This window comes from Miscanthus floridulus, chromosome 1, assembly GCF_019320115.1.
Source record: "Miscanthus floridulus cultivar M001 chromosome 1, ASM1932011v1, whole genome shotgun sequence".
Taxonomy (NCBI): domain Eukaryota; kingdom Viridiplantae; phylum Streptophyta; class Magnoliopsida; order Poales; family Poaceae; genus Miscanthus; species Miscanthus floridulus.
Genome location: NC_089580.1, coordinates 39,558,940 through 39,631,028, shown reverse-complemented (window position 1 = coordinate 39,631,028; position 72,089 = coordinate 39,558,940). Strand labels below are relative to the sequence as shown.

At 44.5% G+C, this 72,089-nt stretch overlaps 1 protein-coding gene and 1 pseudogene across 1 annotated transcript; both read left to right on the top strand.

Annotated features, from left to right (window-relative positions):
* The first annotated feature begins 22,832 nt into the window (after positions 1 to 22,832).
* On the top strand, positions 22,833 to 46,352 carry LOC136490299 (uncharacterized). The gene is given in 31 exon segments (XM_066486766.1): positions 22,833 to 22,961; positions 23,998 to 24,191; positions 24,299 to 26,242; positions 27,312 to 27,387; positions 28,211 to 28,333; positions 29,672 to 29,742; positions 29,816 to 29,916; positions 30,002 to 30,472; positions 30,542 to 30,727; positions 30,824 to 31,111; positions 31,513 to 32,145; positions 32,527 to 32,920; positions 33,059 to 33,201; positions 35,715 to 35,885; positions 36,879 to 36,998; positions 37,000 to 37,077; positions 37,707 to 37,784; positions 37,786 to 38,004; positions 38,006 to 38,086; positions 38,088 to 38,270; positions 38,363 to 38,422; positions 38,547 to 38,866; positions 38,997 to 39,411; positions 39,547 to 40,014; positions 41,205 to 41,321; positions 41,746 to 41,867; positions 41,951 to 42,707; positions 44,026 to 44,280; positions 44,373 to 44,555; positions 44,636 to 44,974; positions 45,191 to 46,352. Coding segments are annotated over 30 exon segments (9,297 nt in total). The 5' UTR covers positions 22,833 to 22,961; positions 23,998 to 24,043; the 3' UTR covers positions 45,944 to 46,352.
* Positions 46,353 to 55,541: 9,189 nt separating this feature from the next.
* On the top strand, positions 55,542 to 66,282 carry LOC136479945 (receptor protein kinase-like protein ZAR1; annotated as a pseudogene).
* Positions 66,283 to 72,089: the final 5,807 nt, after the last annotated feature.

Sequence of the window (72,089 nt, the reverse complement as noted above, 5' to 3'; positions counted from 1 at the left end):
GATCACACTGACCGGACGCGTCCGGTCACTCTTTCCCAAGTCTGGACCCTTACTGGAGTCGACCGGACACTGGCCCTCAGCGTCCGGTCACATGACCTCCCAGCGTCCGGTCAAACCAGACTTGATCCCCTTGGTCAAATGAACTGACCGGACCCTGCGGTCAGCGTCCGGTCGCACCGGAGCCAGCGTCCGGTCAGTGTTTTGACCCTCCATTCACTTCCAACTTCCGAACATATGTGAATGAAGTTTGCTCCAAAAGATCTTAGGCATTTATAGGAGCTACCTAGAGCTAGTTTTAACAAGTGTGCACCACACCTAACTCACTAGACTCAACTAGGTCAAGCTACCCGTTCATACCCCCCTTCATAGTACGGCTAAAGGAAAAACAAAGTCCTAAACTACTCTAAGTGTCTCTCCAACTTCAATCGACACTTAGAACTAGTTATCCTTAACCTTGTCGTCCATCCTTTGAAAACCGAAATGATTTCCATCGTAGGGGCATGACAACCTCGATTGCCCAATCGATCTCTATTACCATGACCTAACTTAATTGTCTCTGCAAAACACACGTTAGTCATAGTAATCTTGTATTGACATTAATCACCGAAATCCAACTAGGGGCCTAGATGCTTTCAATCTCCCCCTTTTTGGTGATTGATGACAATACCACCTCGAGTATGTTATGGAGTGAGGTTTTTGACGGGCTTGGTTCATATAAGCTTTTGTCAATAAGAACAAAAGAGTTAGTCAAGCTTATATGACCCAAGCCAAAACAATGTACTCAAAGGATATGAATTGAGCATGAGTACCAATAACAAAGCTCATTTGCTTCGAAGTGTAAACGCGGAAGCAAAAGCAAATGAGCATTCCACAAGTGATATGACATAGAGATAAAGCAAAGTAGAAGTCACACATGTCAAATATCACAACCACGTAGATAGCACTATCACATATAAATAAGAGTATGCATGAAAGTAAACACACGAATGCATAAGTAATAGTGTATCACACAAATAAAACTCCAAAAGTATATAATAAGCTAATACTAGATAACTAGCTCCCCCTGAAACTCGCTCCCCCTAAGTCTACATACTCAAACCCTCTCCCCCTTTGGCGTCAAACACCAAAACCTAGGGGTCGGACGGCGGGGCTGCAGCGGACGAGTCGGGTGCTAAAGTACGTGGAGCAAGATGGAACTGGGCGCCATCATCATCTGACCCTGAGCTCTGAACTGACTGACCCTCTGAAGCAGGAAGTGTCGCTGAAGCGGTCTGGGTCTGAGCTGGTGCTGCCTGTGAAGCTGCAAGTATGTCTGTCATAGGATCTAATGAGGCGACAGACGAGGGGAGCCGCTGAGTAGTCATGATAGCTGGAGCGGCTGTAGACGGACCGGCAGTATGCATGTGAGGCGAGGTAGGCATACCAGTCAACTCACTGAAAGATGCTCCAAGACTCCTGGAGACTAACAACTCAGGCACGAATAGTGAGGACGTCTGCTCTGGTGAGAAACCCGTGTGATAAGGAGTGAACTACGGGGCTACACCAGGTGAAGCTAACCACTGGGACACCTATACAGGAGGTGACGGAAACTGAGCTAGAGGCTGTCCCTGACTCTGAAGCCCAATAGGCTGTACTGCTGGAGTCGTCGAAGTGGTAGGATGCTGTGCAAGCTGGGGCGAAGTCTGTGGCAGTGGGATCCCAATGGCTGTCACTACATGCTGCATGAATCCCATGAGCTACTGCTGCATAAGTAACTGCTGGTGCTGAAGGAGCTGCTGCTGCCGCTGAAACTCGTCCTGACGAGCCTGAAACTGTGCGAAGTTTGTAGCAGTCTCCTGTGCCTGTCGTGTCTGATCCTGCTGCATCCGCTCAAGAATAGCAATAAGAGTGGGGTCTGTCTGTGGAGCTGGTGGAGCAAAACTGGAGCAACCTGCCTCTGCATCGTGTCTACGTGGAGGCATCTGAGGTATAGGCTGGTAGTCATCGTCGGAGCTGTCACTGTACTCACTCACCTCCTGCTGTGCCTCTAGCTCCGCCTCCTCAGTGGCTGCAATCCCTCTGATGATCTCGTCCTGCTGAGCTGCGGACTCTGGCACATCGGGACAATGGCTAGGCTGTATGGGTGCCGGAGGAGTGGCGTGTCTAATCCTCTGTGACAGGTTGTAAGTTGGAACTCCGTAGTGGCACCTGTATACTCATCCATCATGCCAGGGGGCTTATCAATCACAACTCTGCGGATGAGAAACGTGATCCAGTGAGCATAGGGAAGCTGCCTGTGACCCTTGAATCCCTCAGCTATAGTATCCTCCATCTCTGAAAGAAGGAGGTCCCAGATGTCAAACACTGTCATCTGCATAATGGCATTGAGAAGCCAGAGCTGTAAGCGAGTCAGGCCCTCCCTGTATCCCAACCTGGGAAGCAATGTCCTCCTGATGATGGCCTCTAGTATCCTCGCTATAGGAGTCAAGTCACTGGGGTTCCTGCTCGACCCCTCACCAAATGGCTCCTTGAAGCAATGGCGCACTAAGTCTGTAGGGGGCACCAACCCTCCATGAGGACGCCTGGGAGGCTCCTGATGTCCATAGCAAACCTCATGCATCCTTACAAGCTGCTCCTATAGTCTCAGTATCTCTCTGGCCCTGCTACTCGTCACTCTATAGTCTTTGCCGTTGAAGGCAAAGTGAATGAATCTATGATGAGGATCGATGTAGAGCGAGGCATAAAACTGACGAACCCAAGAAGGTACATATATCCCTATCCGTCCAATCAGATCTGACAGTCCTGGCAAATATGACAAATATTGCCAAATGCCCTCTCCGGCTGCTGCCACAATGGACTCTATCGGACAGACCCTCTATGATCTGAACACTGCCCCACTGTTTAGATATGCATTGTAGAAATCCTCCTGCAGTGGCGTGTAGAACCCCTCAGCTGCTCTCTCATCCCTCCTCGGAGGAAACCAGACCTCAAACTCAACAAACCGCAGCTGCTGAAACTGCCTGGCTATAGCGGCCCTCAAGTCGAGGTGAACCATTGGAGGCGGACCCTGTGGTCTGGGCGGAGGTCGTGAACCCCTGCGCTGTGTAGCTGGCCTCGGTGGAACTGCAGCACTGGTGCGACTCGAGCGGCGTAGCTGAGGTGCCGGCTCGGTCTCCTGACTCTCCTGAGTCTCCTGGGCTGGCTGAGGCTCTGCTGGTGGAGGCTGCTGCTGTGCTGACGGACCCTCCTCAATGGCAACCCGTCGTCCTGCAAGCGTGGCAGTCCCAGCTGGACTACCGTGACGACGCTCAACCTCCTCAATCGCAGCTCTAACTGTGGGTGAAACTGGCTGATCTGCAATGACAACTCCGCTGCGGGTGCCACCTCTCTCGGCACGCTCTGCGGCCTCTGCAACAGCTGCTGCTCTAGTTGTCTCTGCGTCGGGGTACTTCTGCTTCTTGGATGTTACCTGCTTGGTTGACTTGCCTTTAGATCCGGCTAGCTAGCGAGGCGGGGGCCTCCTATCATCATCACCTGGGCCACACCAACATTCTTGGTGCGAGCCATCTGAACTGACAAGATGGTGAACTGACGCTGATGAAGATCAACTGTCAAACTGTCGCTTTCGAGGCTTAGCCTCGATCCTTACTCGCGAGCTTGGCTCCGAGTTGACTGCCAACTGCCAGTTGAACCACAACGGAACCAACTTGCTGCACGATAGAATAGATGGATATACAAATAAATACCATATGTCTAATAGATACGAAACCCTAGCAGAGAAAGCAATGTAGATGCGAAATTGAATCGAATGGCTTTCTACCTGACAAACAGCGAACCGAGAAGAGATAAGATGTCACGCGGGGGATCCTCGGAACCGGGCTAGGGTTAGGTCAAATGCCCTGAATGCAATTGGAAATCAGTGCATTTAGAATTGATCTAGATCACAATTGGAGATCAAGATTGAAATGCAGAACTCGCCTTACCAACCAATGGGAGGATAGGGCAAGAGCACTTGGCGTGAAGACGAGCAGCCTGGCAACGGTGGAGCGGCGAACTTCGGCGCGAGGTGGCCGGCGCGGTGCTGTAGAGTCGAGCTGGTGCGGTGGCTCGGCTACAGGGCACGAGGAGGCTGCGGTGCGACTGGGCAGGGGCACGGAGGCGCGGGCACGAGGAGAGGCGCGAGGAGGCGGCGACGCGGCTGCTCGGGCTAGGGCTGGCGAGCGAGGCTGCGGCAGCTCGGCGAGGCAGCGGCGGCGAGGCTTGGTGGCGCGTGGGCTAGGGCACGGCTGCGGTTCGGGCTTAGATCAAGGAAGAAGAAAAACACGGTTCGAATAAATAGCCCCCAAAACGCGACAGAAAAGGAAACGGAAAAGAGTCTTGAAGCCGCGCGAGATCCACTGACCGGACGCTCCGGTGGTAGCGACCGGATGCTACCACCCAGCGTCCGGTCGATTCCAGAGAGGTCCAAATCCTCTGGAATTGGGACCGGACGCGTCTGGTGGTCCATGACCGGACGCAGGCAGGGTCCGATCAGTACAAATTGATCTTCCTCCAATCGATCGGACGCTGAACCCTTTCTGACCGGACGCACAGACGCAGCGTCCGGTCACTTCTTCAACAGCAGTTCACCTCCTATGAACTGACCAGACGCTGGACAGCAGCATCCAGTGCAGCGTCCGGTGCACCTTTTCCAGTAAATCTTCAAACTTCCTTCGCGCTGCCTGTTCACAATCAAGTCCCAACTTGAATAAGATCCAAATAAACACCAATTGGGACTGATGTGAGTGACCTCTCTCAAACCCTCATATTTTTCAAAGTATTTTGCCTTAGGCTATAATTCTTTTTAAGAAAATAAGCAACAAGAGGGCAAATGGAACAAAACGACAAAAACAACAATCATGCATATGTAATGCTTGTAAGTAAATCTAGTTGCTTATCAAGTTTGATCCAAGGTTAAGCTTCTTCACACGCTTTTTGGCGGTTATCTTAACCATGTTAGACAAGCCCTATATGCATTTCCACAAATTAAATATGTTGTATATAATAATGAATGCAAGGGACAACATGTGGGGGATATACCCCCGGGTACCACAAGATGGTACATGGGCCGCACCATCCGAGGTGGCCCGGCCCGTAAGATCAAGGCGTGCACATCAAGATTACAAGTTGTACTAGATATTATAATAGTACCAAATAGGATACTTTACTTGTAACCCTCCTCCTCTAGAGTATATAAGGAGAGGCAGGGGTCCCCCTCAGGGACAGATCATACAGTATACATCTCAATACAATACACCAAAGACACAGGACGTAGGGTATTACGTCGACCAGACGGCTCGAACCTGTCTAAATCGCTGTCTCTGCGCCTTGTGTCACCATCTGGTTCCTGATTACGCGCACCGTCTACCGACAATCTACCATCATGGGCATACCCCTAGATGGACTGCCGACCATATTTCGTCGACAGTGGCGCGCCAGGTAGGGGTGTGCGCGCTGATCTATGGCGAACCAGATGGACCTTAAGATCATCAACATAGTCCGCGAGAATTTGTCAGATCGCGGCAACAACCATCGACGACCTGCGAGCGTCGTCCCACGACGATATCCGACGGCGGCGCTCTTCCTGTCGTGGGACTATGGCGTCTCCAGGCAACTTGTCGCGGGATCAACAGGTGGCTTCGACGATTAGCATCGCGACGAAGAGCGGCGCCTGCACTTCAACGAATCTAGCGACGGAACCGCTGCCACGTGATAGGCCTTGATCGGACATCGCGGGCGGTGCTGGTCATTACGTGCATCATCACCAGAAGGATCAGAGGCCACATCAACGATCGAACCATGCCCATGCAACCAAGGAAGCATATACGTGGTATACAGGGCCATGCATCAATGGAGTGCGTGTACATGTATATGTCACCGTTTCCTTGCATAGCATCTGATACTTCATACAAGACCATGCATGCAAGCCAATTTGCACGTATGCATGCACCATACAGGCAAGACGATTAATCAACCAGCTAGCAATCAAGAGCACATGCGCATCTACAAGATCCAACCGGCTATGGAATCAATCTGCTACGACGGCAACTCGGCAACTTCCATTACGGACCGACGTGTCGATCCGGTCGTCATTCCGAGAAACTCCTGGTGACGGAATCCATCCACAAACGGCGGTAAAAACTCTGGAAGATCTAAAACACAACTTCATTGAGGTCGACTTCATGGGTACGTGAGGCACGTACGGCGCCATGCGGCGGCTTGCCTGCCTCTGCGCGGGCACTGCCGCATCAGTCTACCTTCAGCATGCAAGCAAGCTATTGAGCAATCCAAATCCAAGATGTATACGTCCCAGGGTGCGTACGTTTCCATCTGTTAACAAGAAAGCAGCGAAGAGTCCATATACAAACGACGCTCTATGTACCTCAACGACAGCACCACACGGATTAACATCGCCAAGATCCGAACCACGTCCGACTCCAACTAAGACACGACGGGGGCTTCGGCTTCCGCGCTGATTGCCTCTGCTACGACAAGAGTCCGACGTCTACACGACATGACCCAATCCAGCATGCAAGCAATCAGGAGTTGTATGTATATAGATGGACGCTTGCATGTACGTGCATCTACAGCACCATGCATACGAAGACCATGGATCATACAAGCAAGCCGTCTTTATCCAAGTCTCTCCACCAGCGGACGTCGAGGCCATGCGCTTCGCCCCAGGAACACAGTTCTACTTCGACGCTTTTTGACTTCGACATCAATGGGATCGACGCCGACAACTTCAACCCGTGCTCTGGACTTCGTCAAGCTACGCCACGACTCCGCACGTTGCTGAGCTCCGACCATCGAACTGATCGAGCAGCCACGTCGACCACGGACCACGTCGATCACGTCTCGAGCAGCTCTGCCGAGCTCCGACCACATCGACCACGTCGACCACGTCCCGAGTGGCTCTGCTGAGCTCCGACCACGTCGACCACGGACCACGTCGACCACGTCTCGAGCGGCTCTGCCGAGCTCCGACCACCTCAACCACCAGACCACGTCGCAATAATGATCGCCGCAAAGAACGGCGCTACGACAATCGCGACCACAGTCATGACGATAGGTCGAAAAGCTCAAGGACCGGACAACTTCATCGCCAACGACACGTCAAGCCATCTCTCGAACATCGCAACACGCCGACTACACCCACCGGTCGTCAATAAAGCTAAGTATTATTTTTAATTGAAAATTTCTTCGATCATCATACACCTCCGCCGACCGCCCTTAGGGTGCGCTCTGCGTCGAATTTTCTCCATACATACAATCCAAAACATGTATAAGTTTTTACAACGGTTCGCCGATACGTTTTCCTTCCTGCTTGAGAATCCCAGAGCCGGCACTGTCTCCGGCTCCACCCCACGCGTGCATGAGAGTCCGCCCTCTGCGCTACAGGTAGTCGGCAGTCGCTCCCTGGTAACACTGGCACTCTACGCGCGGCAGCGTTCCGTACCTCGCGCTACGAGATGTTGGTCAGCCCAGGGCTGGCGTATTCTTCAGGACAGGTTAATACATCGCGCTACGCCACTACATAACAAAAGGGCTAAAAACAGCTAATATTATTTTTCAAATATTACACCAAGTATAATTCATCGCCAACTGAACACCACGTGTTTACTTCACCTCCTACAGAGAGGTCAATATATTTCATACATCATCATGTACTACCGCTCTCCGTGTTTATTTTTCAGGAACACAGTTCGGTCAGCGAGCTCATGCTTCAGGGTTCGCCAAGACCACTACGGTGCTCGAGGACTCTGGCCGGACCACGCTCGTGCTCGGGGACTCGCCAGACCACTCCGTGCTCTGGGACTTCTCGCCAGACCACTCCGCGCTCTGGGACTTCTTGCCAGACCACTCCGTGCTCGGGATTCTACAACAATAGCAAAAGCAACAGTCTATCATGTAGATCACCACGTCGGATTTCCAAGACGGCGCCCTGTCTCCACGAGATGACCAGATCCAATCTAAAGCCCAAGTATCAAAATTAGAGCACAAGTTGGACTACAACGCGGTCTCCATCTCCAAACACGGCATCGACACGGAATTTTCAAGTTAAGGTTTCATCGATCTCCTCTTATTATGAGCAAACAGGAAGCAAGCAGGGACAAGGCATATATGGATATATGCATGCATCATATATGGGTATATGCATGCAAACGTCATGGCCATGCAAGCAATCAGGAGCTACACGTATTCATGTTCATGCATATACGTTGCATATTCGGCCGCGCCTCTTGCTCACTCGTGGCGATGCTCGGCAACCTCTCGCGCCCGTGGACTACGGCATCAGATCAACACGAGGCAAAGCAGGCAAGGATGTATGACAACATTACCATGAAGCCAACGCAAGCAAGCAAGAAGAATGTACGGGGGCCATGCAAGATATTTAACAAAGGCATAATTCGCATGTCCGTGCATGCATGACATGCTGTACGCCCAAATTTAGCCCAAGTGCCAAGACGACGAGATCTCATCGGTCAGCAAGCAAATCAACAAGGATCGCCATGCATGCACGCGGGAGGAAGACCTCGGGCTGCGCCTCGCCTTGTCGGACACGGGCTTCGCCTCCATAAGCTGGGTAACTCTGTCAGCCTCCGACTACGCTTGGCCGACTACAACTCCGACTCTGCGCACCCGCATGACTTCATCGAGCCACCAAGCGAGCGCCTGAGCCATTAAGCAAGCCGACCACGTCGACCACAGACCACGTCGACCATGTCCCGAGGGACCACCAGACCACGTCGACCAACCGAGCTCCGACCAGCAGACCACGTTGACCAACCGAGCTCCGACCACCTCGACCACTCTCCGACCATGGCTTGGGGACTTCGTCGCTCGCTCCTCGACCTGTGCTCGGGGACTGCTCGACCACTCTCCGACTATGGCTCGGGGACTTTGCATCTCGACTACATGCGACTGGCGACTCGCATACAGTTGGGATATTTTTTCTCACTTAGACCTTGCTACAAGGCTCATACCTCGCCTTCCAGCAAGCTCGGGGATTACATCGGTACGATGCACCTGCCGGTGCATCTCATATCGCTTGTACGACGATTCATTTCTCAACTTAACTTGGAATTCTTTTTAGACCCTGGCACCACGTGCCTACGTCACCTACTACCAGGCTCGGGGACTAAGTGGGCACACTTCACCTTGCGGTGAATGTGCTTGTTTTTCGACCACTACGCCTCTGACGATCAAAGACGCTACGCTTCAAGACACACTTACATTTCTTTTCAGAAATACAAGTGGGCACACTTCCTAGGACGGAAATCTTTTTCTTTCTTCTTAAGAGCTCCATACATTCTTCGAACAACCTACTTCTCCGGCGACAACGGTGGTTGAAGATGTCAAGAACTCAAGCCTCACTGTTCGGAGAAGGTTGAAACGGCGTGTCGCATCAGAATACATGGCGCTCGGGGACTAGCTATGGGGGATATACCCCCGGGTACCACAAGATGGTACATGGGCCGCACCATCCGAGGTGGCCCGGCCCGTAAGATCAAGGCGTGCACATCAAGATTACAAGTTGTACTAGATATTATAATAGTACCAAATAGGATACTTTACTTGTAACCCTCCTCCTCTAGAGTATATAAGGAGAGGCAGGGGTCCCCCTCAGGGACAGATCATACAGTATACATCTCAATACAATACACCAAAGACACAGGACGTAGGGTATTACGTCGACCAGACGGCCCGAACCTATCTAAATCGCTGTCTCTGCGCCTTGTGTCACCATCTGGTTCCTGATTACGCGCACCGTCTACCGACAATCTACCATCATGGGCATACCCCTAGATGGACTGCCGACCATATTTCGTCGACACAACACAAGCTCAATTTTTTGTGAAGTTACTAAAATCAAGTACATTGAGCTCGTTCCGCAATCTACAAAATGTAGCTTCATCTAGCGGTTTAGTGAAGATATCCGCTAATTGATCTTCGGATCTTACACCTTCTAGTGATATATCATTTTTAGCTACATGATCTCTTAGAAAGTGATGGCGGATATCTATATGCTTGGTGCGAGAGTGTTGAACCGGATTATTTGCAAGTTTCACCGCACTTTCATTGTCACACAAAAGAGGTACTTTCTCTAGAACTACTCCATAGTCTAGTAAAGTTTGTTTCATGTATAATATTTGTGCACAACAAGCACCCGCGGCAATGTATTCCGCTTCGGCGGTGAACAAAGCCACACTATTTTATTTCCTGGAGGACCAAGACACAAGTGATCTACCAAGCAAATGGCACCCTCCGGATGTGCTCTTTCTATCAACTTTGCATCCGGCGTAATCCGAATCGGAATAGCCAATTAATTCAAATAAAGCTCCTTTGGGATACCAAAGGCCAATGCTTGGAGTGTGCTTAAGATACCTAAGGATTCTTTTTACGGCAATTAAATGTGTTTTCTTAGGACTAGCTTGAAACCTAGCACACATACACACACTAAACATGATGTCGGGCCTAGATGCGGTTAAATATAACAAGCTACCAATCATAGAGCAGTAGAGAGTTTGATCAACCGAGTTACCTCCCTCATCTAGGTCGAGATGTCCATTGGTAGGCATTGGGGTCTTGATTGGCTTATATTCATCTATCTTGAATCTCTTGAGAAGGTCTTTTGTGTATTTCTCTTGAGAGATGAAGATGCCTTCTTTCATTTGCTTGACTTGAAAACCAAGAAAGAATGTAAGCTCACCAATCATTGACATCTCGAACTCCTTAGACATCAATTCACCAAATTCTTTGCATGAGTCTTCATTTGATGATCCAAAGATAATATCATCAACATATACTTGACAAATAAAGATATGCCCATCAAGCTTCTTGGTGAATAGTGTGGTGTCGACCTTTCCAATGGTGAAGCCCTTCTTAATAAGGAAATCCCGAAGGCGCTCATACCAAGCTCTTGGGGCTTGCTTAAGCCCATATAGTGCCTTGGACAACCTATAAACATGATCAGGATATCTAGGGTCTTCAAACCCGGAAGGTTGATCAACATAGACTAGTTCATTAATAAAGCCATTTAAGAATGCACTTTTCACATCCATTTGATATAGTTTCATTTCATGATGTGATGCATATGCAAGAAGGATACGGATGACTTCTAATCTTGCAACCGGTGTAAAGGTTTCTCCAAAATCTAAACCTTCAACTTGAGAGAACCCCTTTGCCACTAGTCTTGCCTTGTTCCTCACAACAACACCTTGATCATCTTGCTTGTTGCGGAACACCCACTTTGTTCCAATCACTCTTGCACCTTTTGGTCGCTCTTCAAGATTCCATACTTCATTGCGAGTGAAGTTGTTCAACTCTTCATGCATGTCATTGATCCAATCCGGATCTTTTAGAGCTTCTTCTACCTTGGTAGGCTCATAGCAAGAGACAAAAGAGTGATGAGCAATAAATGAGGTAAGTTTTTGAGATCTAGTCATCACCCCCTTTGTTGGACTCCCTATGATGAGATCTTGTGGATGATCTTGTAGGAGAGGTGTATTTCTTCTAATGACCACTTGAGGAGGAGGTTGTGGAGCATCAATATCTTGTGCTTGTACCACCATTTGCTCATGGGAGATGTGAGTATCTTCATTTTCTACTCTCCCAACTTTATCACCATCTTGTGGTACATTTGATGAAGAGGGTTGGTTAATGACTTGTACATCATCTTCATCATCTTTTGGCTTGATGTCTCCTACCGGAATATTCTTCATAGCCTCCCTCAATGGTTCATCACCTACATCATCAAGATTCTCATATGCTCCTTGGGAGCCGTTAGATTCATCAAATTCTACATCATATGTTTCTTCAACCAAGCCAGTGGCATGATTAAATACTCTATATGCTTTGGACTTCGATGAGTAACCAACAAGAAAACCTATATCACAACGCCTTTGAAACTTCCCTAGGTGTTGCCGCTTCTTGTAGATGTAGCACTTGCAACCAAACACCCTAAAGAAGGAGACGTCCGGCTTCTTCCCATTGAGCAACTCATATGGTGTCTTGACAAGGAACTTTTGAAGAAATAGGCGGTTGGATGCATAACATGCGGTGTTGATTGCTTCCGCCCATAGAGCTTCGGGGGTGTTGTACTCATCTAGCATTGTCCTTGCAAGAGTGATCAAAGTCCGGTTCTTCCTCTCAACTACACCATTTTGTTGAGAAGTATAGGTTGCGGAGACTTCATGTTTGATTCCAACTTCATCACAATAAGCTTCTATGTTTGTGTTGTCAAACTCTTTGCCATTGTCACTTCTTATCTTCTTGAGCTTCACTTCAAATTCATTTTGTGCTCTCTTGGCAAACTTCTTGAAACAAGATGCAACTTCGGATTTATCATGAAGGAAGAACACCCATGTATATCTTGAATAGTCATCCACAATCACAAGACAATAGAGATTTCCTCCCAAACTCTTGTATGTTGTTGGTCCGAATAAATCCATGTGTAGGAGTTCTAGCACTCTTGTGGTTGACATGAAAGCTTTGGTTGGATGAGTGTTTGCAACTTGCTTGCCGGCTTGACATGCACTACAAAGCTTGTCCTTCTCAAACTTCACATCCTTCAACCCTCTCACCAAATCATTCTTCATAAGCTTCTTGAGTGAGCTCATCCCAACATGAGCAAGCCTTCTATGCCATAGCCACCCAAGTGTTGTTTTGGTAAATAGGCAAGTCTTCAAGTTTGCATCTTCGGAAGTGAAGTCAACTAGATATAAGTTGTTGTATCTAAATCCATTGAATATCACTTGATTGTCATCTACCTTAGATACAACTACCTCCTTCTCGGTGAACAAGCATTGGAAGCCAAGATCACACAATTGACCAACGGATAGCAAGTTGAAACTCAATGAAGCAACATAGAGCACATTTGAGATGGAATGATCATTTGATATTGCCACTTTGCCCAATCCTTTGACCTTGCCCTTTGAATTATCTCCAAATGTTATTTTCTCTTGTCCATCTACCTCTTCATCTAGTGAGGTGAACATACGAGGATCACCGGTCATATGTTGAGTGCAACCACTATCAATAACCCAATGACTTCCACCGGTCTTGTAGTTCACCTACACACAAGAGATTCAAGCTTTAGGGATCCAAGCTTGTTGAGGGCCCTTCACCTTCTCAACAAGTGACTTAGTCACCCAAATTTTCTTAGGCCTACTCTTGTTGGGGGGACCTAAGAACATGACTTTCATCTTTCCACTCGAATCTTTTCTAAGCATGTAGTGAGCATTGAAAGCAAAGGGTCTAGCATGCTTGGGCAAGGGTTGTGGTGGTGGAGTTTGACACTCATGAGCAAAATGGCCTTCTTGTCCACATTCAAAACATCTCTTTGGCTTTGGCTTTGGCTTTGATTGTTGGTGTTGAGCTTGAGCCTTCTTCTTCTCTACACTTACCATATATCCAATGCCACTTCTATCCATCTTCATGACGGTATTCATGAGTAGCTCACTTTGGAGATGCTTGCCTCTAGCAAACTTGCTCAATCCCACCTTGAGATGCTCTTTTTCCATCTTGAGCTTCTTGTTCTCTTCCTTGAGAATATCATTGTTCTTCTCCTCCTTGAGTTTCTTGATTTCTTCTTTTAATTTCTCATTCTCAAGGATCACCTCTTTGTCATGATCAAGAGTTTCTAGCACAATGGTGTTGTGACTTTTCATCTCTTCAAGATCTTTCATGAGCTTCTCATTGTTACTCTTGAGCTTGACATACTCATTATAGTCATTGCATTCAACCACTTGCTTGCCCTTGCTACTAGATCCATGCTCAATGCTTTCATCAATTAAATCATCACATGAGGTAGCTATATCAATCTTAACAACATAGTTAGTAGCATCATGTGGCTCATTTAGTAAGAATTCTTGTGCAATAATAAGGGTATCATAATTGATCTTTAGAGTTGCATATTCATCTTTTAGCTTATTGTGACTAGTGATAAGCTCATTGTGTACCCACTCAAGTTTATCATTTTTATCTTTAAGCTCTTTCTTAGAAGATTTGAGCTCCTTGAGTTTGGATGATATAGAATCATTTGTTTCCTTGAGCTCATCATTAGCCTTTTCTAATGTATCACACTTAGCTAAGAGTGAATCATTTTTAGCATCAAGCTTTTTATTTGTAGCTCTACTCTTTCTAATGATCTTAGTATATTTTCTTAGTATTTTGACAAGATCATCATAAGTGGGTGAGTCATCATCATCGCTATCACTATCATCACTAGCATGTTCATCATCACTACTATCATCACTCTTAGTTATCTTGCGTTCACCTTTGGCCATAAGGCATAGGTGTGTAGAGGATGATGCCGATGGTGGTGGTGAAGATGCAAGATCAATAGCAATGGCGGCCACCTTTTCATCGTCACCACTTGAATCATCTTTCTTGCCCTTGTTCTTGAACTTGTCTTTCTTGGGCTTTGTGCATTGATGAGCTAGATGACCAAGTTCGCCACAATTGTAGCAATCCATCTCAGAGATTGGCTTTCTTCTTGAGCTAGTGAAGAACTTCTTCTCTTTGCCATCAAACTTGATGCCACTCTTGTTTAGCCTTTTTAGCATCTTGGTGGTCTTTTTCACTATGAGGGCAAGGCTTTCTTCATCATCTTCATCACTTGAGCTCTCATACTCAAGTCTTGCTTTGCCCTTGTCTTGGCTAGCTTTGAATGCTAAGTCTTTCTCTTTCTTCTTTGTAGAGGATGAGTCATCTTGTGGTGTGATGTGCATGTACATCTCATGAGCATTGATCTTTCCCAAGATTTGTGTCGGTGTAGCGGCGGAAAGATCACCTTGATGTAACACGGTCACAATGTGCCTATATTTGTCAATGGGGAGGACACTCAAGATTTTTCTCACAACGTCGGATGGTGACATTTGAGTGAGTCCAAGCCCATTGACTTCCTCTACAAGAACATTTAATCGAGAATACATCTCATTAGCATTTTCTTTGGGAAACATCTCAAAAGAATTTAGCTTTTTAATCACAAGATAATAGCGTTCCTCACGCTCACTCTTGGTTCCCTCATGGAGCGCACAAACATCCGACCATAGTGCATGGGCGTCTTTGTGGTTCCTTACACGATTGAACACATCTTTGCAAAGGCCTCTAAAGATGGTGTTGTAAGCCTTTGCATTCCATTTTTCATAATTTACTTCATCGCCTTGAAGTTGTGCGGCATTCCTAGGTGCGGAGAACCCTTGAGAGGCGGCTCTAAGAATTCCAACATCTAGAGCTTCTAAGTAAGCCTCCATGCGGATTTTCCAATATGGAAAATCATCTCCCTCAAAGATAGGAGGAGGACCATCCCCGTGAGACATCTTGCTCTAAGCGATTAAGCTTAAAAACGTGAGCACGAGGCTCTGATACCAATTGAAAGGATCAAGATGCCCAAGAGGGGGGGTGAATTGGGCTAATTCTAAATTTTCTTGCAATAATCAAATCCTACGGATAGCCCAATTAACCCCTTGTGCCTAGAAAAGTGTTTATATCAAACTAATGCACAACAACCTCTCAACCTAAGTTCCAAACTTACTCTAGCAAGCAATTCTTATGGAAATGAAAACAAGTATTGAATTGCTCAAAGTAAATGCTCAAAGTAAATAGAGAGAGAGAGAGGAATGCGGCGATGTTTTGCCGAGGTACCGGAGAGTCACCACTCCCCACTAGTCCTCGTTGGAGCACCTGCGCAAGGGTGTAGCTCCCCCTTGATCCGCGCAAGGATCAAGTGCTCTCTACGGGTTGATTCTTCGACACTCTGTCGCGGCGAATCACCCAAAACCGCTCACAACTTGAGTTGGGTCACCCACAAGCTTCGTCGGGTGAACACCAAACTCCCAATCACCACCAAGCCGTCTAGGTGATGGCGATCACCAAGAGTAACAAGCATGAACTCTCACTTGACCACGCGAAGCCTAATGAGAAGATGGATGCACACTTTGCTACTCTTGATTTGCTAGTGAGGCTACTCTCTTGGATTCTCGAATCACAAACACCTCATTAGGACCTTGCTCTTCTTGGCACTCACAAACGTGTTTCTCAGCTGTTGGAATGAGCAAAAGATACTCCACTCACGAATGGAGCTTCTATTTATAAGCCAGCCTGAAAAACGAACCGTTATGAGCTTCTGCGGGATGACCGGACGCTCCGATCGTGATGACCGGACGCTCCGGTCAGTTCAACCCGCGAACCAGTTTTCAAGTGATGACCGGACGCTGTCAGGGTCCGGTCAGTACCGACCGGACGCGTCCGGTCGCTCTTGGATGCTTACTATAAACGACCGGACGCTGGATACTCAGGGTCCGGTCACACTGACCGGACGCGTCCGGTCACTCTTTCCCAAGTCTGGACCCTTACTGGAGTCGACCGGACGCTGGCCCTCAGCGTCCGGTCACATGACCTCCCAGCGTCCGGTCAAACCAGACTTGATCCCCTTGGTCAAATGAACTGACCGGACCCTGCGGCCAGCGTCCGGTCGCACCGGAGCCAGCGTCCGGTCAGTGTTTTGACCCTCCATTCACTTCCAACTTCCGAACATATGTGAATGAAGTTTGCTCCAAAAGATCTTAGGCATTTATAGGAGCTACCTAGAGCTAGTTTTAACAAGTGTGCACCACACCTAACTCACTAGACTCAACTAGGTCAAGCTACCCGTTCATACCCCCCTTCATAGTACGGCCAAAGGAAAAACAAAGTCCTAAACTACTCTAAGTGTCTCTCCAACTTCAATCGACACTTAGAACTAGTTATCCTTAACCTTGTCGTCCATCCTTTGAAAACCGAAATGATTTCCATCGTAGGGGCATGACAACCTCGATTGCCCAATCGATCTCTATTACCATGACCTAACTTAATTGTCTCTGCAAAACACACGTTAGTCATAGTAATCTTGTATTGACATTAATCACCGAAATCCAACTAGGGGCCTAGATGCTTTCAGCCCCCCGGGTACATATGGTTCCTAGCAAACTCGAGATTCCTGAATAGTTGACTCGGTGACCGATACCTCACTTTAACGGACGAGTGAGGTTTGTGTAAGGAATAAATCACCAGCTGGTTAGGAATCGATTCGAATCGCCATCGCTCCTGGATAGTGAGCACTTGACTCAAGTTATGGCATTGTAGTAATTATTATGGAACAAGGATGGTTATCTGGATGGTATGGGATATGCTAAATCTAAATTGGTAACTAGATGTTATTGGTTAATCAAGTGATTGCTATAGTACATGTGCTTACCTAGATGGATAGGTCATAATAAAGATGATGCAAAGTACTTAAAATGGTTTCTTCATGATAGCTTATGCTTTTCGCAAATAAGTCAGCTAGCCCACTAAAGAAAGCCGTGCATAATCCTTGGTGTCGCTTTATTTTGGTTTAAGACGGGTAAGTCTGGCTGAGTATATTTGAGTACTCAGGATTTATCCCACCTTGTTCCAAGTGATGTTCTCAACCTGTTGATGATGGTGGCTAATTGCCGGTGGGCTCGGTGATTCTATACTTACTTCTCATCTATATGCTTTTGTCGGATGATGACACTTATGCTATCCATATATTTGGAACTTATATTAACATATTCATTTGAAAGCTATGTTGTTTTCACTAAATGGTTTTGAAGCCCAAACTTATACTATTATTTGTGAACCCATTTGTAATATTATTTCTGCTGCAACCCTATGTATGTGATGTGTATTTGCTTAATCACGTGATTTTGGTTGTGATGTTGATTTACCGAGGTCTTTCGAGACACTCGGCGGACTACCGGGTTTATATGAGTGAAAGTATGGGTGTGTCAATGTGTTAGCGGGGACAACCGTACTTGATCTTGTATAAATTAGGCGATTCTGTCACAGTCACATCATCATAATGATCATCACAATTTTGCTTCATCACTTGGAATGTGCCACCTATCTCATAATCACTTTGATAAACTAGGTTAGCACTTAGTGTTTCATCAATTCACCAAAACCAAACTAGAGCCTTCAGCGGACATGGTCCCCATGGTGAGGTAGCCCCGTGGTGTGCTGGAGAAGGGGAGGCAGCGAGCGTGCGACCTTGGGAGCCTGCTGCTGATGCTGCTTCTCCTTTATCGGTGGCGGGGAAGGAGGAGGGGTGGCGAGAGCGAGAGGCGACGATAATGATGCGAAGCTGAGGTGGAGGAGGGAGAGGGGCAAGAACAGGGAGGAGAGCGAGACTGAGGAGAGCATGAGTAGCAACATCGGAATGAGTAATCAACATCTTGTTTAGATGGAGAAGCCATGAGGAGAATATTGAGGGAAAGAGGCATATTGGCCGGAAGAGACGTAGACGGTGCGAATCCACATCCGTCCGTCCAGACGCCCTGAAGAGAGCATTACCCTTTGGACGTGGGTAGCACCCGAATGTTCGGATGCTAGCCCCTCGTCCAGACGCTCGTGCCGCTGTCCCCCATCCCGCGTCCCACGTCTCACTTGTTGCACCCGCCCGCAAGCACATGGGGCCCACCCATGCTAGTGGGGGCCGTCTTCACCTGCGCTCGCTTCCTACGCCTGACACCGAAGTGAGATAGGAGAAATGTGAGGAGGGAGATGTAACACCCAATCTAGTTTTGAAACATCCAGATGCAATAATTGCAACATATGTTTAAAAATAAATGAAATATTTAAAATATATGTCTGAAACACTTGCAAAAACATCTAAAAACACTTGAAACCATTGTAAAACATACGCAACATCTAGATAAAAACACTTTGCATCATATGTGTGAAAATATACGCAATATCCACATAAACTCACTTGCAACATACGTCGAAAAAAATGATGAAACATTGAGAATAGGAGCTTGTAACATACGTGTACAACCATTACAATATCTTGATCTACTTTTATAACATCCGTATGAAACACTAGAAACATACGTTCAAAACATTAGAAACACTTGAAATATACGCTTGCAACATTTGCTTTGTGGGGGGTATAACCCCAGGTACCCATGGCAAAGGACATGGGCCGCACGGTCAGGGATGGTCGAGCCCACAAGATTCAAGACTTATGGCGCACGACACTGCTCAACATACACTGCAAGACATTTAGAAGATTTGATCAGATACTATAGATATTATAATCTAATACTTGTCATGTAACCGATTAGGATACTTTCCTTGTAACCCTACCCCTCTAGAGCATATAAGGAGGGGCAGGGGTCCCCTAGTCCGTATGCCCCATCCCACATCCAATTACACACGCAATATCATACGATAGCCAATATAAACCAACAGACCATAGGAGTAGGGTATTATGTCGTGCCGATGACCCGAACCTGTCTAACTCTTGTGTCTCTGTTGCCTTCTTATTCTTAATTACGCGCACCTCTACCAATCAATCTACCTTCGTGGGATACCCCTCGAAGAATTGTCGATGATATTCCATCGACAGTTGACGCATCAGGTAGGGGTGTGCATGATGTTTCCATAACGAACAAGATGGTACACTTTTTAGGCTCTTCGTCCTCTCCAAAGCCCTACCAGATCTTTACGGTCGGATCGATCTCCAGGGTCATCAATACTGACGGATACGGAGAGATCATTAAGCTGGTGCAGATCAATTCTGCATCGACCACACCAACGCCTACAACAGCATATCCGATTTTGGAACCGCCTCCGAGGTCGTCTTCACCAACAACTCACCACCTGCTGCCCTGCTACTTGAGGAAGCAAGTCGACAACGATGATCTGATCGCATCCATCGATCGGGTCGACCAGAAGCTCGCCGATTGCCTCTCCCTCATGGAATTGGCTCTAACCACTCTAGTTTTGCGCCGACCACCTTCCGGTTCTAATCTATCGGAAGCTCGAGGGATGGGCAATTTCGTCAACGCCGACCAGATAACGCCATACGCCGCCGACCCGACATTCTGTCTTAAGCTAAGTCACGCTTTAATATTTTTATAAATATTCCTCAACCTTCATATATCTCCATGATGTTTTTCCGAGCTATTTTCTCTATGTTTGCTCTCCAAATGATTTCTTTCATGTATATCATCTTAAAGATGACATACAGCTAAGTCTAAGGCAAATCCCCGAATAGTCATGTTGATGCTCGGATGTTCCCAGAGATGGCCCTGTCTCTGGCTTCTTTCTACACGCGCACGAGCGCCTGCTCTCTGCGTTTGGGGTGGTCGGCAGCGCCTCCTTAGCGATGCCCTGCTCTTCCTACACGCACAGGGGCTCCACGCTCCACGTTATGGTTAACAGGCTAGCTAGGACTAGAGACTCAGCTACACACTAACTGGTCGGACGGTTTATATCAAATATAAACATATCTTCATAATAACACTAAGTGTTCACACCAACTAATCGCTGAGCTGTATACGCTATTTCATCACCATTGAGTTCATATATTTTATTTTTACATCATGTACTACCTGTTCTACATATTTGTATTGCAGGATCATCGTCTAGGTGGTCGGACCACCTGGTACTCGGACTTCTCCGCCGATCAACTGGTCGAACCGCTAGGTTTATAGACTTCGTCACTGATTAGTTGATCGGACTGTTCGTCGGTCACTTCTACTCGATGCTCACTTTGCCGCTGACCAGTTGGTCGAATTGTTCGTCACTCATGCTTCATCATTAGGTACGCTGGGGACTCCTCGGTGTTTGGATTATTCGTCGCTTCATTGCCAGCTAAGCTGGGGACTCCTCGGCGTTCGGATTCTTCGTACAAGCATCACTAGCTAAGCTGGAGACTCCTCGGCGTTTGGATTGTTCGTCGCTTCATCGCCAACTAAGGTGGGGACTCCTCGATGTTCGGATTGTTCGTCGTTTCATCGTCCGCTATGCTGAGGGCTCGCTAGCTAAGTTAGGGACTCCTCGGTGTTTGGATTGTTCGTCGCTTCATCGCCAGCTAAGCTGGGGACTCAGCATTTGGATTCTTCGTGCAAGAGTCATCAGCTAAGCTAGGAACTCTCTTGGTGGTCGAATCTTCCTATGTCTCATCGGTGTGCTATCAAGTTGCTCCATGTTGCTCAGATCAGGGTGCTGATCTTGGGCAGCATGTTCAGGGTCTTATGAAGTACATGATAGATGACGTTGACAAGCTTTTATTAAAAATTCTTTGACCCTGCTACAAGATTCATTCTTCATCTTTCAGCAGGCTCGGGGACTAAGTGGCTACACTTCACCTGGTGGTAAATGTAGTGCTTATTTTCTTCATTTACCCTCCTTATTGATGGAGTCTAAGTGGCTATACTTCTCTTAAGGGGAAGAATTTTCAAATTTTATCTTGAGCCCCTTACATCCTTCTTGTAGGCTTTACTTGGCTAAGTCCGAGGTCTCCTAACCAGTTAAACTGGTCGGCATTGACTTTTACCGCCTAGGTCACCAGTTAAACTGGTCGGCTTCACGTCAAACTGGTCGGACTTGTTCAAGACGGCGCTGCTCAAAGGATACAAGGCGCTCGGGGACTGGCTATGGGGGTATAACCCTAGGTATCCACGACAAGGGACATGGACCGCACGGTCAGGGACGATCCAGCCCACAAGATTCAAAACTTACTGCGCACGGCACTGCTCGACGTACACTGCAAGACATCTAGAAGATTTGATCGGATACTACAGATATTGTAATCTAATACTTGCCATGTAACCGATTATGATACTTTCCTTGTAACCCTACCCCTCCAGAGCATATAAGGAGGGACATGGGTCTCCTAGTCGGCATGTCCCATCCCACATCCAATCACACACGCAATATCATATGATAGCCAATATAAACTAACAGACCATAGGAGTAGGGTATTACGCCGTGTCGACGGCCTGAATCTGTCTAACTCTTGTGTCTATGTTGCCTTTTTATTCTTGATTACGTGCGCCTCTGTCGATCAATCTACCTTCGTGGGATATCCTCGGATGACTGTCGACGATATTATGTCGACACGCTTACAATATGCGCTTTTAGCATAAGCGTAATGTCACCTTGATGCTCGGACGAATGGAGCTCTACACCGACATAGGAGCTCGATGCCACGAAGTGCGTTGACGTCGCCGTTGCGGAGCTCGTCGACAGCACGGACCTCGACAGTGACTGCGACAGATGGATGGAGGACAACGGTGAAGGAAGCCGTGAGTACGGGCGGGGGGCGACGTCAAGCGAGCAGTGCGGGCAAAATCTGTCCTACGACCGCAAGCGGGGACGCACGACGCAGAGGGGCATGAGCGATGCGGGCAAGTACACGAGAATGACCCATTAGCAGCCTGTTCGCTTGCTCGTAAACGATCGTAAATTTCCAGCCGAGAACAGTGTTTTTCTCTCACACCAAACCAGCCAGCAGTAAATAATCCACGATACGATACGGCCTCCCGAACAGGCTGTACATCCGGACAAGAAGTCACGTGAGAGGATGAGCCACGTCCGGGCGTACCCGAGCCATATCAGCCCATGTTTAGTTCACCTAAAATCCCAACTTTCGCACTATGCAAAAAGAAGATTCCCCGTCACATCAAATTTGCGGTACATGCATGGAGTACTAAATGTTGACGAAATCAAAAACTAATTGCACAGTTTGGTTGTACTTTACGAGACGAACGTTTTGAGCCTAATTAGTCAACGATTGGATAATTATTACCAAATACAAACAAAATGCTACAGTAGGGAATCTTACACTATGCAAATTTGGCCACTCCAAAGTTTGGCCAACTAAACGACCCCTCATTATGGTTTCCCTTTCGTTGGGCCTAAAGGCCGTGGCCGTTCCATCAAATCCAGATCTCCAGCCCAAGGTAAAATTCCATTCACCTCACGTGATGGCACGTGCCCACACTGGCATGAGGTCCCACGCCGAAGCCACCGGCGAAACAGATGCGGAGGCGAGAGGACAACAGACGCGGACGGCGGACAGACCGAGTGATTGGTCGGCGACCACCTCACCTCCGCGGCCGCCCACTCCCCGGTTCGGCTGCACGGTGAGCACTCGCCGCACTCACCTTCTTCCCCCGTCGCCGCCCTCTCTCCTCTCCCCCCCGTGGCGCATCGCGATCACACGGGCTGCTGCGTGCCAGCTCGTTGCAGTGTGGGACTTAATTCGTTTGGGGGGTTTTGGTCGGTGCTGGATCCGAGTCCTGATTCCTGAAGCTTTGCGATTCGCAGCTAGGGCTGGCTCATTTGATGGGCACTCCCGTTTCTTCGCTAATCGTGCGCGCGGGGTGTTTGGAAATTTGGTTGGTTGTGGAGTTTGGATAGTTCGAGATGGGATTAGGCTTATCTCGAGTAGCATGCATGTGTTCGCAGCACGCTTGCTCCTTCTTAGACCCAATTTTTTTTTTGCTGAACTGGGTTTCAAAACGAGGAGTTCATCTGAAGTGTGGGTCTCAATTAGGTAACTGTTATTGATGGCAGACCCTTTCATCTGCCCATTGCTTACCTGTAAGTTAAGTAATCTCTAGGTTCACTGAGTAGTTTTGGCTGGGGATCATACATAGACTTTGTTTTGTAGCTGTATACTACCTTGTGCACCATTGTTTTGGTAGGCAGCCTCCTGCTCAGCTTGCTCATAGGCTAAACAATGTTCACATCCCATTAGGCTTTAGCTTGAAATAGGTATGAGTTCGAACACTGTCCCGTTACTGAGTACTAATGTTGGATTGTTGGTATTCTTTAATGCTTCCTATTGGCTATGTCTGTTGTCCTCAAGCTAATTAACTACTGCATTTTGTCAAATTTTAGCATTATTATTAGCAGTCATCATGTGTGTTTTCTATTTAAATGCCCACTTACTTCATAATTTGTAGTTTTTCCAAAGATCTTTTTTTCCAAAAATAAGAGAACAAGTAACCTTAGTACCTTATTGAGCTTTTCTGTGTCTCGATCATTTTGAAGCACATTCGTTTGGACTTTGGTTTCTATGTATTTAATAATGAGCTACATTCCTTTTCTGTATGACCTTTCCATGTTATGTTCAGCTGTTGTCTAATTCCTTCTATTTTCTGGTTTCTTTTCAAGCAATGTTACTTGTTACCATCATTAGCAGTTGATGAGCATATGAACGATGTCCACATCTCGTCAGATAGATGATGGACCTGGTGTACTACAGTTATGCAGATGGACGGTGTTACAACCCCATCTCAAACTATCAGAATTTCGAGAGGCTTTTATATCTCCAACAAGGCGTCTTTTTGGACTGCTCTCAGAACATGGTAAGGCTTTATCGCTATCCATTGTTCTCCATTGATCATGTTGGAGCCTTTGTCCTTGGTGTACTGGTAATATTGTTAAAATTTTCTACCATGGTTTTACAATCCAGGGGATCTTGTCCTGGCAACTGCTGAGGTCAACCCATCACAAGTTGAGTCACATAGAGCTCTCTCAGATACCTGTACTCAGGCAGTCTTCGAAACGCTTTCTACTATTCCGAGAGTGAAGTCTTTGGCATGGGGATACTGTTCTGATGCTTTTGATGACTCAAGTTTTAATGAAATTCTTGTGGTATCTAGTGACACTTCTATCACAGTCCATGCATTCTGCCGTTCTCACAAAAGCACACTAGCAGTTAATTCCACGTCTGATGCTAAAGAGTTGCATGGGGAGTGGAAAGAGTGGCACCCTACTGAATGTGCAGTGTTGGAGGATGGTGAGTCAGGTCCAAAAAACTGGTTTTGTTCTTTCCTGACTACAATCACTTCGTCTGTTTCTAATGGAAAATACCAAGCCAGATTTCCCATGAAATCTTTATTACCTAATTCAGCAGAAGTGGTATCCTTTAGCATATATGACATTACTCTCTCTTTCTTGAAGTTTTGGTATAGCAAATGTTCTCTGAAGACTATGCCGGAAACTGGCAGTGAATCACCACGAAGTTTCCTTAGTTCTTTACCTGTGGCTGAAGCATCATGCAGTTGTCAGTGGGAGTGTCTAAAAGTTCTGTCTAGCTCTTCAGGTTATTTGATCGGCTTAGTTTTGACTCCTAACGAATCAGTAAGTTGTGAGGCCCATCCATCCAACGCAGAGTGCATTTTGGTTGCTGTTCTGGAGCTAAACCACTGGGGTATGCAGTGGAACTTTGTGGCAGACCTTCAGGATGCATGTGATGGTATTAGGCCAAGTTCAAAATGGGTTGATTTTCAGTTATCAGATGTGTTTCTTGCCTGCCTTAATACAGCAGGTTTTGTTGCCATTTGGAACGTGAAAACTGGTGGTCTTGCGACGTCATTCAGTGTTCTTCAACAGTGCAGAACAGACCTGGAGATGCCTCTGAGGAGCTCTATGCCCATTGTGACAAATTTGGATGGGGGAAATATCCCTGTTGAGAACTTTGTTGGCAGAATGTTTAAGCGGTTAGTTTTGGCATCATACTCTTGTCTTCTTGCTGTTGTAGATGAGGTTGGAGTAGTGTATGTGTTCTATGCGGATGACATCTTAAACTTCAAAGCTAATGTGCATGAAATCTTTGATCTGCCTGTTATGAATCATTTTGCTGATTGTTTTTCTACCTGGGAAGCTGCTGGTCATGAGATAGGAAGTCTATCATTTTGTACTAATCAGTCCATACGAGGGTCACTTAATCTAGCCAAATTGGTTCCTGAGTTCTCAGGGAAAACCGATGTTGTTATTGCCAGGCCTAGAAAAAGAAGAAAGTATAGATGCAATGAAAATGAAGTGGACAGCTGGGCAAGTGGCTTTGTCACTACAGGGCAGATGAAAGTTGGGGTAGCTTATCCTCACACAAATTCCTCTAGTTTCTTAAGGAGGATAATTCTTCCTCCATGCAGATCACAGCAGGATGTAATTAGCCTGTCTCCACTTGGACTAACTAGGATTTTTAAAGGTTCTATTGCGGATGGAAACGAGCATGTCAAAATTTTTCATTCCGAGTTGCTTATGTATTCATCTTTTCTTGGCAAAGGAGATATTGATGTTGGTCTTATGGACAAAATGCTTCCATTTCAGAAGGATTCTGCTTTTGTTGGAGATTCTGTTGTTTGCTCCTGCCAGGGGTATCTGTATTTAATTACCCAGTATGGTCTTTCTGTGGTCCTTCCTCCGGTTTCTGTATCGTCCTTTTCATCTCATGGTGACACCATCAAATTTTGGCAACCGGGTCCTGCTACTGGTAGTACATGCAATGCTCTGAACTTATTATCTGTTGACAGATCTGAAACAAGCTGGAAAACCTGGCAAATAGAAGTTCTGGATAGAGCGTTGTTGTATGAAGGGCCTGCACTAGCAGACAGGCTCTGTTGGGAGAATGGTGTGTCTTCTTTCAGTTGCCTTTTGTTTTCGTATTTGTGTGGCATCTTGTTACATGGATGGGTCCCAGTCCCATTGTAGTATTTTGGTTGCCTTTCTTATCCTGTGGTCCTGTCTTCACTTCATTGGACATTTTAGTAATGGATTTGTTTTCATAAGGTTATGTCTAATTTGATTGTATCTAATTAACATAATTTATGAAGGAACCATGGCTGGATACTCAATTTCCCTCGAAGTATCTCTCATGGATTTTACATTTTTTGGGCTTGATTTAGTTATTAGATTAGATAAATGTACTATATGATACTGAATAACTCTTGAATCCACAGTATACCCATAGCTATGGAGTTATTCAGTGGCATATTGCGATGATAATTTTAGCATTTTTTTTCTCAAACTAGAATAAGAGCTGCCCATCGTCATATTAATAAGGTATGAAGGGAAAACAAAATGTACATGATACATCGCCAAACTCTTGGTGTGATCCTCCAGGGAGAAAATGCAAAATTAAACAAAACCCTCTATAGGCTTAGCTACCAGGACACCCAGATGGTATGTTACTTGAATGCAGTGAATATCTGTGAAGGTATTAATTTCGACATGCATACATTGTAAGATTTTGCATCTGGATGATACTAGTCATACTTGGCGACTGCTATTCAGCATTTGCTTGAATCATTTAGTGTTTCAGGTGGTAGACCCTGACCAGTAATGAATATTTTTTTGAAAGATCCTATGCTCTTTATTGTTCTGGAGAGATATCCAACAAGCAAGGATGTTCTTCCCAATGTCTTTACTACTACTCCCTCCGCCTCCATTCCAAATCGTAAGTTGTTTTGGCTTTTCTAGATACATACTATGTATCTAGACAGCATATATCTATGTGCATAGCAAAAGCTATGTACCTAGAAAAGCCAAAACGATGGAATGGAGGGAGTACTATTTGTCAGTGATGGTTATGCACGTTCCAGGATCTAATTTAAGTGGATGATACAATGACACTAATAAATCTGTGACAAACATAGTTCTTAGAACAGCATGTGCCCTAACTTCGTTTATTGCATTGGCAGGATGGGATTTGAAATTCTCTAGGTTACGGTGGCTGCAATTGGCCCTTCATTACTCAATGATTGGTGATCTAGAGCAGTAAGACCCTGTATTTTCTTTTTGTCCTGGCACTTTCTCTTTCATTTGTTCATGATTTGCTTTAACATTATATATGCACCACCCCCAAGTCCTATTTCTTATCTGTTTTTGGACTATTTGCACAGTTTATTCTTTTGGTGTGTCTTCATAATTGTTATGTATTATTACTACATGTTGGAGTCCGAATATTGGATTTTTGGAGTATATTTCATATCGTGCAAATTATTTCCATGGTAATATGAATTTGTACATGATGAACTTTTTCAGTCTGCTTATCTATTGATAATCTTGTGGTATTCCAGAAACAGGGTTGATTTTTTTTATCTTTGCTTTTAATTTCTGATCATAAGAGGTTTGTCCTCTTCCTCTATAGTCTATACTGCCATGTGCCATGTATTTGGTGATTACTAAAGAGTTAAATGCATGAGCAGCCCCTGAATTTGTCAAGGGATGCCACTTAGGTCCACGAACTTCGAAAACATATTTTTTTGGGTCCCTGAACTTATTAAGTGGTGCACCGCACATCCCTAAACTTGTAAAATGGTGCAACGCAGGTCCATTCCTGGACCATATCGACCCCTGCGGTGAGCCACTTCACAAGTTTAGGGACCTAGAAATGCATTTTTAAAGTTAGTGGACCTAAGTGGCACCGACAAGTTCAGGGGCTGCTCATGCATTTAACTCCATTTTTCTATTTTAAGTAACCAAGTATGCTTTTATTGTGTTTTAGTCTACTTTTTTTATTGAAGAGTTATTTGAATTTGCAGTAACCATTAATACTATCTTCTGTATGCATGGATATCTAACGCTATTGGCTTGCTAGGTCACTGAATTTGCTCGCTGAGGTCAATCTTGCGGAAGAAGGTGTCTTGCAACTGCTATTGGCATCTATTCATCGGTTATCTAGTAGGACTGGAAGTGATAATGAAGCTGCGGTGTCATCCAAGTATGTTTTATTCCCTGATAAGATCTTTGTCTTGTCATTGTAATAAGCTATATTGATAAGTTAGGTTTGTCTTTTGAAATACATTTGGCTCGTGGAAACATTTCGTCCGTTGTCTACATTTATCTGTTAAATAATAATAACTTTGTAGGTTAGCCTAGGTCAGAAGGATCATAATGCGGATTACTGTTATAAGATCATATATTTGATGTTCTTTCACAACTTAAACAACATCAGTCCTTCACTACAGCTATATTAATTTTATCCACTTCCAAAGATATATAAAATTGTTGAATTCGTTTTTTCATAATTGTCACATGCTGTTTCAGCAAGGAAAAGGAATATCATGAAGTCGACACTTGGTACAATTATGGGCAGTTTACTATATAACAGATTAGAGAAATGCGTAGCAAAGATTCAGCAACAGAACTTGCTCACATGTATTTTTGTTTTTCATCACGAGTGAACTATATGAAGATAAAACTTTACTTCCCTCTAACCAGTGCTTAATCTGTGAGGTCTGAAAATAGTGGTGCATCGTAGAAAGTTGGTAGCAGGCTGAGTCATGGAGGAATGGCTAATGGAAGCTGAATGCATCTGTAGTAGGCTCAAGCCTGCGCAGAACACCTGTACAACTGTCGCAACCTTCTTGTGGGTGTGCGTGTGGGTGTGGGTGTATTGGGGGGGGGGGGGGGGGTGCATGTGTTGAACCTATGATGGGGCTACACCATTTAAGCCACTCTAATTGGGTCATGGAACTTTACAGATACTAAATACTTAAAATATAAGCCATTACTATTTATGATATTTCGAAATATCATTTGTACAGAATGGGTTCGCAATGATTTTATACATTCGTACTTCTACTAGCAATATTAGTGTAACATAAGCATGTTTTGACACCCACTGCCAGTTTGCAATGCTTTTTTAGGATGCCATTTGTTAATTTAGCCTGCAAAACAAAAACCTGTGCTAGGGTGCGACAGATCCAACAACATAATGCCTTGTATCCTCAAAGCTGCAGTGCAGTACATTGATACGTCCATCCCTCAAATTTGGTGGAATGACTCCATTCCTCTTGCTTATACTAATTATTAGTTTGTCGGGAAATTAGCTGGTGATGGACCAACTCATTCCATTCCACAAACCAAACAAATAAAGTGAGGAGTGAGAAGATGATGGACTATCCCATTCCTCAAACCAAACACCCCCTTAGGAATACTATAAGAGGCATGAATGCATGATTTGTGTCCTTTGTCCTATTTTCCTTGTGTTAATGTAGTCTGCTATGTGTCACACTTTTAGCTTCATGTAATTTGTAAGCTTACAGTGTGAAAACAGGTTAATGGTTTTAGCTGTCCGCTTTGCAACAAGAATGATCAAATGTTATGGGCTACAAAAGCAAAAAACAGGTAATTCCTTTTTATTGTACTATTTTCTTTGTTATATGTGAGATTTATTCTCTTTATGCCTCTGACATGCCAGATAATAATTCAGTAAAGCTTCATGAAATGGCTCTCCTTTTGATGGTAATAAGAAGTATCCAGAGCCGAATCTCTGCAAAGAATCAGAATTCTGTTCGGACGGTAAAGTGATGACACTGTTGCTTATATTGGTTTATAGTTGTCTTCAAATGACCATTTTCTTAATGCTGTGCTTATACTGTGGCAGGGAGATGATAAGAACTCATTGAAAATAGGTACAGAAGTATTTCAGAATGATTCTTTGCTTCCAGTTGTAGTGGATGGTGTTTCATCAGGGCCATCAGGTGGTTTAGATGCTTATGACAGGCAAGAGTCAGCTCCTGTGTTGGTTCCTGATAGCAACAGCATGTTAGCTCTAACACCAGTTGAGTCATCTCTTAGTGCTCTCCATGACATTGATACTAATAAAGGGACTACTCAAATTGGAAGACAAATTATTCAAGGAAATATCAAGGAGATGATTAACAGATGGGAAATGAATAACTTTGACTTGAAAACTGTAGTCAGAGAAGCACTGCAGTCTGGTCGCCTACCTTTGGCAGTTCTTCAGTTGCAGCTTTTGCGCCAGAGGGAATTTGTCTCCAATGATGATTCAGGAGATGCTTTCTCTGAAGTTCATGAAATTGGAAGATCCATTGTGTATGATCTGTTGATGAAGGTAATTTAGTACACTTAGTCTAGTAAAATATGTGTTCCTGTTGCTGTTTCTGACAATTGTACTTTGCAGGGTGAAACTGGATTGGCTGTAGCAACACTAGAAAGGCTGGGAGATGATGTAGAGTCAGACCTAAGACAACTTATGCAAGGTACTGTCAGGAGGTCACTAAGGCTACAAATTGCTGACGAGATGAAGAACCGTGGGTACATAAGACCAAATGAGTGGAAGATGCTAGAAACTATAACACTAATTGAGGTTGATTGTACACATGCTTTAGCTCATTTATTTACAAATTCTAACACTTCAATTTAGCTTAATACTGATCAACAATTTTTTTCCTCTGTGGAAAAGCGGCTCTACCCGAGCAGCAGCTTCTGGGACACATATTTTTGCAGGGAGAATGTCATTCGTGATGCTGCAAAAATTGTTACACTGCCAGGAGAAGATAAACCTGTATTGGCTCTACATATTTGCAACCACCCCATTATTGAATGTGGTGATGTTGATGGAGCAGTGCTTGGTTCTTGGGTGAACATTAATGATTACACTAAGGAGTTCTCTGGTAGCAACATTTCTGATGGTTATTGGGCCTGTGCTGCTGTATGGTCCGATGCGTGGGATCAGAGAACTGTGGACCGTGTAAGTCATGATTGTCGTTTTAACTTACTGATAGGTTACTTGCGCCCTATTTCTGATAAGAACCATGTGTTGTAGCTCATGTAAGAAATTCGTGGAAAAAAATCTTGTTGCATGAGCTGTACAAACTGCCATAAAAAAGTGAGAAAACTAAGTTCTTGTTACCCAATTGATTTCTGCATATTTTGACCCATTGCAGGGGCATTTGATACCACATACGATCTACTGTTACAAATACCAGATTTTTTCTCTTGGTTTCGTTATTTTTTCCATGGGAATGTGCCTTGGGGTGTGATTTATTTTTTATGATGCTTTTGTTATGATTATAGCACGCCAAATTCCGATTGAGGCCCTGGATTACTTGTAATTTTATGGATTCATGATTCTTATTATATGTTCTGTAGATATTGCTGGACCAGCCTTATCATATACATGCTCATATCCCATGGGAATCTCAGTTTGAATATTTTGTTGCTCATAATGATGCCGGGAAAGTCTGCAAACTCCTGGACATGATTCCCAGTAGCATACTTTCAGAAGGGATTATTAGAGTAAATGTGGACAGTTTACAAGCCCCTGCCAACACTCTTTCTGATTTAACACTCCCTGATTACAGCATGTACATATGTGACTCAGAAGAGCTTGAACCAGTCTGTATGGAGATACCACATGTTAAAGTTTTTAGATCTTTGTGCAATCATGAATCAACGTTATATATTCGAATGGTAATGCAGCTGGAATTGGCAAAGAAACACATCTTTATGAAAGAGTACTGGCAAAGTACTACTGAAATTATACCTTTGCTTGCTCGTGCTGGCATACTTATAAAGGTTGGTTCAAAGGAAGAATGTTCTACGACATCTTTTGCTTCAGAGATGCCAGATGATGCTCATCACCAGGGTCGTGAAGGTGCACTGCATAAGTTAATTATACGTTTCTGTGTGCAATATAACTTGCCATATCTACTGGACCTCTATCTGGACATCTGTAATTTGGCTCCTGAAAAGGATTGTATCCGTTTGCTCAAAGAAACTGCAGTAAGTTCTGGTGCTATAACCTTGAGTAGTCGTGGTCGTCTTCTTTTCTTTTGTGTGGTGTGAATGTGTATTCGCTCAAACCTTTTCTTATTATTAATGATTGTATGCGACTCTTCTGCATGTTCAAAAAAAAAAAAAAGAACATGGACTATAAATTTGCTATAGCATGGTTGGAATTTATATCTTTTGAGGACCAAGTTATGACTGTTGTAGCCCCTTCAATCTACATGTAAACACTCTGTTTTAAAATATCCTTTGGAAAAGTATAAGAAGGTTAAGTTTAATTGTAACCACCAGAGATTAATTTGCTCAACATGTTCCTGTTTAGTACTATACATGTAATTTTGTTTGATTTGGTTGTTATGCTGCGGATATTTTCAGGGTGATTGCAAGTGGGCACAATGGTTGCTCTTCTCCAGGATGAAAGGTCATGAGTATGAGGCATCATTCTCTAATGCCTGTTGGAATTTGTCAAAGAAAACGGTCAGTAATAGTAGTCTTACCGCTGTTGAGATAGATGAAATGTTGTATACAGTAGATGATATGGCTGAACGAATTGGTGAAATGTCTGCACTAGCTACCTTGATGTATGCTTCAGCACCAATTCAGAAATCCATATGTACTGGAAGTGTGAACAGAAGTGGTTCGTCTTCCCAGTGCACATTGGAGAACCTGGCTCCTTGTCTCCAGCAATTTCCAACGCTATGGAAAACCCTTTTTTCTTCTTGTTTTGGCCAAGATGAATATGGGTGTTTAAACTACTCTGCTGGTAATGGTAATCAACCAAAAACTTCACACTATATTCGGATTGTTGAAGCTCTGCTTTTGAGAAGAAAAAATGGCTCTGCTTTTGAGAAGAAAAAATGACCATTCATTATTTCCTTATGCTAAGAAAAGAAATGTGTTTTTTCAGTGTTTGGAAAAAGATCAATTTCAGAGTACTTGAGATGGCGCTATAGCATTTTTTCCTCTGCTGGAGGAGACACTTCGTTGTTGCAAATGCTTCCATGTTGGGTCCCAAAGTCTATTAGAAGATTAATTCAATTATTTGAGCAGGTTTGTCTTTTCTTTGGAAGGCACATTTCAGTTAACACAGTATAATTTACTGATGTGTTTTGTTCTATATCTGTCAGCCCAAAATCCGTCAGCCCAAATGTTTTCTGCCAAATGCATCAGTTAAATTTAGATTTTCAATGCATAAATCTAGACTTTGTGATGCTGAATTATTATGTGTAAGTGAATCTGTAGCTACCCTTTTTAGAAATATAAGTAGTGAAGTGATAACAGAGTAACAGTCTATAAGTAGTCACAAGACTTCTTTAGGGAAACACTCCTAATTTTATTCAGGCCTACACCAACTTACTTGGTACAAAAAACTTTCTTGCTGTTCCTAATTATTTCTGAGAACTGAGCTATAACTCAGTTGGTAGAGCCTTGAGGTCACAGGCTGCCCTCCTGGTCTAAACTCGGTGCTCGCAGGTTGTGTGAGTACCTCCATAAAGGATTATGTACCTCCCTCTCTTAACACAAAGCTAGAGTGTTATGCTTCTAGATTACCATGTGAATTTGGGGGAGAATTAGGAGAGAGGGAGGGAGGTGGCTGCTTGAGGGAGGTACCATTGGGAGTGGCAGCCAGGAGGCGTATACCCCAAGCCAGTGGCAGAAGAGATGGGCTATGCCCTTGATTAGTGGTGTAGCCAGGAATTTGCACCTTGGTATTCATTGTAAAAAAATTGTGCAGTGCAAATGCAATATATATAGGATCACAAGACCATAAGAATAACCAAAAGTGCAGCAATGACCATAAATCCATAATAGTAACCAAAGTACAATACGTTGACAACTTGCATAATAGAAATATCTCATAGTTAAGACTTGAAAGATTACAAAATAGGAAAGGAAATTACAATAACATAAAAAAGACTTGAGTTTGGAATTTTCATCAAACACATGGAGTGCAATGTGCATACCTTGCCTTGCCTGTGCGGCCATCGGCATTGCCTGCTTTCCCTTGTCGTAGACTTGCCAAATGACTAACTGATGCAGCTCCACTGCTCACCAGTCACCATGACACCGCCTCATTGTCTCCCCTTCCTTCGCTCCTCGACAGCGGCCAGTGCCGTATCACCTCAGCCCGCGCGCAGGCACAAGCGTGTGAGCCTCCGACGCTGAACTGCCCACCCATCACGCTGCCGCCTGCCGCCTGCCACCTGCCACCATTTGCTGTTGTCGCAGTGTCGCGTACGGTGTATCTAGGTTAGGTTGAGGAATGGGGAACGGGCAATTCTGGAGGGCTGGAACAGTGGAACGTGCGACTTTGGTCTGTTGGCCTCTTGGGCTGATGAGTTGCCGAGTTGGGCTGAGATTTTTTGGATTGATGTGGAGAAACATGTGGGCTAACGGATAGGAATAGTTACATGAATACAAGTGCATATAAGATTTTTTTACAAAAATCATTGGTTCTTCTCCCACGTGGTTAAGGTTCCTAATTTTCTTCTGGGAAATGACCTATTAGCATATTCCAAAGTACCTTGGTGGAATATGGATAAAAACACTGCATGTTTTTTTCTTCCCCAATCTTGATTTTGCTTTATATGGGCCTGGGATCGTCCAAGGTCCTCACCAAAGTCCTCCAAGAACGGAAATGATTTTATTCCTGATTTCCTTATGGCATTTGACAAAAATCAACCATATTGAGACATATTCTAAACTGTGTAGTAAGAAAGTTTTGGTAAATGCCTAAATGGTAAAATACAGTTTTTTTCTCAAACACACAGGAGAGCTGCATATCTTTATACTAGTAGAGAGAAAAAAGGTAAATAATCCCATACAAAACAACCTTTTTACCTCACTTAGCACCAGGAGATAAGAGCAGGTTGCAGTACTGGGTTCTTACCCCATTTTCTTCTTAATATAATGATACACAGCTCTCCTGCATGTCCCATAAAGCAACTCTAGCTGAAACTCTCAAACCATGAGAGTTCTTGAGTCATTAGAAAATACTCTTGCTTCATGTAGTATATCTAGAGCTCTGCACAAGTTCATGCAAAATCTTCCTCTGCAAATGTTGAAATTATATGGATTTTAATTGTGAAGGTTGCTTAGGCAAAGAGGATACTCCAGCTAACTCTTAAATGTATAACCTAATTGTTCACTAATTCTGGCATGTGGCGTGATGTGGTTATTTGGTTATGTAATTTGTTGTAAATGACTAAATGTTGTCACGGTAGTTATCTAACCATGTTTTGAAGGATAGTTGGGACAAGCCTGACAACACAATATATCCCCCTTCCATTATGTGCAATCGAATGCATTCTATTGACCTATTAGAAGTCCTAATGTAATTCAGTTGTAAAAATTATTGGCTAACCATGAAGGAAACCATATTAGTGTTTGAATTTCCAGGCTAACTTCACTTTTTTTTCTTTCTTTTTCCTTGAATGTGCAGGAGAATTACTTCACTTCTAGTTTTGTCTTAATTTGTATATGTGCACATGTTTATTGTCCAGTTGTATTTGTAGCAGGGATAATCTTTTACACTTTTCTTCTTCACCATGATCTATTGTCAGGGCCCTTTTGGAATGCAACTTCTATCAAATGTCCCATCACCTGAAGAGTTATTCACTCACAATGTCACCGATTATATATACAATTCCACTGGATATACTGAAGCCAATGCATTGTCCTTAGAAGCATCGATCCAAAAAAGTGTCGAAGAAGAATTATATTCTTCCCTTGAGGTACATTAATCTTGCTCATCTTGGAAACTTTTTTCTTTGTTTTTGTATCTCACATCAGCTTCTTTACATGTTATACTGTTATCTGTTAAAAGTCGAATACTTAGCTCTAGATTATCTTGGATATATGCTAATATGTGTACTAGGACAACAATGGAGAATGCAAAACTGTATTAGAGTTAAGGCCATGAAGCTCCTCCAAATGTCTTGGCTTCTTGATGCCTTATGCATATGTCATAAGCCTGCCTACAGTGGATGAGCATAAGCTTAAGGGGCTTGTGTTCTTACCCCCATTTTGGAGTCTAATTGTGATTTTGCACTCATTTATTTAACCTTGCAATTTTGCCCCTGCCTTTTCAAAACGAATGCAGAGTTTAATCTGCTCTGTTTAGAGGAGTTAACGGTGTCAGTTCAGCTACAAAAGACTACTTTTCCCATGTAAATTTGCCCCTAGGTTTTTGAGTACTCTCTGATTTTAACCTCTATTTTGGCATCAAATATTTGGACAGCATTTTGAAAGAATTTTTACATAATAAAATTGCAAATATTTCAAATCTAAGCAAAGTTCAACAAGTTGTGCATGGTTAATCAACCATCAGTGGAAGCTGGGAGGGTTAGGATGAGGTCAGGGGTTATCATTTAATTTTTTTTGCACTTATTATTTTTATTTAATTCATTTATTCGTCCTTCGGTTAACAGAGTCTAGAACCAGGGCAAACAGTGGCTTCAGATTCAGGATTAAAAAAATGAGGGTAAAATCGCAAAGTTGAAAAGACGAGGATAAAATCATAATTGACCTTCCAAGTAGGGGCAAAAACACCAATCTCCGTAATCTTAAACTCCTCTCACCTAACCTTTTCCAGAAGCTAATAAATCCTACAAGTTTATGCCCGACTTCTCCCTGACTTGTGCTATAGTATTGTGATCTTTTGTTTCAAAAAAAAAGTATCGTGACCTTCCTGTCTAAACTAGCATTTTCATTATTCCTCTCTTCAGGAGAAAGATGTGAGAGTGGAACACCATTTGCACCGTGGTCGAGCCCTAGCTGCTTTCAGGCATCTTATTGCTAAGAGGGCTTCACAGTTGAAATCAGCTAGTGCACGTCAAGTGATATCCTGCACAGTCTAATGTTCAAGCAGATGTACAATTGATGCTTGCTCCTCTAAGTCAAGCTGAACGATCAATTCTTATATCGGTATGTCCATTCACCTGAATTGATTTTATACCCAATGACTGTTCATGCTGTCAGGTATCCATCAAGTTTCTGCATTGCATCTGAAGCATTACTGAAATACTGAGTTCCGCTTTACGGATAAGCATAGTCATACAAATTTGTCCATAGCATATATTGTCCATTTGCGACTTACCAAGTGGCAGTATCCCAGTTATTTTCCTGGAAATGATGACAAGGTTTAGTTCCACTTCTGAATTTGATACAATATGGAGAACCATAGCACTCATAAAGTCATAATCATACTAACCTCATAAATTTTGTACATTTTTTTAATTTAGGAATACACTTCTCATTTCTCCACTTACTCTGTAAATAAATTATGTTGCATTGGGCAATGTTTCTTCAAATGTTTTGAACTTCGATTATCCATATATTAGTAAATATGTGATGAACTGAGTAAAAGTTATACTAATATTTTATTCATAAAATTATTCCCTTATACAATATTGTCATAATATTTACGAATATATTGCCTGTTGAGTAGTATTCGTAATGTCTGAAGCATCATAAATTTATATGAAGGTGGCAGGCTGATGCTTTGTCTCTTTATGTGTGTCACTTTCTTATCATTTTTCTCTTCTCCAAAACAGGTGGCTCCACTAGCTATTACAAACTTTGAGGACTTGACTCTAGTTGCTTCCTGTATATTCTTGTTGGAACTTTGTGGTCATCTGTGCCAACATGCTTCGTTTAGATATTGCTGCACTACGACGCATCTCTTCCTACTATAAGTCAGTTCAAGAAAATAAACATGCTGATCTATCTTCACAAAGGGCCCCAGAGCTTCATGTGCAGTCTCATGGAGCTGGCATAGCTCCTGCTCTAGCTCGAGCACTAGCTGAAGATTATGTCCAATCTGATCATCTGCATGTTTTGGAGCAGACTCAAACCTCTAATGGCTCCCAAGAAGGAACAGCCACAACATCCTCTTATTGCTATTCTGCAGCACCTTGAAAAAGCAAGTTTGCCATCAGTTGGAGGAAGATAAAACTTGTGGATTTTGGCTTTTAACTGGTGTTGGTAATGCGTCTCTTTACAGATCGCAACAGAATGAAGCAAGTCAACACTGGAATTTGGTTACTGAATTCTGTCAGGCACACCATCTCCCACTAAGTACAAAATATCTTGCTTTACTGGCCAATGACAATGATTGGGTATTAATTTTTTTCTTCTCTTGGTTGCTATGGTTTTTTTTTTTGGTTATTTAGATAAGTTCCCACACTGATTGTAATTGTCATTTTGGCAGGTTGGCTTTTTAACAGAAGCTCAGATAGCTGGATTTCCTATTGAAGTTGTTATTGAAGTGGTAATTTTATATCTTTGTACCACATAACTTTAAAAGGCTTTGTTGTTGTTGTTTGTACCACATAACTTTAGTTGCAAATACCACATAGTAATTTATTGCTGTTGGTGTTCTGTTCACTGTTCAGGCAGCCAAAGAGATCAGGGATTCAAGATTGAGGACTCACATACTGACTGTTCTGAAAAATATGATGTCACTTAGAAGGAAAGCATCTGGTAATATACCTTCAGGAAGCAGTTATTCATCTTTCTCTGCTGTTGATGGCAATAATCCCATGGAACTTTTCTGCATTCTTGGAGTCTGTGAAAAGCAAAAAAACCCTGGGGAGGCACTCCTGATTAAAGCAAAACAAATGCAGTGGTCTTTGCTTGCCATGATTGCTTCATGCTTTCCAGATGTAACTCCTCTCTCATGCTTAAGTGTTTGGCTTGAGATTACAGCCGCAAGGTAATAACTTGAGCATAGTATGATTTTTTTTTTTTTTTTTTTTTTTGCTAACAATATTTCACATGCTTCATTGTTGTTCTACTGTGTAATTTTGTTGCCTTCGTGTTTGTTGCATGTTGCTCATCTTAAGGGAGATGTCCTCGATCAAGGTGGATGATGTTTCTTCGAAAATAGCAAAGAATGTTGGATCTGCTGTTGAGGCCACAAATAAATTGCCAAGTTCTGGCAGAAATGTTGAATTTCGTTACAACAGGAAGAATCCAAAGCGAAGACGGTTCCTGGAAGCCTCACAGGAAAAGCTCACAATATGTTTCTCACTAGATAGCACATGTGGGCCAGATTCTGCTGCAACTTCCAATCCTACAAATATTGATGATCATCAGGAAGGAGGAAAGCCAATCTCTGTTGATATTGATGAAAGGCTTGCATCTTTATCAAACATGGTAGCAGTGCTTTGTGAACAACAACTGTTTCTACCATTACTTAGAGCTTTTGAAATGTTTTTGCCTTCCTGCTCCCTTCTTTCCTTCATCCGTACTCTCCAGGTTAGTAGTAATAGTTTATTTAGTTTGTGGGTTTTTTTTTCTCGAACATGCAGGAGAACTGAGTGTCAATGCATCATGATTTAATTTGCAAGTAATATTCAACTAATTTGAGCACTTCTGTGTTACCCTTGAAAGGCATTTTCTCAAATGCGTCTGTCCGAGGCTTCTGCACATTTGGCATCGTTTTCAACAAGAATAAAAGATGAAGCCTCTCATACTCAACTAAACTCTTCCAAAGAAGTGTCAGTTATAGCAGAATGGGTGGCCGTTACAGCTGTAAAAGCTGCAGATGCTGTCCTCTCAACCTGTCCATCAATTTATGAGAAGAGGTGTTTACTGCAGCTTCTTTCAGCAGTGGACTTCGCCGATGGTGGCACTTCATCATCTTACTTTAGCCGAAGATATTGGAAGATTAATCTGTCTGAACCTTCTTTGTGTAAAGATGGTGATATCTACAACTGGAATGATTTGATGGATGATGCTTCTCTTTTGACATCATTAGAAAAGGACGGTCAATGGGAGCAGGCTCGAACTTGGGCAAGACAACTGGAGTCAAGTGGCATAGCTTGGGAGTCTACTCTTGACCATGTCACTGAATCACAGGTATGTGGCTTCCCCCTTAATTTCTGTATAGTCCATCTATATCTATACAAATTAAATTACGAGTTTCAACTTGTACACCTGATCACTTTTTCTGACACATCTTGTCTTACTAGGTTTTGGCCTATGCCAAACTATCTTAAATTTGACTATGTTTACAGAAAATAGTATCAACATTTGTGACTCCAAATAGGTATACTATGAAAATATGTTCCAATACTTTTTTGGCATCATAAATATCAGTATTTTTTGTATACGTTTGGTCAAACTTAAGATGGTTTGATTTAGGGCAAAGCTAGAATTGCATTCTTTTTGGGACGGAGGGGCCCATGGAACATCATAATTGCTCTTCATGCCATAAATTAGTCCAATGTGTAAATTTTCTAATAACATTCCCAAATTGAACATAAAGATCCATCACAATGACAACCATGCCGCTGCCCTCCCCTGCTGCACGCTCGCCCACTATTCGCATCACACAAATTCTGCTTCCTCAGTGCTATGGCCATCCACTGGAAGCACTGTTGCCACCCTTGCTGGCAATTTGTGAAACATAAGTTTGTTGGATATATATAGAAATTATAAATATCACTAACTACTTGGGGAAGCATCATGTAAACATGAGTACATTGGTGCACATATGCACAAATCAAATCTCATCGCATGGATGCAATCTGAATGGCCTGAGTGAGCAGGAAATCCCCTTGTCTATCTTATTCTTATGCAGATTTAGGCTCAATTGGATTTCGGCCAGTTAAAAAGTGAACACATCATGAATGGATTCCCTGGTTCAGATTCAATTTGATGGATGAGATTAGTTTGCGTGTATGTGCACCAATATAATCTTGTCCACCTGATATTTAATAAACTATTTTATTTAACAAAAAATAGATGTTCCATTTTTGTCTTGACATGAGTTTTGCATGCACAATAATGGGGAAAAAAAACAGAATCACAACCAACCATGATCACTATACTACATTGCCATTGGTGTACAGTAAGGATTTTACAGTGAGTCAGGTCAATCATGTGCAGCTACGGAGTGATGTATCGTCCTGTATACCCCCAAAACCATCTTTTTAATCACCATGAACCAATTGTGGATTACATAATGAACATTCATCACTGCATTTTGACATTCTCAGTATGGCCTTCTTATGTTATGCTGACATCCATCTGCGGGACATGTGTAGGCAGAAGCCATGGTTGCTGAATGGAAGGAGTTTCTTTGGGATATCCCACAAGAACGTGCAGCCTTGTGGGGTCACTGCCAATCTCTCTTTATGAGATATTCTTTCCCTCCTTTTAAGGTATTCTTTTCGATAAGTAAAATGCACAGAAATGCTGTGCTCCATTCGAATGCAAGGTGTCCTAGTTCTATGCACATTTATTAAGGAGGCATTAAGATGAGAGTAGCCTTCCTCTTTCTACCAAAGAAACAAACATGAAATGATCAATGCCATCTAGCTGCTGCATGTGTGGAGAAAATCTTGCTTGCATTATTTGTTAGACCACGTTTATTGCTAGCAGCTTTTCAGTTCCATTGAAAGCTAACCCATTAATAAGGGCATATTAGGAACACTCATAGATGCATGCTTGGAGAATGTAGTATGCCTTGTTAAAAAAAAAACTGCCTCAGATCCTAAACGCCTTGTATTATGAAATGGAGGGAGTATTTGTTTTCCCTTATCCTTGTAAATCACTAAATTGTATGTTCATTCGCCGTACATGCAGGCTGGATTATTTTTCCTTAAGCATGCCGAAGCAGTAGGAAAAGAGATACCAGCACAAGAGCTTCATGAAATACTATTGCTCTCTCTACAATGGCTAAGTGGAACTATGACTAAATCCCCTCCGTAAGCTTCATTTTTCCTTATTTATGTTCACATTGTGCTCAATCTTATCATCTCCTTGCCGATTAGCACTTCCCTTTTTGCAGGGTCTATCCTCTTCATCTTTTGCGGGAAATTGAGACTAGGGTGTGGCTCCTGGCTGTTGAGTCAGAGAGTCAATCTAAGGCTGATGGTGAATTTGCGACTTCTGCTGTTGCTCAAAACATAGCTGTTGGAAACAGTAGCAGTATTATAGAACAGACTGCTGATGTCATCACAAAAATAGACAGTAATATGAGCTCGCCGCACATGAAAGTTACAGAAAGGAATGGCACACGGGACAGTTTATCAAGCCAACATGTGCAACTCTTTGAGTCTAACAGCGAAGCATCTTCAACAACAATAAATAACACGAGAGCAAAGCGAAGGGTGAAAACAAGTTCACCACTTAGACGAGGGGCCAATGACAATATTGAAAGTAGAACTAACGAGCTGGATAACAATTCTAACAGTTTTCATAGTTCAAAGATTGGAGAACAAGCTAGAAATTTACTTTCTGAAGAGGAATTTGCAAAAATGGAAGCATCTTTATCTGGCTGGGAACAAAATGTTAGGCCTGTAGATATGGAGAAGGCTGTGCTCTCCTTACTGGAATTTGGGCAAATAACTGCTGCTAAGCAACTCCAACAAAAGCTGTCTCCATCATATATTCCTGAAGAACTTGTCCTTGTTGATGTTGCTTTAAGAATTGCCAATAGCAGCAGTAGTGGAGAGATCAGTTTGTCATGCTTTGACACACAGGATCTTTCGATACTTCAGTCACTGGAAGTAGCAAATAGCTGCAATATGATTAGCCCATCACAGGTCTGGTTATTTATCTCGTTCATTTTATGACATGATTCTGTTAGAAACTGTGAGCACCTGGAAATTTCCATTTTTACATGAGTAGTTACACCAAAATAATGGAATGCTTTTGCCACTTCTTCCAGGTGGTGCGGGTTATTCTGGGGTGTTGTTCAACAATTATCTAGATAGAACTATCCCTATTATACTCCCTCCGTCCTAATATATAAGGCGTAACCACTTTTTATTCATCCTATAATACAAGGCGTGCTCTCTTTCTCTCCCATCTAGACGCGCGTGCATCCATGCAGTAGTACGAGAGAGAATTAAATACGTTCCTTGGTCTTTGGACCAGAGGTAGTTACGCCTTGTATACTAGGACGGAGGGAGTAACATTGTATTATTGTAACCATATCCTTGGAAAGTGAGAACAGCGATTAAATGATACATGTGTAAAGAAATATTTTCTCAAGTTTATGTGGCTTACAATGTTTTATGCGCGATAACAAATTTACAATAATTCTATCCAAAGCACTCGCATCACCTTTCCTGTTAATTATTGGCTAGTGACTATAGTTGTAAAGTTATTGATGTTATGTCAAGATGTTAGCATACAAAAAAAACATTTTGTGCTGTGATACAATAATTCTCTTCTACCATAGGTTTGCAATCCATGTTGGTGTGTAAACTTGCATCCATTACATTTTGTGAAGTGTTGGTGCAACTCAGGTCGATTTGTATATTCTGTTACATCAAAGCTGCTTAGTACATCAAAGTAGTTCTGGCTGTATCATGAAATGTACTTGGCTGTGAAGTGCTAGGTAGGTACTGGTTCTGATCAATCTGATATCAGGCAAAGCAACTTATTTGTGAAGTGTTAGGTAGCTACTGGTTCTAACCAATCTGATATCAGGCAAAGCAACTTCATTTATTACTTCTGTGAACTTATTGGTTAAACAAGCCTTTTTTTTTGCGACTATTGGTTAAACAAGCTTGTGAAATCTCTTAGGCCTTGTTTAGTTTTGTGGGGATTGGAAGGGGATTAAATCCCCCTACAAGTCAAAGTCCCCCTCATCCCCTCCAGATTGACCGAACAAGGCCTTATCTGCTTGAGATTCGTAGATCATGATCATGACACAGTTATTCTTAGATCTGGGGTTGGTTATTGAATATTGATTACATGTTTGTTCCTTATTACCTATAGTGTGAGGTAGTGCTTCAAGTTGAATCATTGATGCAAATGATATTGATTTTGTCCATGCTCATCACTCCATGTATGTTAAAATGTTGTTAATAAGTGTTACTGTGATCCAGAAATAAGAATGATGTTTTATCTCAGGTTATGGAGATACTAGCTGTGAAATGTGGTGAGGGCCGTGGGCGAGCTCTTATTAGGAGAATAATAGCAATTGTTCGAACTGCTAAATTACTGGGACTCCCATTTTCTGAAGCATTTGAGAAACAGCCAATTGAACTTCTACAGTTGCTTTCCCTGAAAGCCCAGGATTCTTTTGATGAAGCGAAATTTCTGGTGGAGACACACATCATGCCTGCATCTAGCATTGCCAGAATTCTAGCAGATTCGTTTCTAAAGGTCTGTTCATTGCTCAGGTTTTAACAGTACACTTTTTGGGTATGTGATATTGCAGTGCTACTGCTATGTTACATGATATGCTTTCAATCCAGGGGCTTTTAGCCGCGCATCGTGGAGGCTATTTGGATGCCCAAAAGGAAGAGGGTCCTGCACCTCTATTGTGGAGATCAAGTGACTTCTTAAAGTGGGCAAAACTATGTCCATCGGAATCAGAAATTGGCCATGCTTTGATGCGTTTGGTAATGACTGGACATGAAGTACCACATGCTTGCGAGGTTGGTGTATCTTCTGATCCCTTGTTTTGCTTTTCAACATTTTTTCCCGCATCTTAAGTTGTCTTGAAATGTCATTGTAGGTTGAACTCCTAATATTGTCGCACCACTTCTACATGTCATCTTCTTGTCTTGATGGAGTGGATGTTCTCGTCACATTTGCAGCAAATAGAGTGGAGTCATATGTTTCAGAGGGGGATTTTTCTTGTTTAGCTCGCTTGATCACTGGAGTGAGCAATTTCCATTCCTTGAGCTTCATTCTTTCGATCCTTGTAGAGAATGGCCAATTGGAGTTGCTGCTTCAAAAGTACTCTGCCACTGACACAGCCACAGGGACGCCTGCATCGGTTCGAGGATTTAGGATGGCTGTTATTACATCACTGAAACAGTTTAACCCGAATGATGATGACGCTCTCTCTATGGTCTCTCTTCCCCTATCCCCCACCTCTTGTTACTACTACAAATCTATTTACTATCTGACAACCCACAACCCACAGTAGGTTCAAAAGTAGGTTTAACACATTGCCAAACAGAATTTAATCATTTATTAATCACAAAAGATCATCAGTATAGACATTATCACTACGAATGTTAACCTTCTGTTTCCTTATACTCTATCATGTCTGTGTCTAATGCAGGTATACAAGCACTTTGACATGAAGCATGAGGCTGCTTCTCTCCTTGAATTGCGTGCAGAGCAATACATGAACAGCTGGTTATCTCGATATGACAAGGAACGGCGAAATGATGAGCTTCTTGAGGCTATGCATCACCTTGTAGAGACAGCTGAGGTTCTTTCAACTATTGATGCTGGCCAAAGAACACATCGTGCTTGTGCCCGTGCTTCTCTTCTGTCACTTCAGATCCGAATACCTGATCTTATGTGGATTGGTCTTTCGGAGACCAATGCCCGGCGAATTTTTGTGGAACAATCTAGGTTCCAGGAAGCTCTTATTGTTGCTGAAGCATACAACATAAATCAACCTATAGAATGGGCTCCAGTCTTTTGGAATCAAATGCTAAAGCCGGATCTAATCGAGCAATTCGTGGCTGAGTTTGTATCAGTGCTGCCCCTGCAGCCACCAATGCTTCTCGAGCTTGCAAGGTTTTACAGGGCGGAGGTGGCAGCCAGGGGAGAGCAATCACACTTCTCTGTCTGGCTTTCACCTGGAGGCTTGCCTGCAGAGTGGGTGAAACATCTTGGCAGATCATTCAGGAGCCTGCTGCGTAGAACAAGGGACATGAGGCTGAGGCTGCAGTTGGCAACTCTGGCGACAGGCTTCATTGATGTCCTTGACATTTGCAATAGAGTTTTGGATAAAGTCCCGGACAATGCTGGCCCACTGATCCTAAGGAAGGGCCATGGCGGGGCATACCTTCCTCTCATGTAATATTTCCCTTTTCTTTTTGATGCATTGGGTTCAGAACTTTTTGGCAGTTAGGCTATCTTGAAAGGAAGGTGAATCTTGCGAGATTATATGTATCAGCTTTCTTTGGTTCGGCATCTTGACAGTCAAGCTTGGATGTAGTCTTCGACTTGGATTCTCATCGATGATGCCATGGAAGACTTTTTTTGATTGTATGTACAGCAGTTTGAGTGGAAAAACCGGCAGAAGTCGGATTTTTGCAGCTTCATCCGGCAGGTGTTTTCTCACTCATGATATAATGGATGCTTGTAATTTTTTTTTACCGTACCCAAATAATTAAATTTTGAGTTGGGTTGGTCCAAAACTTTGTTGTACGAAGATGCACCCCGTATTTTTGTTCCTTTTTTTCTGTCTTGCAAGTGAGCACTAGCTGCCTTGTCATTATAGGTCACTGATTTGCTGTATGTATGTTCGTGATGATTTGGAACACCTGCCATTCACGCACAACACGCAAGTTAAGCAGTTCGGCGAAAGCGTAAAACTTTTTTGAGCTGCCATTCCTCGCAGAAAACAGAGCAAAAACACGACAGATAAGCATGGTTGTTCAAATTGGATGTGACGGGACATGCTGATGATCTATCTATTCACGCGCTTGCCCCAGCAATCATGCCACGCGATCACGTAAAGCTCCACGAATAATCTGTCAACGTTATTGCACAGAATGTATAACGGCATGCAAGAAGAGTATACTCCAGGATATTGAGGTCGTCCCTGCTTGCGGCTTGCCGCCGCTCGCCGCTGTCCCTGCGTGCGGCTTGTCGCTGCCTCCTGCCTGCAGCCCTGGTAGCCTCGCCGCACCATCGCTGGATGCGCCAGCTCGCTGTCGCCGCGAGGTACCTCGCTGGTGCCGCTCGCCGCTGTCCGCGCAAGGTCCGCTGGCACCAAAGCGGCCTTACCATGCACCGACGCGCCTGCTGCAAAACTGATCGGCGGCCGCTGGCAGGTGTGCCGTCGGGTCGGCGCCGCTATTACAGGGCAGTAGTAACCCACAGCAACCAAAGCACTCAGAGTAAAATTTTAAGTCCCGTCCCCTCCTTGGCCGCGCCACAGTGCCCCCGCTCTCAGGCGCCCTGTCATCATTCCGCCACCTTCTCGAGTGCACTCGCCTTTCAGCCAGCGCCCACAACACAGGGAGTGGCACAACCGCACGAACCCAACTCACGCTCCACCTCGGCAGCTTTGCGTCCCTTCTACTCCCCTCCACCGCATCCGCATGCACTCCCCCTTTTCCCTTTCTTTCGGCTTCCTCTCCCCGGCTGCGGCATTCCTTCCTCCTTCGCCTGCCGTTTCCAAGTTCCTTGTCACGCATGCAACCCTGCGTAACCAACTCCGTTCCGCGGCTCCACTGCCACCAACCATAACCACCTTCACTACCCCGGCCATGAGTTCTTTCTCGAAAACGAAAGGGTAGCTATCTAGTAGCAGTGCCGCTGCCGCCACTTCCGCCGGCACCCGTCGCTGGCACACTAGCTCTGTTTGCCAATGCTATTGCCACCAACCCCTCTCCAATTATGCCACGTGATGGGCCCTCGTGTCATCGGAAGAAAGGAAGAAAGGAGCAAAATTCACCGGCGATCCTGAACTCGCCGACGGTGGCATTTAGGTCCCTCAACTTTTAAAGTCCCTGAACTTTTAAGGTGATCACCATAGATCCCTAAACTTGATCGGAGGTGTCATCCCGGTTCCTGAACTTTCAAGGTGATCACCATAGGTCCCTAAACTTGATCGGGGTGTCATCCCGGTCCCTGAACTTTGATCACCACCGGTCTCTAAACTTGGCAAGTGGTATCATCTCGATCCAAATGTGGTCTAACCTACGCTATAAGTTGGCGTGACGCGCTGACTGTACGTTAGACGTGGATCCAACATGTGTCAATTAATCAGTTATTATTTATACTAGTAGCCATGCACGTGCGACACACGCGTGTTTAAAGTTGTGGTAGACTACATCTTAAATATATATTGGAGAAAAATTTAAGATTTTAGATACTTGAAGTTGTGGTTTTAAAATTATTTTTTATACTTACCAGACCATAACCCTAAGGCGAGAGTAAATATAAACATAACTATTATATATTAATTAATTTACCCAAAGTATCGTTGAATCCACAATGGCCCCGTTCGCTGGTCTGAAACTTAGCTGAAACTGGCTGAAAAACACTGTTCTGGCTGAATTGTTGTGAGAAAAAAACATTGTTGCGGCTGGAAAAAAGAAGCCGAACAAGTCGAATATGAGGTAAGCCGAACTAGGACCAATATATTTTAGGCGATTGTTGAGCCCACAATTATTGGGCAAAACCAGATAGCACAAGGTACGCGTGATATGCTCAAAAGAATAAATACTGCTCAGATATATGGCTATCGAGAATAAGAAAGAATATGTAAGTATTATTAGGCAAATAGAATTTATAATTATATCATTTTTTTTTTTTAAAAGCACCACCTTGGCTGCGGTGCGGGGGTGTTCCCCGCCGGCTGCTTCCCACCCTTGGAACTTGCCACTAGGCCACTGGCCCGTCTTATATTGGTGCGTTCGAATTTGTCAATGCCATTTTGGAAACTCCGGCCATAGTCTGTAACTTTGCACGATAGTTACATTGACGCTCTTGATTTTAGCCCGTCTTTTCTCTTTGTTATCATGAGACATATTCCAATACTTCTTTTTACACGGGCACCATGATCTCCTGAACTAAACAGCAAAGGCATGGTGATCACAATGTGATAAAGTTACACTCTTGTTACAAGATTATATAGGTTAGAACATCTTCGACAGAGGAAGCACGTTCATTTATCAGACAATGTCAAGAAAATTCACTTGTCTGGTGGAACCAACAAAGGGATAAACAACTATATCACTGTAAATACCAGAGGTGCAGAATCTAAAACCAAATAGTCAAAAGGAGGCACTTTGGCCAACAAAAAACTGATTTGAATCAATAGAATTGTTAATACTACGAAGGAGATTTCAGGAAAGAAAATACTACTGCAACATTGTAATCTGTTAGCTGAATATCTAATTATACAATTGAGCCAATGTTAGATATAGCCAATGGCAGCAACCTAATATATATGGAAAAAAATTGAGATTATGGATACAGATATATATGGTACTAATGTTACAGCCTGTGAAGAATGCAGCTTTAGCTCTAGGCAAACATTCTTTTCCATAAACCTGATGCTTCATTTTTAAGACGTTCACATGATATTTTTAAAGGGGGAACTAAATGATTACTAAATACATAAGCTATGTAAATTAAGTCAACCAAATCATGCTGCATAGACGGTTCTAGCTAAACATGACAGAGACTGCAGCATCGGCAAAACTTCAGTCATGCCTAATCAGTTGGCAAAAAATTCTGTTCAAGCACTTTCAGATCATTATGTCATTATGGCCATGATTTCATTGCATTCTGGTCATATATACTCCAATGCAAGAATAGCAAGGGATTTGACAATAAGATGTTTATCTACAGTAGACCAGCAGTGATGGTCATCTACCTTTTCAGCCTGTCTCAGCAAAGAAGCAAAGAGACAGCACTCTGCTCGCTATGTCCTTACTTATAGGTACTGAAGAAGCGAACTGAAATTTAGAAAAGGAAAATGTATAATCAAATACTAAAACTGAACTCAGATATTTCATACATAGATATAAACTGAAGCAAGAGTCTAACTTGTAGCTAGAGAGCCTACCATTATCTTTTTGCAGCTTACTGTAATTTACATGCTACCTTGTGAATGAAGACATGATTACTTTAGAAGAATCAACAAAAATAATACTTACAGAAGCAATCACTTATTTTAGTAGGGCTAGTACCCATAGAGGCAGAATATGTAAGGCACATTTATCAATATAAGTAAATAAATGGCAGTAAAAAAATAGATCACTAAAGCTGAGAATCCTGAGATATGTATGAACTTCCAAAATCTGGTATTATTTTCTGAACGGTAGGTACAAAATGTACTGGAGGCAGAAGAGACATTCTGAAAGAGGCGGTCACACATATTCAAATCATCCATAGTAAAACCATCTACCAAAAATTTGATTAGAATTTCCCAAACATCCATATCCGAAATCATGAGACCAATTCATTTGTGCAAACAGAAATTAACCGACGAAGACATATCTCACCAACAAATTTGAATTTGAAGGAATAAAAATTCCTTTCATCGATAACACATAAATGCTCATTACAAGATCTTAAAAACAGAGTCTAATGGCCTGCAGGAACATGTGTACATGTAAACAAAGATCTACCAAAGTGAATAATTGAACCGAGCCTTACAGAATGTAATGGAATCAGAAGAAATTTGAAATGGAAAAAAACTCAGACAGAGGAAGGATTTTCATTTGGGAAGCTAGGATATAAATATATATCCTGGACGAAGGCAGACAATTGATGCCTATCTCTGGCCAAATCGACGAATGATCACAATATTCAGCCTGTTCGTTTCGGCTGAAAATGATCGTGGATTATTACTGCTGACTGATTTGGTGTTAGAGAAAAATACTGTTCTGGCTTATAATCCACGATCGTTTACGACCAAGCGAACATGCTGATTGCTGGCTGTCAACGCAAGTAGTGTACTACATCATTGGTTGAGGCATGTACGTCTAATCATTAGCTACAGTTTGAAACTGGAGACAACCATGTGAACAGAGATACGAAGCAAAGAAGGAAACAGGGAGAGGGAGAAGGTTAAGCACCTTTTTTACCATGATGAAGATCCCCAGATTCGGCTTTTGGGTCACAGCCTCGTGGTTTTGTTTGCTCGTCGTCTTCATAGATGTGGCTCAGGACCTAATGGCCTCCTGCCTGTCACCAGGCATCGGATGAACGAACATCTCTGACACCATCGCAGCAACCTCGGTGCACAGCCGCTTGAGATTAGCACAGATACGATACAATAGAGAGATCGTGGCCAAAGGCAAGAGGAAGGGGACGAACCAGGAGTCGCCCCCATTTTATCCGGAGGTGAAGGACGCGCCCAAGGACACCGGCAGCATGTAGAGCCGCGAGCGCTTTCGACGGGCGCAGATCCTCCCCGCCTGGGAGACGAAGTTCTTGGTACAACCGGCGCCTCTTCTTCAACCCGCGGCGGCGTCCCCGGCCCTATACGCCCGGCTCCGTGCACCCTGCGTCCGCGTCGAGGGCTTTCCCGGCACTGCGTTCCAAGCGTCCTCCATACTCCGGCGGCGGCGTTCCCGGCCCCGCACGACCTAGCGTCCGCGGCGAGGCAGTACGCCGTCTCGCGAAGCGTCCACGTCGTGGGGCATTTACATATTTCACGTCATAATAATGACAGTAAATATGTAAATAATCCCCGCGTCGGGGGCTTTCCCAGTCGAAGAGGTACACGGTCAGGGAGGGGTGCGACGAAGCCTGCCAGGGAGAACGGTTATTCCTTGTAGGCGCATAGGGATATTTAACTTTTTAACATCGTAACGGATGGCCACTCCTCGGATAGCAGGTTTAGAATTGGCGCTATGATTTTAGCAGCTGAGAGAGAAAACGATACATTTTTACCATAATTGCTGGCGTGGCACGCCACCTCAGCTGGCCAGCGTGGTAGGCGAAGGAAAAATGACCGCCCCTGCCCGTGCCCTCTCTATCCCTCCCCACGCGCGGCCCGGCACACTCCAGCTCGCCCTTCTGCTCCTCCTTTCTTCTTCCTCCCGCTCTACTCGCCGACGCCGCCACCCAACGCCGCCGCACACCCCGCCGCGTCCAACGCCGCCTCCCACCGCGAGCCATGTCCCAGTACGCAGCCAGCTCCTCCGCGGGAAGGGCCAGGAGTAGGCTGCTAGCAAGGGACACAGACGACGCCGGGGATGACGACACGAGGGGAGGCGCCACAGTCCGGGAGCCACTTGGCCGCGTAGTGCGACAGCACGGACGCCAGCATGTCCAGGGCGCACGCACGTCGCCGCCTTGGACTTGACGGCCGCCACGGTGCGCGCGAAGTTGTCCACTGTCGTTGACGCACGAGTCGTCGCTGGCGCTCGCCGCCGCCGTGGCCACCAGCCACGGCTCCGAGGCCGAGCGCGCGTGCTCGGCTGCTGCCCATGCCGCCGCAGGGGCGATGGGGTCTTCGGGCTCTTGAGTCTGAGACGACGACTTCATGGCGGCGGCTGCTGGTGGTGGTGGTGGCGGCGGCGGGGCGCGAGCCACTGACCACCTGCTGGCGTCCTGCGTTTTCACTCGAGAGATCTGGCACCGCCTCCTCGCACGTGTCGGGTTCCAGCATCTTTGCCCGAGCGACGAGTCCGTTCTACTCGACTGGTGGCAGCAGGAACGGATGCGGGTTCCCGAGTCCTTTCGGCGGGGATTCGACTCCTTGGTGCTGCTTGTTTCTTGGGAGGTTTGGAAGTAACGCAATAGAAGGACCTTCGACTCCTCCTGCAAGACGCCGACCGAGCTCATATCTCTTATCCGTCATGAAGCCAACGACTGGATCGCGGCCGGCTTCCGGAGCTTCGCGCCGCTCTTCACGCCTGCTGCCTAGCGGGCTTCCCCTAGCTCTCTGTCGCACAATTAGTCTAGCCAGCACTACGACCTTGCTACTCCACCGTTCAAGCCGGTGATCTTTGTATGTGTTCTACCCGTCGCGCCTATGGCAACTCGCCAACCGGGCCTTCGGGTTGTGTACCTTGATTCCCACTTTCCTTAATGAAGCACGTGCTAAGCACGCTTTCGGAAAAAAAAAAAAGCTCTTCGAGGCTCTCGGCTGCTGCTGTATGTGCGTGCGCGAGTGTGTAGTATTAGTAGTTGGCGATGGCGAGCAACGGAGCTAACTAAGCTAGCAACGTTTGTGAGCAGCTGCAGTTGCATGCTTGGTCACTTGAGAGAGTTGAGAGTGTGTGCATATGGATGGACCAACGACAAAGCACAAAAGCTGTGCTGCAGTGCGAGAGACGGTGACATACTTGGACCGGAGTGGGTACACAGGCATATGGCTGCGGATGGTATAGTCATCATACCATTCTAACGCATACAAAAACGTATATGCATAAATCGCCAAAACACGCCTGTGTTTCTATGTATCATTGGCATGTGTAATTCAAGTATTTGGTGGGTGAAAGTGAAACGTACAATGTAGCTGTAGACCTGTAGTGTATGCACAGCACATCTACTGTTCTCCGGACAAACTTACACAGACGGATCGAGTGAGTTTGAAGAAGCGAGAGCAGCACCATGTGCATCAGTGCGTCTGTGTAGCGCAGCTAGCGCTGCCTGGAGTGTGGACCTCGTACCTTTACTGTTTCACCGCATACCGCACCTGGGCCAAGGTCCGAGTGGACCACGTAGCTAGTCGTACATACATGCATGCATGTTCTTGAGCCATACACATCTGTAGTCAGAATAAAACGGTGCAGGCTTAGTTCTGTTTACTGTTCATAGCAAGGTAATTGCCCATCCAGTATATGTAGATTGATAGTAGCGGTGGCGACTCACGTGAAGGTGTTACAAAAACGGCTATCACCTCATGTCCCCGACGGAGCCAGAGGTGTCACTCGTGCTCGTGCTCGTGCTCGTGCTCTACCTTTGCCATGGCTGTATATTGTAGCTGTAGTCGCTTCTCACCCTAGACGACATGGATCGCGAAGAGAAGAAACATCTAATCATGCATGGGCTTGCAACTTGCATTCGTTCTGGATCGCCTGAGGCTTGAATGCCTGATCGAGAGACGCGCGCGGTGCGCATCAGTGGTGCACTGGCATGCCATGGCAGTATGGCACATTGGCACCACACCACAGCGAGCCAGCGAGCCAAGGGGGACAAACCAGATGCAAGGCGCGACTTTCAGTGGTGCCGCCGTGCCGTGCCATTCCATGCCATGCGCGCGACGCGAACGCGATCGAACGCGACGGCGACGAGAGAAGCTAGACTGCATGCACGACACGCAGTAATGCGCACGCGACAAAACGGATCCATGGTCATGGAAGCAGTGCTGGATCTCCGGATCCCTTGCTGCAGCCTACTCGTGGCCCTTCCCGCAGAGGAGCTGGCTGCGTACTAGGACATGGCTCGCGGTGGGGGGCGGCGTTGGGCGCGGCGTCGGCGAGCAGAGCGGGAGGAAGAAGAAAGGAGGAGCGGAAGGGCGAGCTGGAGTGGGCCGGGCCGCGCGTGGGGAGGGATAGAGAGGACAGGGGCAGGGGCGGTCATTTTTCCTTCGCCTACCACGCTGGCCAGCTGAGGTGGCGTGCCACGCCAGCAATTGTGGTAAAAATGTATCGTTTTTCTCTCTCAGCTGCTAAAATCGTAGCGCCAATTCTAAACCTGTTATCCGAGGACTGGCCATCCGTTATGATGGTAAAAAGTTAAATATCCCAGGCACATAGGGGCGCAGGCCGGCAGGAGGCGACGATAGGACGGGAGAAGAAAACCGGTGTGGGTACATGCGGGCGGGTAAGAAAGCGCGGACGGTGAAAAAAAACGTGAGCAGGAGTCGTCCACAACGCAAAACACGCATGTTTCATATATTCTTTGTATCATGGGTCCACCTGTCAAACTAAGGTGGGTAGCAAGTTTTTCGGATGACAATAGATTTTAAATTTCTTCTCTCATTTATAGTATAAATAATATTTATTATAAAAATATAAATTATATAAAATAATTTACATCAGCATAAAATAAATTAAAGTATTAAAATAATTTACAACAACAAATATATTAGGTTAACTAAAATAGAAAAATACTAAATTAAATTAATATTTATGTATCATTAATAGTATTAAAATAATATTAAAATTCCTATAGTATTAAAAGTTTTCTTTATTAAAAGTTACTTCTAATTTAAGTATTATTTTAAAATTTTTAATAGTAGTATTATAGAAGTAACTTTTCTCTATTATTAATACTATAATAATATAATACTATAATACTTTTAATAGTAGTATTAAAACTTTTAGTAATAATATATTATAGTATTAAAAGTTTTAATAATAATGTTACATTATTAATAACAGAGAAAAGTTACTTCTATAATACTATTATTAAAAATTTTAAAATAATACTAAAATTAGTAGGAACTTTTAATAGACAAAATTTTAATACTATAGGTAACTTTTAATATTATTATATTTAGACATGGATGGACACCGCTTTGCTAAATTTAGGGACCTGCGGTGATTCACTTTGAAAGTTCAGGGACCGGGATGACTACTGTCAGCCAAGTTTAGGGACCTGGATGATATCGTCTGCCAAGTTTAGGGACCCACAGATATTACTTTAGAAGTTCAGAGACCTGGACTGACACCATCTACTAAGTTTAGAGACTCATAGGCATTACTTTAGAAGTTCAGGGATCTACATCGTGTGTCAAGTTTAGGGTCAAGTTTAGAGACCGACGTGTGAATTTTCGGAAGAAGGAAAGAAAGCAATCATTCATGGAGTTGCAGGTAGCGGCATGCAGCGGTAGATGCACGGTAGTGCGTGTGTGTGAGCAACAATATTTTTTTTTTGCTTAATTAATCACCCGACATGATTTGTCAATGCTACTCGGACCCTTAAATATGCTTCTTCCCCTACCTCACGCTCTGTCACTCCGCCTGCATATCCATAGTGACACGATTATTCCCACTTCAGTTACCTGGCACAGCTCGGGCAGAGCAGGGAACCAATTGCAGAGACCAAGCATATCCATATCCAACGCAATTAAATGAGTGTGCTACACTCGCTCGGGATCCTACTCCTGCTCACGGCGCCGGCAGGTGGCTGGCGGCACTGTCGGCGGACGGGCTTTCGTTGCTGGCCTTCAAGTCGGCAGGTGACCGACGATCCGTCCTCGGCTCTTTCGTCGTGGTCCGACGCCGACGCGGACCCGTGCCGCTGGCTGGGCGTCACCTGCGTCAACACCTCGTCCAGCGACGGACTGCGCGTCGTCGGGGTGGCCATCGCCGGCAAGAACCTATCCGGCTACATCCCCTCCGAGCTTGGGTCGCTCGCGTTCCTACGCCGGCTCAACCTCCACGGGAACCGCCTGTCGGGAACCGTCCCCGCCGCGCTCGCCAACGCCAACGCCCTGCGCTCCCTCTTCCTCTACGATAACCGACTCACGGGGCCGTTCCCGGCCGCGCTGTGCGGGATACCAAAGCTGCAGAACCTCGACCTGTCGCGGAACGCCTTGACGGGCGCGCTGCCGCCGGAGCTTGGGCGCTGCAAGCAGCTGGAGCGGCTGCTTCTCGCCGTGAATGAGTTATCCGGCAACATACCGGCGGCTGTCTGGCAGGAGATGGTGGGCCTGCAGATGCTGGACCTATCGTCCAACAACCTCACCGGCGTGATACCGAAAGACCTCGGCAAGCTCTCCGCGCTCGCCGGCACGCTTAACCTCTCCCACAACCACCTCTCCGGCGGGGTGCCCCTCGAGCTCGGTCGCCTCCCGGCCACCGTCACGCTCGACCTCCGCTTCAACAACCTCTCAGGCGAGATCCCGCAGTCCGGCTCCCTCGCCAGCCAGGGCCCCACCGCGTTCCTCAACAACCCGGGGCTCTGCGGCTTCCCGCTGCAGGTCCCCTGCCGCGCCGCTCCTCCGTCGACGTCGTCTTCGTCCCCACCGCCTTCCGTTGTCCTCTGCCGCCGCTTCCAACGGCGGCGCGGGCGGTGCACGGCAGCCGATCAAGACCAGCCTCATCGTGCTCATCTCGGTGGCCGACGCGGTGGCCGTCGCGTTGGTCGGTGTCATCGCGGTCTACGTGTACTGGAAGGTCTGTGACCGGCGCCGGGCCGCCAAAGGCAAAGGCGACGACGGAGGAGGAAGGGCGCGGCCTGTTCCCTTGCCCGTGCTGCATTCGCGCCGACGCGTGCGGCGACTCGTCCTCGGAGTGCTCCGAGCACGACGGGAAGTGCAACGGTGGCGGAGGAACCGGGGAGGCCGGCCAACTGGTGGCGATCGACAAGGGGTTCAGGATGGAGCTGGACGAGCTGCTGAGGTCGTCGGCGTACGTGCTGGGCAAGGGCGGTAAGGGGATCGTGTACAAGGTGGTGGTGGACAACGGCACGACGCCCGTGGCCGTGCGCCGGCTCGGCGGTGGCGCCGCGGCGCCCGAGCGGTATCGGGAGTTCGCCGCGGAGGCAGGCGCCATCGGGCGCGTGCGCCACCCCAACGTCGTCAGGCTGCGCGCCTACTACTGGTCCGCCGACGAGAAGCTCGTGGTCACCGACTTCATCAACAACGGCAACCTCGCGACGGCGTTGCGCGGTGAGTGCCTGTGCCTACCCATCCTCTGCCAATGCCTTCGCGGTTCGGTTACTAGCTTCTCTCGGGCATTTCATATCCTCGGGCTCACATCACATGTCGAGGACACGCCTGGGCGTACCAGTCCGGATGTGGACTCTAGTACAACGTCTGTAGCTCGTGCACGTAATTAATATGAACAAATCAAACCCAAGCGATTGTGGCTTCTTCGTTACCATCGATGGAGACGAATCGGTGGCCAAGGACGGGGTGGAACCGTGGAAGTGATCATGTCCTGTAGGACCCCAATGTCCCAAACAATTCAGCACTGGAAGCCCCAGCTAGAATAAAGTGCAGTGGTAGTCGACACTCGACGCATTGGCCATGGAAGAAACGCATTATTACCGACGCATTGGTCCCATGCGCTCTGGTTATATCCTACAATACAATTGTCACCTAGATTGGTCCCATGCGCTCTGGTTATATCCTACAATGCAATTGTCACCTAGGAATTTTTAGGTAAACCGGAGAGAAAACCGGATGATGACTTAGGCCCCTGTTTGCATCTGTAGAGTCTGTCACTAATAGTTACTCGCCTCCATTCCATATTATAAGCTATTTTAGCTTTTTTAGATACGTAGCTTTTGCTATACACCTAGATATATATTATGTTTATATACATAGTAAAAGCAATGTGCGTAGAAAAACCAAATGTCTTATAATTTAAATGAAGGGAGTAGCTGCTAATAATTAGCTTTTCATATCCAAATGGGTCTCGTTAATAGTGTAGTACCTAATTGTTATAGCTGAATACTCAACTAATACCTAGTTGAGCCAAACCAACTAATAACAGTTAATTAGCTATTTGGTAGCTAATTATTAGTAGTTAATGGATCCAAATAGAACCTTAATCCATCGAACAACGTTTGCATAGGAACCTTTCTTTTTTTTTAATACAGACTCTCAGAAGAGTGTCCTTATATCTGATAGATATATCATAGAAAATAGTAGATTTTGTATCGAAAACAAGATTTTGTAACGTGTGAAATAATATCTAGTATGAAATTCTTGCACCCATTTATTATCCCTGAAAAAGGGACCTCTAAAACTTGGAATTGAATTGAACTAGAAAATCTAGGCGGGACCTTTTGTTTCGGATAGGGTGTTGGCAACGGGGGAGAGAGCGGATGGCATCGATTGTGCACATATGCCATCCGTTGGAAGGATGTCAGCAGAAATCGAGAGCGATGATAAGCTAGAATGGGTAACAAATGTTGTGTCGGTACCAACCAAATATAAAAGACAGTAGGGAGGCTCACCTGTCACTAATATACGTCGAAAACTAATGGAGATGCGGTCTAAACATTTTCAACATTGTCCCAAAAGAAACTATCCTCTGAATCGGGAGTTAGCCATTGTACAATGAGGTGCCAAGCTAAACAATGTTAGAAGAAGAAGACAAGACACTAAGGGCGTGATTGGTTGCTCCGGGGAAGGGGATCCGGGATGGAGGGCCGGTCTTGGGCGAAGTGGGACAGGACTGAAATCATACACCTAGGTGTGTTTGGTTGTAACTTTAAGAATGATACCGGATGACAGTGAGTTTGTTTGGTTGCCTGCTTGCACCAATTTTAGGAATGAGCTGGTCCTCCTCCTTGTGTTTGGTTTGCAGCATGGCACGAGGTGTGAGCACCCATGTATCACTTTGGTGAGGTTACTATCATTTTCATCCGAACAAGCATAACAACACAAACATTACCTCAGATCAATTTGTATCATCATCAACTAAGACATTGGAGCATAAAAGATATTACAAAATAATACAACAGTCCAACCAGCTATTAAACATCAACAAATCAGTCCCAGTACCTCACAAAGGTCGAAGTAAATTGATGAGTACATGGTTATAGGTTAATCATCACAGGTAGTTCTTCCCACGTTTAACAATGTAAAAGATGAGCACCAGCAACATAAAAGACCTGAACCATGCAAAGAAGAAATAGCCAAGATGGTTTGGCAACGACAGTGGCAGCAGGCTTCTCAAGAACTTTTTCATCTTCATAAGTGGTTAATAGATTGACCTCAGATAACAATTTTTCCTCAGTTGACCTTGAGCTTGGAGCATAAGAAACACAAAAGGCAACATAGCAATGGTAAGAAACAAACATGAAAACCAATAAGAACTAGAATAGAGTTCCTAGTACCTCACAAGCTCAAGGTCATCATGGTTTTTTTAATCCAGTGCACATGATAGTTTAGTTATCATCATAGGCTTAACAAGAATATCAAAGACAATTACAATAAAAATAGTTGGAACCGAGTGTCAGAAAAGCCATGAAGCCTTGGGACACATCCATCCCCTGCAATCAAGCACTCTAGCCGAGGAGCAGGCAAAAATTTAGATAGGGATCATGCATTTGCGGCGTACCACATATTTAGAAAAAAAAAGTTAGCTGTACCACAGATCTGAGCGTGGAACCAGAGGGAAACAACTAAGGAACAAGTAGATCAGGAATAGCAGGTCATAGATCTGAGTATGTAAGAACAAGAAGACTAGAATCATGGTACAGCTCAAACAAAATATGCACATAAATCAACAAAAGCACAGCACAGAGAGGAAGAGGAGAGAGGCGCAGATGAGGTCTACTGTCGCGGCACCGGAGGACCACCATGAATCCGCCTAGTCAAGGTCGACTTCGGTGGTCAACCGAGATCGAGGGGAGTAGGAGGAAAGGCGGCCCTGAGCAATGGAGGAAGGAGAGGTGCGAAACGGGGGGGGGGGGGTGTAACCCTAGCCGACACCCGCGCTCGTCGGGACGGGGGCATCTCCCGCGCTCGCCCGAAGCATTCGCGCCAAGCATCGAGTCGTCCTGCATCGAGAGGGAAGTGGAAATCGAGAAGACGGAGGCATGCGGGATGAAGGGGGTAGAGGTATGAGACCGAGCAGACAAAAGATGCGAGGAGGAAAACCAAACACAACGCTGGAACGAGGCCACCCAGGTAAACCGTGCGAGGACGGTCCCGCTCCGGGCTACCAATCAGCCCCTAAAAAAACCGAAATCCTCCGATAGCTACTGGAGAGGTAAGAAAGAGAAAACCCAGAGATAGAGAAATGTGTCTATGTTGTGTGGTGGGAATAAAAAAAATTATTCGGTAAGGGGTTCCACTTGTTCCTGTTGAAGAGGAGCTAAACAATTGCAGCATTTTTACTGAGTTTCAATAATAGAATATGTTAGTTCCTTGATGGATTGTACTCCTACATCATCAGTACATGGCCTAACGATTAAGGGACAGGCACAGAGCCCTGCCGCGAATTGGCCATGGATTCGCCATAATGGTGCATAGGCGAAACTGAGCTAAAAAAAATCTTCGAAAACAACCAGCCGGGAGTGTCGATGCGGTTGTCCGTGCATCTGGCATGCCATGCAAGGACAACGGTAATAAGCAGCAAATGTCACCTTTCTTGTCCCTGTGGTGCACGGTCATTAGCAAACGAATCCGAACAATCTTTGGTCGATAGATGAGAATGTGGGAACCAGAGAATCAGGTATCACGTGAACTTGGAGGATGTCCCTTTACCATGGTGCGGTAAATTGCAGTGCTCTAGACACTGTACGAAACGAGCAAAACACCCAGAATTGCAGGGTTGGTCCGTCTGACTGAACCGGAACAGGGGAGGCCAAAAGGCCACTGCCCTCGGTGTTTCTGGCAAGAAACCATGTAGATGCAGCAGGGTCATGGACTAACAGGTAGCTGCAACCATGTTGGCATGTTGCACGTCCAATGCCTCTAGAAGAGTATGCGCGGACGAGAAGAGCGAGAGGAGAAAGCAGCTTGGACCACGTGTACCTTTTTTTTTTAATTTAATGCAACCAACAGAAGATCTATCGAGCGTGTATATTAATAAAAAAGATGTTTTAACATTGCAAGTAATTTACAACAAAAATTGGAAATAACCACAACATAGTGCAGTGCCAAAACGCCCGGAATGATCTGTTTTAGCAGTTTTCCGAGAAGCATGCATGTACTATCATATTGCATCGGTGGGCGATAGTTCTTCGGTTTTTTCAGCTATGTACACAGTTCAAAGCTAATATGGATTATTAAATACTTCTATTCAATGATACTCCAAATGTAGAGCCTGTTTGGCAGAGCATTTGGAGCAGTTTTTAGGAACAATTCAGGCAAAACTATGCCAAATAGTTTATTCTAGAAAATCATAGAGAAATATTTTTTATTCAAAGAATTATTTCTCTGAGAGAACCAATTTTCATAGATAATCTGGAGCATGAGGAGCTCGAGACCCGTAATTTTCGTTGAAATTTGTGGTGCAAAGCACTTCACGACCAGTCGTGCTAGCAAACACGATGGTATGTGACAATAATTCACACAGCTACGAAATCCCTCTCTAAATATGAAATTTGGAATATCCACACCCTTTGCTGGGGCCAGGGGAGGCCATGTTCAGCTGTGATCAACTTCTTTCGACTAAGGCATGTTCGCTTGTCTGAATTCTGGAGAAATCTGGATGGTTTGGAAGAATGCTAGATGAATTTGTGAAAGAAAAACACTGTTCCAGATAAAAAAATAAACGGATCAAGCCGGGTTTAAGGACACGCGAACATGGCCTAAGGGGCAGTGGCGGAGCCTCACAATAGGCGAAACCGGCGTTGGCCCCCTTGCCTCTGACAAAAGAAGAGTGGAACCTTACGAATCCCTGAAGTTATTAAACTGACAGTGTGATTTAGTGCAAGAAGGAAAGGCAGGAATGACAAAAAGACAGGACATGTGAAGTGGTAGCCGCATGCTACTTCATCTATGACTGAACGCAGGAGAAGAAGGCAGGCGATGGGAAGCCGTGCCTCCCTGCCACTGCCAACTGCTACAGTTGCGCCTTTTAAAATTAGCCCCCCTTAGTTCTAGTTCACCGTCTGCCAAGCCAAGATAGTCCGAGAGGCAAAGCTCCCGCGTCGTTGAACGGGTTCATGTTGTGGTCAATGATCAGACAGCCTACACTTGTCACTTTTCATCGAGCCTAAGGAATTCTAGTGAACCCAAACCTACACTATACTTAAGGATATGTTTGGTTCCAAAACATGGTGGGGTGGGATTGCCACGTTCCTAATTTTGGGAGCGGGATCATCCTATTTCAGTGTTTGGTTAGGAGGATGGATTCGTCCCTAGCTTGTGTTTGGTTGGAGGGCATTAAAACTGGATAACCCGCCTGACATGTGGAGCCCACCTGTCATCCACTCTTCATGTTTCTTCCTCGTATAAAAAAAGATGCTCGTGGCCGCCGCGCCTGAGGCCAGCGACCCTGAGGCCGGTGAGCCCACGGCGTCGCTCCTGAGTCCGGCGAGCCCGCGGCTGCCGCGCCCAAGGTCGGCAAGCCCACGGCCGTCGCTCCCAATGCCGGCGCGCATCTGAGGTTGGTGAGGACGCTGCGTATGAGGCTGCCTTGCCACATCCGAAACCGGAGCGCTCGTTCTCACGTGGAGCCGAGGATGGTGCGCTCCCGCGGCCACCGTGTCTGAGGCCGGCTAGCCCCGAGACTGGCTTCCTCACGCGCTTCACTCGACTTGTCCTCGCTCGTCCCACTTTGTCCCTCCGTTTTTTGGTTAGGAACTCGTCCCGTATATTGAGAGAATATTCCCTCTAGAGATGTCTCCGCCCATCTATGTCTCCCAGCCAAACACTAGGACAAAGTCCTTATCTTGCCTCTAAACCAAACGCTACCAAAGTGTACACACCTTCAATTTCTGGTTCAGACTAAGCTACTCGCGGGACCTCTTAATTATTCAGTGTAGCCCAGTACCCCACCTCTAGACATTAGAGCAGATCGCTGGAACACGGCTGAAACTTTAGGCTGAAATGAACTCTGCGATATGACATATGGTTTGAGGAGCAGACGCCAAGAGAAGAGCGAAGCACATGGCCCAAGCTCTATATATAGCATCCATTATTGGAAATATGGCAGAAAAAATCGAGAAGGGTGGTAAGATGGACATACAACAAAATGTAGCATTGATGACAACCAAGGGGCGTCCCTAGGCCCGTGGGGTAGTGCGACAGCTCGGGGCTTCGAAATCTTGTTAGAATTTGATCTCTCTAGTTACGTGTAGCAATCATCTGATCTCTAAAAGGATATTGAAAGCACATAAGCTTATATCGTATCAAGATCGATGTAGTCGAATCACAGTGAAAATTCTTGACGAACGTTGAAGCAACAACGGCACTAGATAGACAAATTATAAACACAACTCCAAATGAGTAAGTAATTACCACTCTCACAACCCCTATTTTTTTGTGATTCTCTCACAACCCTATTTGACCCTCTAGGATTCTATGATTCTTTTGTCCTATATACAGAAGAATGCATTGCAATAGAACTTCTAACCTAATCCTCTTGAACGCTCCTAATTGCTCTTTACAAGCCTTGGATGAGACCCTTGTGTTGGCTTGATCGATAACTATGGCCTCACTAACCCATGGCTATGCATGATACTAGTACAAAAGTATGCGTCCAGGAACAGAGGCAGGCAGGCAGCCAAAGTACAGAACAACAAAAAAATAAGAGAGAATTCCTTTTTTGACACCGGGAAAATGAGTCGTTCCTTTTTTTGTCCTGAAATTTTCTTCATTCCCTATTTGACACTCACTTCAACTTTCATCCCTAATTTGACACTACCGTCAAATCCGTTAGCTAACGGTGTTAACTGGCTGTTAAAAAGACGTTTTTGCCCCTAGAAAAAAAAGCGGCGAAGTAAATTTGAGAGGAAAAAAAAACATGCGTCTGCCTCTGATGCATGCGCCCAGCTGAAAAAAAAGGCGCATGTTTTTTTTTTCCTCTCAAATTTGCTTCGCCGCTTTTTTTTTCTAGGGGCAAAAACGTCTTTTTAATAGCCAGTTAACATCGTTAGCTAACGGATTTGACGGTAGTGTCAAATTAGGGATGAAAGTTAAAGTGAGTGTCAAATAGGGAACAAAGAAAATTTCAGGGCCAAGAAAGGAACGACTCATTTTTCCAGTGTCAAATAAAGAATTCTCTCAAAAAAAAAATAACGCCTGAACAAAAGTATGCGTCCAGGAACAGAGGCAGGCAGGCAGCCAAATTGCAGCTGGATCGAGTACTTAGGAGCATGGAACATGATTAATAATACAGCTAAGCCAGCAACAAGTTATATTGTAATCATATCACTTGCAACTAATTAATAGTCTACCCATATTGCTAGACCATCAATATCTAGCTCATCCCACTCTCTCACAAATTAAAATCTGTGCGTCAGCTAGCTACAAGTATGCAGCCGGTTTTTTTTCTCTCTGCTTCAAACTCAGCACAAATCTAGCGGCTGATTGGATGTGTCTCCTAGGCGTTCGATTTTGGATGCTTGGAACCAAGATCAATTGCCTAGGGGCAGGGGCGGAACCAGGAAGTTATTTTTTAAATGTTAGGAGCCAGAGGGGCAGCAGTGTTAATTTTTTTAAATTTATTTGAATTTCAAAAAAATTAGTGAAGATTTCACATTCATAGGGGGCCTAGGCACCCCCTGTCTCCGCCCCTGCCTAGGAGGTTTTCATCCAAATAAGTTTCTAATGTTGTAACTTACATTTCATCATATCTATGCCATTTTATTACACTTGCTCCTAGTAGACCTCATAATTAGGTAGAAAATTGTAAGATCGTGGCCAGGCAGCAATCGTCTTGCAACTCTAGCGCCGAGTTGCCAAAACAATGATTCCGGCCTAAGTTTTCAGACATATGATCCATGCGGGATGTATGGATCGGGTTAAATACGACTCAGTTCACAAATTCTTATAGCATTGTTTTATATATAAATAAATGTTAGTCTCTAACAATGATGCACACGATTTCTATAAAAAAAAGTTTTAAGCCATGTTTGTTGGGCTAGTAAAAAGACATATCTATAATCCGGAAGTAACAGCCAATAATTTTTTTATACGAGCATGGTCCATTTTCCCATACACTTTCTTTGTTTCAAATTATTAGATATTTTGTTTTTTCTAGATATATTGTTTTTTTATGTATCTAGAGATAATGTATCTAAATACATAGCAAACGATACGTATTAAAAAGCCAAAACATTTTATAATTTAGAACGGAGAGAGTAAGCTAACATCTCTTTTTTTTAGAAAAAAAAAACTGAGAGTTGTAATCAGCTAACCACTGTGACATATGTTTCCGTGCAGGCCGGTCCGGGCAGCCAGCCCTATCATGGACCCTACGACTGCGGATCGCCATGGGTGCGGCGCGCGGGCTTGCGCACCTTCACGAGTGCAGCCCACGCCGGTTTGTCCATGGCGAGGTCAAGCCCTCCAACATCCTGCTGGATGTCGACTACAACGCGCTTGTCGCCGACTTCGGCCTCACTCGCCTCCTCACCATCGCCGGTTGCACCGACGTTTACTCCGTGGCGGGGTCCGGCGGCATCATGGGCGGCTCGCTACCGTATGCTAGGCCCGCCGCTCTAATGGACAAGTCCAGTGCATATCGCGCCCCTGAGGCACGCGCGCTGGGGGGCTCACTGCCGCCGAGCCAGAAGTCCGACGTGTACTCGTTCGGCGTCCTGCTACTGGAGTTGCTCACGGGGAAGTCGCCAGAGCATGCCTCACCGTCTGTATCGTCCTCGTCGGTGCCATCCCTGCTGGGTCACAATGGGCAGCGGGAGCTAGAGCAACAAGCTCCGGAGCTCGTGAGGTGGGTGCGGCAGGGGTTCGAGGACGTGCGGCCGCTATCGGAGTTGGCTGATGCCACTTTCCTGAGGGACGCCACTGCACGGAAGGAGGTTGTCGCGGCGTTCCATGTCGCGCTAGGGTGCGTTGAGGCAGACCCAGAGCGCCGACCACGGATGAAGGCCGTGTCCGAGAGCCTTGACAAGATTGGGGCTTGACTTTTCACCGCCGGGTCGAAAATGGTGATGGAGTTCTATATTTTTGCTCGTAATTATACCTATCATCGTTATTGCTTTTCTTTCTTTATTTTCATTTCCTCCCCTTATGCAAGGATTGTTGAAATATATACGCTAGGAGCCGGGACTGGATTTGTTGCTTTGATATCCTCGATTTTGTGGAGTTGTATTCTTAGGCCCCGTTTGGTTTACCTTATAATCCGCACTATTCAGCTTGTTTTTTCAGCCGGAACTGTGTTTTTTTCTCACAACAATTCAGCCAGAACAGTATTTTTTAGCCAATTCAGCTAAGTTTCAGCGAGCCGAACAGGGCCTTAGTTGACTGCAACACGTGGGTGTTGATTGATAACCAAAATTGCGACAAGTGCTAGATCTAGAATTTCCAACAGAAATAAGTTTAGCTGGTTTCCAGATTGGCTAAGTTGGTTTTGGCGCTTAGTCAAAATGCATAACAGACTCTACCATTACGTTCCTCTTGTTGAGGCAATTGAAAAAGATACGTGGATCATCCAATTTGGATTCCGAATAAAATAAAATTTTGATTTTGGGGAACAGATCTAACAGAAAACCGGCTAAGCTGGTTTTGAAAACTCATCCAAATTGAAGAGTGAACTTCACCGTTGCATTCCTCTAGTTGAGATGATCGGAAAACACATAAATAGACCATCCAATTTAGAGTTCGGACGAGGAATTATGGCCTCAAGAAGTTTTCACCCTGCACACGCACAAACCGGCTAAGCCAATTTCAGAATTCGGCTAAACCGGTTTTCCCCTGAGTCCAATTCAATTCTAATTTGATGGAAACTCGCCTAATATCATGAGAAACTTGTAGGTTTCATTTGAAAAAGGTTTCCTACTAGGATAAGACCACCCCTCCACATATACTAGAGAATAACAGCCGATTCACACACAATCGATCAAAAATCAATGTACTACTCTTTTTTCCCAACTTTTACTCCTCCAACCTTCTACTATCGCATTGCAAGATGGGCGTCCTCTACAAGCTGTCGTCACTGTGATGATCGGTTGTTTGAGAGTAATAGAGAAAAACTAGACCAATAGGTTAACAGGGATAACCTACCTTTAATGAACTTCCACTTTATTTCTTTGTATCTATTATTCATATCAATAATGATGTAACTTATTAAACTATTCACTGTTGTATGGTGGTCAAGCTACGTGAGTCTTGATGATTGGTTCGTGGATTGTAACTCTACTTTTGATCCAATATCTTTGGTGTAGTGGAGATATGATGTCATCTCCCAGGGATTTTTTTTAATGGACATCTCCCAGGGATTATCGAGGTTGGTTTGTTTAAATCGGGTCAGTTAAGTGGATGACACTTGATTTAGGTTAATCAACACGGCGATCCCTCACACATTTTATCAATTCTATTTGCATTGTTATCTTTTGCTTGAACTAGATTGTCTCCACAACAATACATCACTTTGGCTATTCATTTTAACGCAATATGAAAAATCATCAAGTTTGCCTTTATCATTGAATCATTGAACTTTTCAAATAATACAACATTTCGTATCTCAAGTTTCTATAATATAATCAATTACCTGTTCAACACTTAGCAAACTTGTAAGGTGTTCTTTTTAAGAATTTATCTTAGTCAACCTTCTATGAAGGGTATAAACCTTCGGTCTTAACAAAAGTTTAGAGAGGTTGATTTTATTTTCATTTTGAGATGAGAGTTCGCGGGGAACACAGATCAATATAAGGGGTGCCAAGAATGTACTCTCTCCGTCCCAAAAAGAAGGACGTTATGGGATGCGTGTAAGTCAAATTTTATCAACTTTGACTAGATTTATAGAAAATACGTGCAACATTTTTATCTTCAAATAAATTTATTATGAAAGTACATTCAATGATCTATCTAATGATACTAATTATGTATTATAAATATTAATATTATTTTATATATAATTGATCAAAGTTAAAAAAAGTTGACTTCTCGGGAAGCGAAAATGACTTCTATTTTGGGACAGAGAGAGTAATGGATAAGTTCGCCGTCCCTCCATGGGCGGACCCACAGTTGTGCCTGGGTAACTATAAGGAAAATAGACCTTAGGTCCATTTACTTTGGATTTTGGTGTTTGATGGCCAACACAACCAAATTGGACTAATGAATTGGCAAGAAATTGTTTTGTAATTCAATAGGGTGCAAGACATGACTTGGGTGAAGGCGACATGATGATTCCACGATCAACACCATAAGCAAGACCTTAGAAGCACACGAGAAGACCCAAGATACCAAGCAAAGTCTAAGCACGAAGATAGGAACCAAGCCAGACGCAAGATCATAAAAAAACGAGCTCCACAGATGTGACCGGACGTGGCCCTATGAGGACCGAACATGTCTGATCAGTTGCTCGACAACACCAGGTGTCAGCGGCAGCGACCGGACACTAAGCGAGGCAGTGACCGGACACACGAACTTCACTGTTCATCGTCAACGGCAACATTCTCAGCGTAACCGGACGTGACGGTAGGACGACCAGACGCACCAAGAATGTGGCAGAACCGCCCGAAATAGCATGCTTCTAGAGGTGCCCGTCTTCCACCAGACACTAAGCACACCGAAAGTTAGCTACATCGGATGGTTCCATCGAGCACACCCCAAAGGAGAACTCGAATAATCCACGTTTTTTCTCCAGGATCCAATAATGAGAACGAGTTTACAATACTTAGTTCATTTCATACATCAGAGTTCTTAGAAATACATTATTACAATACTAAGTTCAGAGTGCATAATTTAAACAACGTAATTACAATAAACATCTAACGGTAGAATACAAGGATCCGTCTATGTCCACCAGAAGAATCCTCCACACACAGTTACTCCTCAAGCTGCACCTGCAACAGGGGTAAATAAACCCTGAGTACACAATGTACTCGCAAGACTTACCCGACTAGTGGGAATAATTTTCTGACTCCAAAGGATATGATAGGATTTATGATTCGCTAGGTTTCATTTTTGCGAAAAGCAATACTAGTAGTGAATCCTTATGTATGTGTTTTATTAGTAGTCATGATTAGTTCATTAGCTAACCATTCTATGTAAGCATATGTTCTACTTTCAAGCAAAAGTTGAGCAATCAGATCCATTTCACCACCTTTCATCTTCCAATTCTTACTATGATGCTAGAACGTAGACAAGTCGTACCGGATTACTCGATAATTCATGAATTAATGTGCCCAGCTGGGTACCCTAAAATACATGCCCCGCTTGTACCCTAGGCATAAGCAGGACCAACCCATCACTCTCCTGTCAAGGGGTCCAGTTCCCTATCCAAACTTGGACTCCAAGCCCCCACACCTGAGTCCCGGACTCAGTGTAGTGCTTAGACCTCCACCATCCCCGTCTCCAATCAGTCGGTCCAAAAAGAGCCAGAACCCACGATAAGAGAGCAATGAGCCTTCCTTACTTCCATAAACAAGTATGTGCTCAGGATAATAAGTCTGTGACCTGACTAGAATCCAATACAACAACCGGTCCTTAACCGACATGGACAGGAAAAATAGTGTAACCAAGCTATGCCTCGTTGGCCGCGGGACACAACCTCTTACACCCATGAATACCCATACCATATCCCTGCCCGATCTCCATTTCCTTTCACCATTTTATCATGAGTAATAATAATAATTACCTATTATGAGTAACGATAGGTTACTCACACTACCGATAGCCTAAGCATAGCAGCTACTCGACATATGCTAGTAGGACTCATAGGTAGGTTATCTATGTCTGTAGTTTCCATAAAATGCATGTAACATAAATGCACATCACGTATATATATCCAGTGATTATTCAAAATAAGGGTTATGCACCCGGGCTTAGCTTGGGCAGGCGTGGTGTCAGCAAAGTCAGTCGCTGGTGGCTCTAGGGCTCCTTCCTATATGAGAACCTCCTCCTTGTACACCCCAATCACCTCCTCATACTCCCACTCGCCCGCGGTCACGAACTCCATCAATTCGTTCTCTACATGCATGCAATGATGGTGCAACACTTAGTATTACGACAACAACTCTTAATTAAGAATACATCTACCAAGCTACTAACCTAACTCTACTAGCTAAGATGCTAAACTGCCCATCCTTTCCACTAAACAGGTATGAAACATTCAAGTATTATCGTAGTAGCCAAAAGGCATTTCTTACTTTATTTACGATTTAATATTTATAATAAACAAGGAGCACTTGGCTAACCTATATCTCAACCTATTCTAGTACTACAAAAATTACAGCAAGCACACAATAATACAATGAAACTACTACAAAAAATTCATGGTCAAAGCTATTACCGATTTGCCATAAAATTCCCTACAATAAAGCATATAAATAAAACTAAGCATGTTAAAAGATTTAATAGCCCTAAACAACAACACAGACATATATGAACTAATCACATCATCTAATAGATCTTTATTTTAGGAACTCAACAAAATTTATTTCATAATTTTTGGGCACCTACAAGATTTTATATTAATTATCAAAGATCAGCACAAAACTTATTTAGAAAAGCATTTACTAATTCGGTAAGAAAAAGGAAAACGCAAACAGCCGAGCTCGGCCCACGGCCAGCAGCCGGCCTAGCAAAACGGCCCACGTGGGGAGGCCGCGCACGCTAGTACTCTTGCAAAAACACCCTTGAGCTACCGGCAAATCAATCCGCACTCCACATGACTATTTCTAGAGAGAGAAACTTTGCAACAAGGCCCTCTCACTCTTCCCTCTTTGCATCGGCTAGGTGAAAGTGCATCTAGCCTTTTAGTGGATTTTGGATGATTGAATGACAACATGATTAAAGATCTAAAATTTTCTCTAGGTGTGAAACAGAAAATTGGTTATCTCACAGATGCTTAATGAAGCCAAAATGATGTATTGTTGTATAAGCAATCTAGTGCAAGCATAAGACAACAATGCAAATATAATTCATGTAAAGGATTAATTATGGTGGGATATCAATGATTGATGGTGTTCTATGGAATTCATTGTATGATTCTAACACAAGGTATGACTTGATGGCTTAAGATGGTGAAGATAGCAGGAAAGGCTTCGAGTACTAAGCAATGGTGAAGGACAAGCGATGGCTTGGTGGCCGAAGAACCTAGCTAGGATGAAGAAGGAAGTACTTGCATTTAGTTGATGTACTAATCAAGCCATGAAGGTCATATTGATGTGGAGGATCAAAACTATATTAGACAAGTTGATGGAAGTGACTTGATGCATTTGAAGTTATTCATATTTGATGAATAGAATCAAGTCACATGCTCAAGATGGCTATGCTCAAGTGAAAAGATCAATATTGACATGTTGGCACCCTCACTTGATGAAGATTGAAAGAGATGACATCAATTTGAAAGAAATCAACTCAAGCGGTATAATCTCGTTTTTCCTTCTAATCTTGAGTTTATAGGAATGCCGTACTATTAAGAGGGATGCATCATGTTGATAGATAATTATTCATAAGTGCTCAAGCCAACCTATGTGTGGTTTGAGTGAGAGAGACAAGAGATTCTAACTCTCTGCACGGTACCCATGCATACCAGACATGTCTTGTATGCATACCGAATGTGTCTGGTATTTGAGGTGTGTACTTTTCTATCTCTGTAGTTTTGAAAGAGTTGTGTGTCAGAAGTCTTGACATGTGTAGGGAGTTTCAGGGGTCGAAAGTCCCGGAAAGCGTCGAGAGTCCCGACACCTTACTGACTTGAGAGTTCACTGTCCTGGTCATACCGGACGTATCCGGTATGGTCGACCAGAGCCCAATGGCTAGTTTTTAAATGAGCTGAGGGTCAGGAGTTTCGACTTGAGTTGGTTGGGAGTTCCGACAGTCGGAAGTCCTAGAAAGCGTTGGGAGTTCCGACACCTCGCATACTTTAACTCAGTGACCGTTGGCGCAGTGCAGGTCATACGGGACATGTCCGGTGTCTATATAACGGCTAGTTTTTCAAAGGGGCTATAAATACCCCCTAGCCTCCACCTTTGGAGGC